The sequence below is a fragment of the Neolamprologus multifasciatus genome, chromosome 6 (genome assembly GCF_963576455.1).
Source record: "Neolamprologus multifasciatus chromosome 6, fNeoMul1.2, whole genome shotgun sequence".
Classification (NCBI taxonomy): Eukaryota; Metazoa; Chordata; class Actinopteri; order Cichliformes; family Cichlidae; genus Neolamprologus; species Neolamprologus multifasciatus.
Genome location: NC_140444.1, coordinates 30,662,553 through 30,714,340, shown reverse-complemented (window position 1 = coordinate 30,714,340; position 51,788 = coordinate 30,662,553). Strand labels below are relative to the sequence as shown.

The following is a 51,788-nucleotide window of genomic DNA, read 5'->3' as shown; positions in this document are numbered from 1 at the left end:
AGACGTCAAGCATGACTGTCAGGACAGTGTTGAGCGTGGAGGGAATTAGACTTGGCAGCAGTCCCTCTACAGCAGGGTGTCGAACTCCAGGCCTCGAGCGCCGGTGTCCTGAAGGTTTTGCATATCACCCTGGGTCAACACACCTGAATCAAATGATTAGTTCATTACCAGATCTTGGAGAACTTCAAGACATGTTGAGGAGGTAATTTAGCCATTTGAATCAGCTGTATTGGATCAAGTACACATCTAAAACCTGCAGGACAACGGCCCTTGAGGTCTGGAGTTTGAATCAAGATCTGGTCAAGATGTGGATGGAGGTCAACATGAAACCGCTGCTGAAATCCATCACCAAGCACCTCTTGTCCTGTCTCAGCACCAGGAACTTCAGCTGCTCCACCTACCAGACTGTGTATGTCTCTTACTGTCTGCCCAAAGTGGATGTACATTTTGTTTACCTGTTCCTGTCGTCGACAAGGGTTACTGGTAAAGTGTCTTATATAAACAGCTGTGACTTACTTTAAACTAGAATTGACTGTCAGTGTGAAACCTGTTATGTTGCACAATCCTCTGAGGTTAACATTGAATCACTTTTTGCTAGTTTTGGTCAAGACTGGAAGCAGTTTCATGTTGTAATTTAACCTAATTTGGTCCTAATTTCTGATGCTGCTGCTGCAGGTCCAACATCTGCATCTCAAAGTACATCCATCCATGAATCATGACATTTGGTTGTGAGGACACAGGTTAACCATGAGATGTGGGATTGTGCGTCTCTTAGGTGTGACTAAGAGATCTGTTGTTGACCTACATCACCTGAGTGATCCCTCGGCATACGGCCTCATGATTACTCCCCAGCCGTTTCTCATCTGACTTACAGTGGTGTCCCCTGCTATCACTTTGTTTTGTTTGCTGGTTCGCTTCCCAGTGTTCCCAAGCTCTCTGTATCCTTGAGTTTTTTGATTCATTTTTCATCTGCCAAGCTTCCCCTGTGGTCTCCAGTAAGGACTCAGAAACATTTGTATTTACCCCAATGTTTCCATATTCAGACCCATTATCAGTCTTGATGCTTGTTTTCTTTAAACATAACTTAACTGGTGTTTAGATGTTTTAGAAATTAAGATATTCCTCCTCAGAGAAGCAGAAGCGCTACTAAATAAACCATATTTCAAAATAATAATGATAATGGAATAGACAGCAAACAACAGGGGTCCACGAACTCAAGAGAAATATTTATAAATGTCACTGTTACGTCACAAAGAGTCACTTCAAGTTAAATGATTTCACTGTTTGCTCAGTGTGGTCACCACGAGCTGGAAGGAGAGCAAATAAAATTGTATTGCGAAGATTTTGGCTCATGTAACAGTACATGAGTATTTGCTGAATGAATTAACAAAAAGTTTAATTTACTATTACTATTATTATTATTATTAGTATTATTATTATTATTATTATTAATAATATATTTCAGTATTTGTCAATATAACAAACTATATATAGGAGATGAGAGAAGGGTTTATTATATCAGCCAATATAATATAATGTTGCATGGAGCCTGTAAATTTCTCTGAAGTGTTTTGTTGTTGTCTTTTTTAATCTTTTGCAAAGAAAAAAAAGTGTTGGCATACAACAGAGGTGTAAACATAAGGCTCTGGACTGCAACTTAAGAAAATACCAGCAAATAGAAAAATGTTGCAAAAACACACAAAACACAAAGAAAGGCAATAATGTGGCAGCTGTGAAGAACTGCCCTCAGGCACGCTTAAAAGAACTGAGCATTTATCTGTGTTGTGGGGAAGAAAAAGATGCAGGTAATGTGTGTTTTAACTGCATGGTTCATTTAAAACTGTATATACATGTTTGGTATTAAGCTTTACTGTTAGTTCACTGTCCTATGCTCCCTCACAATATTGTCTCATCCAAATCATGTCACAGTTATGTTTTGTGAGTTTTCTTTTTTTGTATGTGTGCTTTTGTGGTGTTTTATTTTCTCTTTCTGATGTATTTTATGTGCTTCTGCAACTTTTTAAGTTGCAGTGCATTTGACCTTTCAGAATCGCCCAGAAAACACTTCAATCTGACCCAGACGACAGCTTTGGAAAATGTAAAGGCGGGAATCAATTTTACACATTCACATATATTTTCATAATCTTTACAGCTTGTCCTGATAAAGGAATCCCTTACAGCCATTCATATTACACCAGAAGTAAAGTTATACAGTAGATTTAATTAAATGACAGAAATGTTCCTGTTTTTTCATTATCTAATATAGATAGATTTTTGTTTTCATTTTTATTTATTTATTTTTATTATTATTTTCTAACAATACATCCACAGTAAAATAAATAAATGTGCAAATAAAGTAGGACATTTTCTGGTGATTAACAAAAATTGACCTACCAGAACTTTTTCTCTGATTTTACGTGTTTATTTCATACAATTTGGGCCAAGTTAATATTAAAGTGACCCACCATGTAAAATGAGTCTGACATCAGTAGAATAAGACAACCAAACAACCTGGATGCACGGGATAAAAGAAATATTATCTCAAGTATAAAAGCTACCGGCTCTTATTTCGTTTGGCATCCAAATGAAACGATATTGAATTATACACAGAGTCAGCTGTAGAGGGCAGTGCTGCCACCAGGAAACCTAAAGGAAGAAGCGAGCGCTCCTCCGACAGGCGGCGGTAAGCAGGTTTACGTCTGAAGGATTCGTTTCCGGTTTAGTTTCGACGAAGAAGAACGTAACCTACGTAATAAACACGGTTGAGCATTTGCACATGTGTGGACAAACTTTGTCTTTTTGCTACTGTTGTTAGTGTGTTGCTGTTTTTGTGCTTACTGCGGTTTTAGCAACATTCGTGGCTAACTGTGCCTAACCGCGGCCGGGTCAGCGCGCGAGGGAAAGCGTGAAAAACCCCGGAGGATGCTGCTCGTGTTCTCGTGACCTGTAATCATGTCGCGGTGGTTTAAAACCTGTACGCGGTCTTTTCTGCACAGTTTGGAGGTCCGCCGGGGGTTTCGCTGCCTCACGCCGGACGGAAACAAACAGACGGAGCTCCAGCTGCGTGCAGCAGGCGACAGGTGCTGCTCAACGGTGCAGGGGGAGGTGAGGGTCAGGTTTGCCCCCAGTCCCACAGGTAAGGTCCTTCGGTATCCTGCACGACCTGGCTGTAAACATGTGTCGCACTCATGTGTCACGGTAAATTTAGTTGAAAGAATTATGGAGAAAATAAACTGTCAACAGCCCCCAAAATCGTTTTAGATGGATATTTTTATGCTTCGGTTTTGTTCGTCTAACTTGTGGTCTGATTGCACCCATGGCTGTTTTTTGATACTTTCTTTTTATTGTTTTCTTTAAACATTATACAGGGAGATAGAGTGTAACAACAAAACAGAACATAAAAATATAAAATAATAAAATAAATTATTATTATTATTATTATTATTATTATTATTACAATTTGATCGTTTCTCATTATTAATGTGATGGTCTTTATCCTGTCGAGTTTATGTAATCAGTCCATTTCTCCCCCTTTCGATGGTATTGATCTTCCTGAGTCCTTATTTTGTAAGTCAGTTGTTCCATAATTTGTATTTCGTCTATAATATTGATCCATTCATCCTGAGATGGTGGGTCTGTCTTGTACCATTTCCTTGTGATTGCCTTTTTACCGACTGCAAGCATAATTTTCAATATGTTTCTATCTTCTTTCAACACATTTCCCGTAATGACACCAAGATATAATAATGTACAAGACTTAGATACAGCATAACCCAGAATTTTACCTATAACTAAATGAACATCTTCCCAAAATTTTGCGATCTTGGGACAGAACCAGAACACATGAGAGTGTGAATGAAGTGTGTTTGTTCCTAATTTGGGGTGATATAAAAAATCTAATTACATTTGTCCAGCAATGCAATCTCCAAACACGTGATGATGATGTTGTTGCCTGCTGTGTTTTCCAAATTTGTGACCATTCCTCATCAGATATGTTCACTCCCAACTCTCTGTGCCACAGTTTTACATACATTGTTGTACACCCTCTTGCCTCCATTATATGCTCGTAAATTGTAGAGATTATTCTAATTTTTTTTTTGCATTGTAGGCTTCAGCTATGGTTTTGATTATTGAATTTTTATCCAGATTTACACTACGTTTTACTTCTTTATTAAAAAGTCCCTAATCTGCAAATATCTATCGTGATCTTGATTGCTTAGATCATATTTTGTTTAATCTCCTGGAAGTTCATAAAATTCCCATCTTTAATTAGTGTACAAATTGCTGTTAATCCATTATATTATCATAGAACCAATAGAACCCTTATCATAAGCTGTCCATCGAAGCAGTCTGAGCTCTTTTTCCAGTTTGTATTTTTGTACCAGATTAAACCATATTTTAAGTGTAAACTGAGTGACTTAATTCAGCTGTTTAATTACACTCATTGCTTCTTCTGTCTCCCATAAGGCTTTGAATTTCTCTTCCTTGTACTGATTTTTCTAAATTCTTCCATTTGGCTTCATAATCATTGTCACACCAACAAATATATATATATATATATATATATATATATATATATATATATATATATATATATATATATATATACCTGATTTGTGCAGCATGAAAGTATGCCTAAAGGTTTGGAAGTGCCAAACCCTCCTTATCCTTTCTTATCTGTAGTGTTTCGAATTTGATTCTCAGTCTGTGACCGTTCCATATAAACTTGGAAAGGATTTTGTTCCATAATCTGAATTGTTTTTCATGTATGTCAATGGGCAGTGACTGAAAGAGGTAGAGAAGTCTGCTGTTTTTAGTTTTAGTGTTGATCTAGAGTTGTGTATGTACAACATATACATACATATACATCTATATACATCATTTTAGAGTTAAATCTTAATCAACAATAGTCCTGGTTATAACTGCCATATATTCAGTAGCTTTTGCATTTTTAATATCAGGTTATTTAAAACATGCTGCAGCTATTCTTTTCAATAAAAACACAATTTTCTATTTACTAAATGCTACACATGGGATATATCAGTGATTACTGACATAAATAAAGGAGTATTCATTAGAATTTATTTATATGATATGCAGTCTGAGTATTTTTCCATTTGTATACAGTGCTTGGTACTGTGGAGGACAAAAATATGTATATATGAATGTAATTTTCCACTTAAACTGACTTCAGTATTTTTATTTATTTCCATGTGTTAAAAATGTAGGTTGACAGTGACTCTGGCAAAAATGACGTGTGCGTGTGTGTGAAGTGTTTGCACTGCAAACCTAGACAAGGCAATAATAGGCAATAATACATGTTACATGGTGTTTGCTGGCATTCGTGCAAAGAAGCATGAATATGGTGCAGCGTAGACTTTGCGTGTTTTTTGCTTCAGCTTATGTCAGATAGTTTTGTTCAGCACAAAGCGTGAGTGCAGCTGCAAGTTTTGTCTGATGTAAGTCACAAGATTGATAACAATTAGGGTTTTTCTTGTGAAAGAGAGTAGTTTCACATGTAACATTAATGATGCATTTTCTGGTTCATTTTTAGTGTTTGGTGCTGTGTGTGTGCTGGCTCTCTCTCACACACACAACCTCCAAAACTGCAATCGGATGCTGTAACGATTTAATGCTTTGTTCTGCAGGCTTCCTACACCTCGGCGGACTTCGAACTGCTCTCTACAATTACATATTTGCAAAGAAGTATGGAGGTGTATTCATCCTACGGCTGGAGGACACGGATCAGAGCAGACTGGTACCAGGAGCAGCAGAGTCCATAGAGGACATGTTAGAGTGGGCTGGTAAGAGACACTAGTCCAGAAGGATTGACTCTGTAATACGTAGCTCTTTGTACACAATCATGACCACTTCATCTTTTCCATCTAATGTGGCTCCCTAGTGAAGAATCTACTTTCATCAGTACATAGAAAATGAACCTAAGATAACAACATAAGAAATAAGTAAACATTTCCTTTTATTTATCAGTCTGTACATATATCGAACATTTATATAATACGAGATATCTCTAAGATGTCTCTTGAAAAACACAAAGTCTGACACAAATATGGGCCGTGGTTCTCCATTTCTTTGTTTTTCAAAGTGACGTCGGTTTGTTAAAAGTTGTCTTTAGATCTGCTTTTTGGGTTCGGCTCAGTGAAAAGCACACTGTGCTTTCTTGAGGGTTTTATTAATATGAGGTAATGGCTGATGATGAACACAGAAGGAGGGATCAGTTGATCTGATGCTTACACAGAAACTACTGGCTGAATTTTGAATATTGTTGAAAAACTCAAGCGCATTAAACAGTTCTTACAGAACTGCTAACTGCGTTCTGTTTAAAACTGTGTTGAAAATTGATCTTGGTTGATCACATTTTTTAGACACCCTAAAGTGTCTTTTCTCAGGGGTTGATCTGCTGAATAACACTGGGTAAATGGATCAATGCAATCACTGCATTAAATCCTAATAGAGTCGATCCCCGTCTATTCGCAGTTCATGGATTTAATTCCAAATTATTCGCTGATTTATTATGGAAATTACAAACACAAAGATCCCGGGAAAATTAAAATAGGCAGTTCTAAGCGTTTTTAGAGGGGGTCTCAAGGTTTTGAGGGCAGGTGTGGTCCCTAACCCCCACAAATACCGGGGATTGACTTTAAAAGCGTTTGGCTAAGTTGTTGCTACCATCTAAGCTGAATCTTTCACACAGGTATACCTCCAGATGAAAGTCCACGTCGAGGTGGCCCGACAGGTCCATACCTGCAGTCTCAGAGACTCGACCTCTACAATCAGACAGCCCGGCAGCTTGTTGACAGTGATCACGCTTACTACTGTTTCTGCAGCTCTCAGAGACTGGAGCTGCTCAAAAAAGAGGCATTAAGGTCGGGGCAGACCCCAAGGTAATTCAGAACCCAAATCAGTAAAAAACTTTATATTACCCACTTTTTTTTTTTTTTTTTTTAATGTATCATCTTCAAACTTCAGACAGTACACTTCACAGCAATATACTAGGCCATGGGGGACCTGAGTAACATGTTGGCTAAGGATTTAACCTTGACCTTCATCGTTAGTGCCAAGGTCAAAGTTGGCCCTGAAAAAATTCAAGAAATATATGATATGAAAGGGTCAGGAGAAAACTGACAGCAAACCTTTTATTTTTTCAGTAAGACGCCACGCTACGACGACACAACAACACCATAAAGTTTCACACAATCAAACACTGCATGAATATATCTTAAAATCTAGTTTGTTTGTTTTTTACAGCTTGTAGAAGCCAAAGATTTCAGACAATTCTGCTCCAATCATGTGGGTAAAAATAATAAAGAGATAATACATTTTCTTTTGTAAGGCTTCAAGGTCGTAGGTCAAAGATCGGACAGGTTTTAAAGCAGGCTGACGTCAGTATGTTGTATTAAAAATATCATAAAACATTAAGGTTTTAGTGAAGCCCTTGGCCTTCGGGGGGAGTTGCGCTCAGTGCTTTCGTTTGTCAAGGTTCTGACAATGTTTGCATCTCTCCAGGTATGACAACAGGTGTCGTCACCTGCGGGCCGACCAGGTCCAGGAGAAGCTGGCTCAGGGAGCCTCATATGTGATCAGGTTTCGTCTGGAAGAGGGCGTTGAGCCTTTTCAGGATCTGATCTTTGGATGGAATTGGCATGAGGTTGCACAGGTTGGGCTTTTCACTGGGCTTCATGCTAAACGTGTAACCATGTCTAATAAAGCTAACGTTTTTGTTGTTAATGTTTGACTATAAATATTCTTGCTTGATTGAAATAAATTTAAAATTTCTTGAGGTTCAGATTGTAACTGTGCTTTTAAAACAAGCGTAGTCCATATAATGAGCTGTTAACAGTGGTACCTGAATGCAAAAACCTGCCTTTAGTTTTCAGTCTATCTGCCAGATTTCTTCTGGCTCCTCCCGCTTTTAAACACATCCTCTGTCATTTTCTTTTAGGTGGAGGGGGATCCCGTGGTGATAAAAGCAGATGGTTTCCCCACCTATCACCTCGCCAACATTGTAGATGATCATTACATGAAGGTCAGCCATGTCCTGCGGGGTTCAGAGTGGCTGATCTCCACCTCCAAACATCTCCTCATGTACCGGGCTCTTGGATGGCAGCCGCCCACGTTCGGACATCTGCCGCTGCTGATGAACAAAGACGGCAGTAAACTGTCAAAGAGGCAGGGGGACATATTCATCGAAACATTCAAGAGAGACGGAGTCCTGCCAGAGGCTCTGTTGGATACAACAACCAACTGTGGATCTGGATTCAACAGTGAGTGATGGGAGACTCTGCAAAACTGTGACTATAAACAGTGATCATTATGTCAAAGTCCAACGTCTTGTGTTTCCATATAGCTAATCGAATGGGAAGAAGGATAGATGAACTGATTTCTGAGTTTAACCCTTCAAAGATCACGACTCACTCTGCTTTGTTAGACCTCGAGAAGCTGCCAGAGTTCAACAGGTGAGTCAGAACTTCACTTTAAGCTTATACGTCCTGGTTTTATTGCCTACGTTCTGTTTATTTAGGCCTTATTTCATTTTTTAAAGCAAAAGACGAAAGATGCATTATGTCTGTTCATTCTTTAGTCTGTTGAAGTGATCGCGTTCTATCATACAGACGTGAGTCACTCTTACTTTCACATGATACTGACTGAATGAGCCACAGAACTATGTACTCGGTACTCTGAGAGTGCATCAGTGCAGATTTTTCATACTTGCCAAGTTCTTGATCTTTGATAATTAAAGATGCGGCATCCTGGACTGGTTCTTATACAGTTGTTTTCATATTTTTACTGCAGTGAACATGAGCCTGTTCATGAAGACCGGCTTTGAGGCTTCAGTACTGTTAGTTTGGCCAGTGTGAGACCATGAGACACAGACTGAAAGGAGTCGTCTAAAACCCAGTGCTTTTTTTTTTTCTTTTCATTTTATTGCCAACAAATGTCCCAACAAAAAACTTTTGCCTTTAATGAGCAATTCAAGATACAGAACAGCCTAATTCAGACTTCCTCTGGTGATGCATAAATGTTTCCAACTGCAATTTTAACGCAGTGTAGATTTCTTTCTACTGGAATTCATTCCTGCTGATTGCTTTAGTTTAAGCTGTCTAGAGTTTGAAATGTCTGAATCGAGCGCATCACAGTGAAGCTCAATGGATCTTTGCTTAACTCAAGAACAAAACAAACAAAATGTCACCTTGTTGTTAATCCAAAGTGTCTGTTTTTATGTGGAACATGAGGAAGTCTTATTAAAAAGAAGAGATGAAAAGGAATGTATAAATACATATTCGTTTTAAGAGGTAAATGAAACTCTCTGTGATTATGACAGACTTCACCTGCAGCAGCGAATTGAAGATGAGCAGCAGTGTGATTTGCTGATACAAGATCTGCGGGAGCAAATCTATCAGGCCTACGCAGAACAGATCCAGGATAAGGATGTGCTGCACGAGGATTACATCAGGCGGGTTCTGCGTCTCCGTAAGGTAACCATGACTTTACTCTGGTTTAACTCTGTTTTCCTCTGCTAATTAAAAGGTTCTTGGCCTTTTTAGTGAATATTTAAATTGTATAGACCTTATAGTGACTGTAGTGCATTTGTGTGTATTCCTATCATTTGATTTCTGGTATGTTGAGGATATGAAACCAGCTGTTGTCAGTTGTTGATCTGTAGTTAAATACTGTCCTACACTGGTGTGGCTTCTAGTGTGATGTCCAAACAGTGTGCACTATTATGGAAACAATCCTCTTCTCTCTTTAACAGGGTCACATATCCTTCCTGAAGGAGCTTGTAAGTCCCACTTACTCTTACTTGTGGGTGCGTCCTTCCTTTTCCAGCCAGGAGGTGGCATCACTCACTGGAGAGGGCCAGCACATTGCTTCATTAGTGCTGAAGTGTGTACAGCCTGTTTCATTCATCTTTCATTTTACAGTTTCAGTCTCTCAATGTGACTTTAAACAATTGAATTTGTGCTTTTAGGCTGATAGAAGAGCAAAGCGATGAGCTTTCGGTGGATCGACTCGGTAAAGACTTGAAAGCTGTGGCTAAGCAGGTTAAAGCCACCAAGTACAGGGAGGTGATGAAGCTGTTACGTCTGGTTCTCAGCGGTCAGCAGGTACCCAGCCTCGTCCTGTAGAGTGTTTTCATGACAGATAGTGCGAACTCTGTTTTTCATCTTATACACTACCTGCATATGTGGTTGCAAAGCAAAAACAAATATATACACTGCTTAAAATATAAAGGAACACTTTTTAATCAGAGTACAAGATCAAGTCAGTTCTTCTTAAGTAGCAGTGGGGGTTGTTAATCAGTTTCAGCTGAACAACAGGTTCACTAGAGAGGCAACAATGAGACAAGCTTCAAAACGGGAATGGTTTTACAGGTGGAGGACACTGACATTTTTCCCTCCTCATCTTTTCTGGCTTCTTTTTGACTAGTTTTGCATTTGGCTAGGGTCAGTGTCACTTCTAATATCATATCTTCTAATATCTGAGCTATAAAATGATCTCCAGCAGGCCACTGGTGTGAATGTCTCGAACCAAACAATCACAAACTGACTTCTTGAGGGTGGCCGAGGGCCCAACATCTTTTAGTGAGCCCTGTTCTCACTGCTGAGCACTGTAAAGCATGTTTGGCATTTACCATAGAGTATTAGAACTGCTTTTAATAGATGAGAGCATTGGACAGACGTGAAAGGGTCTGGGGACGCCGTGGAGGAAATTATGCTGCCTGTAACTAGATCAGGGCGATATGACCAAAAATATTTTTCACAATATACATTTGAAAATTTGCGATAACAATATAACTGACGATATAATTGACACTAGACAAAATACTTTACAACTCCACAACTTTATTAGTGCAAAAAATCCCATCAATGTGTTTTCACTTAAACAAGCAGCTGTTTTTTATGTGCACTAAAGTTATATATAAATGTAACAGTGCAAATTCCTTGCTGACAGTTTAACCAAAAGGCATTTCCAGTGGAAATTGACCAACATATCCTCAGCATAACCATGTATAATATCCACAAAACTTAAAAAGAGGTTATAAACACACAATACGGTAATATTATGTTGAAGCACAGTACGTATCACTCCGCGAGGCTCCTGCCTACGATAGCCGTAATGCTCCGACAATCCATCAAGCGGTGCGGCTTCGTAGCTTAGCAAAGTCGTACTAAAACATTTGACAGATTTTCGAGTGCCGTGTACGACATAAAATCGTTTTGAGGTCAGTAAACACAACCAGAATTCATACATAAGGCCCATTGGATTATAAGGGGCACTGTCGATTTTCAGAAAAATCAAAGGATTGATTTTAAGTGTGTCGTATTTTCCAAACAACACTGTAATAACGACGGCCCGCTAGCATGCTCTATCAAAAATAGTGCTTTGTTGTGTATCTGACGGACGAAAGCTAAACCAGTTCCACACCACTGAAGTTGCAGCATTTTACAAACCAATTCTGGTTCATCAGTTTCATTTAACGATCCACTTTTGCTCTTCTCATTCTGCGTCGCCGCCATGTGCTTATGTAAACATAAGCACTGCGCATGCGCGTTTTACCCATATTCTATTGTGATATTTCATTTTCCTATCGTTGCCCAAAATTACACCGGTATTACCGTGAACGGTATGATATAGCCCAGCCCTACCTGTAACATCGTTCAGCCTGACTGGTTTGGTGGTGGGTCAGTGATGGTCTGGCGAGGCATATCCATAGAGGGACACACACACCTCTATAGGCTAAGCAACAGCACCCCTTCCGTTAAGTATCGGAATGAAATCCTTGGAGCCACTCAGACCCTACGCTGGCCTCATGTAGTGAATGTATGTAGGCAGTTTCTGGAGGATAAAGGAACGAATACCACTGGTCTCCACATTCACCTGAAGTAAATCCAACAGAGCACCTTTGGGACATTATGTTTGGCTCCAATCTAAGCTACCAGACTGTCCAGGAGCTCAAATGAACAAGGTCCAGATCTGGGAGGAGATCGCCATAAGGATATCAACTTCAATCTTTAGGAGCGTCCGCCGACATTGTCAGCCATGCATAGCAGCACGTGGGGGCCAAACAAACTACTGAGTGTCCTTCTGAGTTGCTACAATGCAATTTAAGCAGAATGGAGTAGCCTGCTGCATTATTTTTTACACTTTGATTTCTTGTGTGTAATTGAATTCAATGATCTGTAAGGTGATAATTTTCATTTCCAACAAACAATGTGCCATCTTTCATTCCTAAAATGTTACCCAGTCTATAGTCATTATGTGTTTTCAAAGTGTTCCTTTTAATTTTTTAAGCAGTGTATAAATAAAGTCCTATCACCTTCTAAATGAGCTGCAGACGTTTTATCAAATATCACTTGTCGCCATTTGAGTTGAACTCTGTCAGAACTGGAAACCACAAGTTTAAAAATGAGTCAGGTGTAGGGGTAATGTGCGCTGCAGCTTGTCTGAAAAAGAACACACGGAAATGTGCAAAATCTGTGAAGTAAAGCTAGTTCTGAATTACTATAGTGCTCGTCTTTTCTCAAACTTGTCTCCCAATGGGTTCTAAAAAGTCAATAAGTATTTGTAGTAGTTAAAATAGAAGTCCACAAGTGTGGTTTCATTGCTGCTAGTTTTCACTCAAAAGTTATTAGTGGCTAAAGTCATTCTTGAAGCAGAGGTGGTCATTAATTCAGTGGCGACAGTTCAACTCTGACCCCAACTACATTTAATTGATGTTTTGACCTTTTCTTGCAAAGTCATCCAGTTCCCATACTGATCACAAGACTTTGTTAATGGAAGTTCCTGCAATGATGTAATACTGTTTTGTTTTTTTTTCCAGCGTCAGATACAGACTGCAGTCTTTAATGAAGAGTTGTAGATACAAGATTTCTGTTATAGCAGTTAAAAAAATAACAAACATATTTTAAAAAAGCTTAATAATTTCATAATAAATATAACAATTATATGTTCTTTCCTCCAAGAGCTTTTATTCTGCACGTGTCTTATTGTAGCTGCCGGCCTGACTCTTCCTATCTGAAAGGTTTCATATAGATGCCCATATTTGGCAGAAGTAGAGACACACACACACACCTGCATGTTAATGAGGTTGTGAGGTCTGTGGTTAAATTAATCAAGCAAAGATCAGCGTTTGTTGTTTTGATCTTTACTTTAGAGGTCACGTTTGCTCGTCCTTAAGAACACCATGTGCTTTAGAGTAGTTACAGATAAGTAGCATAATACGAGGAACTTAAAATGATGTCCATCGGTCATTTTTAAAGATCACTTTCGTTTCTGTAGTCTCATTTCTAAAATTGTGTTTGTCAAACTGCAGATCAGCAGATTCAATCATGTCTAGCTGCTGAAATCAGAAAAATACTCATAGCACGTGCCATATGTTCATTTCCTTATGTGAAATGAACTCAACTGAACTCCACAATACCGTTTTTGAAAGGTGGCGGTAATGACAAACAGTCGTCTACTTAGTCGCCACGTTGGGCCTGCTTACTTGGTGAGGGCAGGCATGAAGAAAGAGGAAGCTGTTTCTTGATTGTGTTTCACACAGGATGCTGGCTGGGTTGATTGTGTCAACTTTTCTGACCCCTGATCCTCTCTTCCCCTCTGACCTGCAGCAAGGTCCCAGTGTTGCTGAGATGATGGTGTCTCTGGGCTCTGCAGAGATCAGCCATCGATTCCAGAAACTTCTGCTGCTTTCAAACGAAACAGATTAACGACCAAACTACCCGCCACTACATCACCTCACAGTCACCTCGCTAACTGATGGAAGCCTGAAGAAAACAGCTGCTGCTGGACTGGTTGGCCTGAATGTTGATCTCACACATGGTGATTCTGCCACCTTTAAAATAAACTGAATGCCAATTAATACTCGAAATATTAGAAAAAGGTGCTGAGAATTTTATGCACTCACACTGTGTTATGCAGTAATGTGAGACCTTACACCTGTTGCTGTGCTCACACATGGATGGGAAGTACCTTGATATTTCCATGCAAATATCAAGGTACTTTACTGAAGAAATTCTAATGAACTGGTCCACAGATGTACAGTCACAAGTGTTACAACTTCAAGGGCAGATGTAAAAGATGAAGATGAAAACTTCAATAAATAAATACCCCAAAGACCGATAGATAAATATATTTAAATTTAATACAGAGTTTCTGCTCAGTTGTTCTCCTGGCAGTTAACAGCTTTTTGATTGTGACATAATATATTCTTTTATTATATTCTTTTCTGTTTTATAAATGATGTAAGACTTGTGTAATTAAATCATTTAATTTAACTACTTTTCAAAATGTTTTTGTTTATGAAAGATGGCTTACAAAAATTCTAGGGTAAACATTTTGAAATCACATTCTGAAGTACTTCTACTTCCCTTTATTTTTATATTATTGAGTATTTATTTACTCCACTACACTAGTGTGATAACTGACATTTATAATGCTGTTATATAGAATAACAGGCAGTGAAATAATGCTTCTGCTTCTATAATCCTGTGACATCACAGGGTTGACTGATGTGTGAAGTACCTTCAGCCCTTTTAAAGTGAAATCTTGTAGCAGAGTGACCTTTTGTTATCATGAACCCTCTTTCACTTCTGAGCTTTATAAAAAAAAAATAAATAAAATATAGGTGAATATTACCTGACATGACAAAAAATTTAAAAATTACACTGTTATTATTAAACAAAGAGAAAATGCAGAAGCAGCATGTGAAAAACTGAGCACATGCCATCATTGGGTAGTTCTTGTAGAACCACCTTTAGCAGCAATAATTTGAAGTCATTGTTCATTTTATGACTATTAATTTTTCATTTGTTGTGAAGGATTTACTTTTGTTTTTTTGTTTTGTTTTTTTAATCACATTGCTTCAGTTCATTGAGGTTTTTGGGACATTTTTTATGTTATGCATTGTTCCCACCACAACATTTCAATACGGCTGAGGTTTGGACTCTGGGCCATTGCAACAGCTTGAGTCTTTTCTTTTTCAGATGTAGAGTTGTTGCTGTGTTTGTGATCATTGTCCTGTTGCTTGAGCCTGTTTGGGTCAAGCTTTAGCTGTTGTACAGCATATTTGGCTCTAGAATACTTTGGTATGCAGAGGAGTTTATGGTCGACTCAGTGACTGCAAAACAAGCCCAAATCATCACACCTCCACCACTGTGCTTGACAGTGTTTGGTTTTCTAAAAGCATAATGCTGTGCATTATAGCCGCACATCTCCACTCTGCTCTAATCTGTTCAAAGGACATTTTTCCAGAAGTCTTTCGTGGGTCAGATGCAAATTTGGATCTGAACAGTCTGTACTGTCATGAACTTTAACATTGGGACTCATTTAGCATGTTTATAGAGTCTGAAACAAAAGACTCTCTTAAACGCTCCTTTTGTGAATGATCTTTCTCAGTGTAGATACACCCCTGAATACTTTTACAGAGGTCCTCACATTTGCTAGTGATCAATTAGTCTTTGACTTTTTTGGTATAGGGAGGGTTAAATAGTGAGATACAATTATTTTAAGAACATGAACAGCAGACTCCATGAGGCTATCATGAGGGCCTTGAGTCCTTAAGTAGTACCTGTGCTTGCAGTTACTGTCAGCTGAGCTGAGAGAGTGATGATCTGTGGCCATCACCTCCAAAACGATTTCCTTTTTGGTGGTTAGGTTCTTGTTGCGTCTCCAGAGCTCTTGGTGACACTTACATTTGCATCAAAGCAGGTGAAATGCATCCACAATGGTTTATGGTTCCTAACTGGGCAGACTGTTGGAGACTTCCCTTAATTCTGAGAACTGCATCGCAGATAATGGACTCTTAGCTGAATTATCAAAGCACGGTATTTTTTAATTTTTTATTTTGAGTCAGATTATATTTAGAATAAATATTTTTACAAGAAGAGGTGAAGGACGTTTGAACGTAATACATTATGAATTAAGCATCATAACAAATGCGCTATGAAAGTACTAAAAGTACTCCAAACAATATAAACAATATAAACATATCGATTCCTAATGAATTCTTCTGTAAGTGGAAAGACGTTTGGGTGATCTAACGAAGTAAAAGCTTTCAGTGTGAAATGTGAAGAAGTGTGCATGAGCCTGAAGTGTGTTTTTGAGTTCCTTCTTTCCGCCGCTGCACTGACAAACGCGACAGAGTTGAAGATAAGCAGATATGTGTGTGAGCGCGTGCTGATGCAGGCAGTGAGGGGGTGTAACGTGGTTGGTGTGTCAGGGGCGTGAGTGTCACATGTCAGCGTACACAGACTGCAGTTTGACACCTCAGCTTCTCCGCCAGAGAGAAACAGTCGGCAGCTAAGCGGCTCTGGACCGGCAGGAGACGGACGGCGATGGCGAGCGGTGACAGCCAGGAAACTTTCGAGTCATGGCTCAGTAAGTGAACAAGGAACAGAAAAAGTTTGTGTTGTTGTTGGCGTTCAGCTGCGAGTCTGCAGCGCTAGCGTACTTCTCATTGGCGAGACGGTCCGCGCTAACGTCCCGTGAACAGTTGGCTCGTGACTTCAGTTTGACTCCATCACCGTACACACTTTTTATGCGCGAAACAACGCCCTGTTTTATTTATTTAACCCTCTGGCTTTGTTAAAAATCACTACCCTTTCAGCTTGTTCGTGGCCAAAAGTGGCCACCTACAGATTAGGTCTGTAATTTTTATTATTTTTATGTTTTTTTGCCATTTTTTTTGCATAAAGCTTTTAAGTAACTTCAGTTCTTTTCATAAATATAAAATTATTATTACTTTTTACATTTTTAACCCTTTAAACACCAGTTTGTTTGTCCACTGCACTAGCTGGAAGACAACCTCAAATCTCGCAATTTTATATAATTGCATTGCTACTGAAATTTCTTGTATTATTAATAGTAGAGTCTGGGGCATGTAATTGATCCACATCAACATTGATTATAATGCATTGTTATTTTTGTGCAGGGAGAGCAAAAACATAAAAACTTCCTCTCAGCTTGTTCGTGGCCAAAAATGGCCACCCCTTGTTTACGTTTACAAAATGCTATAAAATTCATATATATTAAGAAAAATTCCCACTTTTTTTGACATGATTTTTTAGATTAGTACCAGTGCTGTTCATGGAAATCAAAATTTCATTCAAATTCATAATTTTAACCCTTTAAATACCAGTTAGATCACATAATCCTAGGAACTCATAAATGGAAAAAATCACAAAACCCCAATTTTTTTCCAAATAAAACATGCCATCTGATTTACTTTCTAACCATGATGGAGGTTAGATGCATAGCAATAATTAACAGTATCAATGACTTTTATACATCTTTGTTTTTTTGTGCAGTGACAGAAAAACATAAAAACTTCCTCTCAGCTTGTTTGTGGCCAAAAATGGCCACCCCCTGTTTACATTTACAAAATGCTATAAAATTCATATATATTAAGAAAAATTTCCACTTTTTTTGACATGATTCTTTAGATTAGTACCAGTGCTGTTCATCAAGACCAAAATTTCATTCAAATTCATAATTTTAACCCTTTAAATACCAGTTAAATCAAATAATCCTAGGAACTCATAAATGGAAAAAAATCACAAAACCCCAATTTTTTTCCAAATAAAACATGCCATCTGATTTACTTTCTAACCATGATGGAGGTTAGATGCATAGCAATAATTAACAGTATCAATGACTTTTATACATCTTTATTTTTTTGTGCAGTGACAGAAAAACATAAAAACTTCCTCTCAGCTTGTTTGTGGCCAAAAATGGCCACCCCCTGTTTACATTTACAAAATGCTATAAAATTCATATATATTAAGAAAAATTTCCACTTTTTTTGACATGATTCTTTAGATTAGTACCAGTGCTGTTCATCAAGACCAAAATTTCATTCAAATTCATAATTTTAACCCTTTAAATACCAGTTAAATCAAATAATCCTAGGAACTCATAAATGGAAAAAAATCACAAAACCCCAATTTTTTTCCAAATAAAACATGCCATCTGATTTACTTTCTAACCATGGTGGAGGTTAGATGTATAACAATAATTAAAAGTATCAATGAGTTTTATGCATCTTTGTTTTTTTGTGCAGTGACAGAAAAACATAAAAACTTCCAAAAATGGCCACCCCCTGTTTACATTTACAAAATGCTATAAAATTCATATATATTAAGAAAAATTTCCACTTTTTTTGACATGATTTTTTTAGATTAGTATCAGCGCTGTTCATCAAGACCAAAATTTCATTCAAATCCAGACTTTTAACCCTTTAAATCACAGTTAAATTACATAATTTTAATGATTTACAAAGGGATAAAAGCATAAAATCCCCATTTTTTTTCTAAATAATACATGCAAACTGATTTATTTTCTAACCATGATGGAGGTTAGATGCATAGCAATAATTAAAAGTATCAATGAGTTTTATGTATCTTTGGTTTTTTGTGCAGTGACAGAAAAACAAAAAAAAATCCCTCTAATTTTGTTCGTGGCCAAAAATGGCCACCCATGTTTACGTTTTCAAAATACTATAAAATTCATATATATTAAAACATTTTTCTACTTTCATTGACTTGATGTTTTAGATTAGTATCAGCGCTGTTCATCAAGACCAAAATTTAATTCAAATCCAGACTTTTAACCCTTTAAATACCAGTTAAATTACATAATTTTAATGATTTACAAAGGGATAAAGGGATAAAGGGATAAAAGCATAAAATCCCCATTTTTTTTCTAAATAATACATGCAAACTGATTTATTTTCTAACCATGATGGAGGTTAGATGCATAGCAATAATTAAAAGTATCAATGAGTTTTATGTATCTTTGGTTTTTTGTGCTGTGACAGAAAAACAAAAAAACCCTCTCATTTTGTTCGTGGCCAAAAATGGCCACCCATGTTTACGTTTTCAAAATACTATAAAATTCATATATATTAAAACATTTTTCTACTTTCATTGACTTGATGTTTTAGATTAGTATCAGCGCTGTTCATCAAGACCAAAATTTAATTCAAATCCAGACTTTTAACCCTTTAAATACCAGTTAAATTACATAATTTTAATGATTTACAAAGGGATAAAGGGATAAAGGGATAAAAGCATAAAATCCCCATTTTTTTTCTAAATAATACATGCAAACTGATTTATTTTCTAACCATGATGGAGGTTAGATGCATAGCAATAATTAAAAGTATCAATGAGTTTTATGTATCTTTGGTTTTTTGTGCTGTGACAGAAAAACAAAAAAACCCTCTCATTTTGTTCGTGGCCAAAAATGGCCACCCATGTTTACGTTTTCAAAATACTATAAAATTCATATATATTAAAACATTTTTCTACTTTCATTGACTTGATTTTTTAAATTAGCACCAGTCCTAGTCATGAAAACCAAAATATAATTCAAATTTAGATATTATACGCTTTGAACTGGGTGTGATTCCCAATCAGCCAGAGTTCACACCCAGTTTCACACCTTGGCTCAGGCGATTAGAGGATCATCAGGGGGTCCCTTTGTCCCTCTGGGGGGGGGGGGGGGGACACTCCCACCTTCTTGCCATATTGCCAGAATAAATGGTCTGGAAGCTGTTAGGTTTACTTACAGCAGTAGCAACGTCTGCACCTGCATAAACTCCAGGACACGTTTACAAACAGTGTTTGTTGTTGTTTGCGCTGCAGCTGCAGGTTTGAACTCTGCAAAATGTCCTGTGATTGGGGTTTTTTTTGTTTTTGTTTTTGTTTCTAGAGTTAATATTTTGGGTATGGTCTCTTTTTATGAAAAATACAAGAGTAAAAGTGCTTTTCACATGTGCTTCAAAGCTAAGTTTGACTGGGAACCTCAAAGCTCAATATCCTGCATCCACAGGAATTCACTGCAGCCTATGTAATGTTTGATGCGTCATTATTTATTCCAGTCTATCTTGCAAATACATGTTTGTGCTGCAATGTCATGCACAAACACAAACTATCAGATCCTTAAGACCAAACCTATGTCAAAATTGTTTCATTATATTGGTCCATTGGAGTGTGGTAACCCATCAAACGCCCCTAGTGGAAACCAAGAATATTACATGAAATTGCTTGCTTGGCACAAAATGGGCCAAGGATGTCATATGGTGAAAAACATTAAAAACTACAATTTTCATGTGTTGAGTTTAGAATGAAAGCAATTTTACCTAAATATAGTAATATAGTACTGCCAGTAACAAGGAATCAAAAAAGGTGGTTATAATGGGTTTCAATTGGCCACAAGTGGCCACATTCAGTAAAATAGGAACAATGTGGTGTATAGTGAATATTATTGACATTATTAAGGAGCTGATGTTGAAAATTAAAAAAATTTAATAAAATACACACCTTTGGAAAGTTTCATTCCATTTGCATTAACAGAACAAAAATGGTTGAAAACCGAAAAGTGAAGTGGCCACCAGTGGCCAGGTTAGAAACCAGAGGGTTAACTTAAACTACGTTTTGCTATTCTCTAGAAACTCTCAGCTGGAACAGGAAGTTGTTCGCTCGCGCGTGTGCGTGAAAGAGAGCGAGAGAGAGAAGGGGTGTTCGCGTGTCACCTGCAGAAGTGCGCGCGCTGTCACAGGTTTTTTATTTAATAAAAGCAGGCGTGTGACCAAATAGGTAGCTGGTATTGACTTTAGACCTGTGATGAGAGCAGGTTTTTATAGGTTTTACTGCAATAATTCAGCCCATAATGCATCTCGTACTGTATTCATAGCATTACTTAAAATAAATAAAACAAGAAGACACCCAGACAGGAGAGAGGTAGTGCTGAAGCAGTCAGTTCATAGCATGGTCGTATTGTACTGTATAGTTTTTATTTTTATGATGGCTTTTATCTTTATTTCTTTTTGACTTTTTGTTTAGTTTAGTTTTTAATGGGTTCAATGTTAGTTTTAGTCTTAGTATCATTGTGTGGAGGGCATATATCAGAGTCACTACAGGTGTTTCAATAAAAACACAGAACATTTTGAAACCAGTCGACTTTCAGGCTTGTAGACATCCAGAATGTCAATTAAAATGTGCATTAAAGCCTCGTCGCCTTATTGGATAAGCTCCTCTGTATATTTCTTGTATTCACTGTACTGTGCAAAAGCCTTGAGCTAACCCTCATTTCTTTATATTTTGCTTCCAAGTAGCCCTTCTTGCTTGTAAGTTTTTAAAAGTGGTCCTAAGTGATTGGCTTTAGCTGAATCTATGAATGGAATTTGTAAGAATGGTGCCTTTTGTGCATGAATGATTCATAGGTTAGTGTTAAGTGGCTTCCCACATACGCAAAGGTCAGGTATAGGAACTGGACTGAAAATTAGTAAAGAAGTAGCCAATGTCCAAACTTTGAAAGACCTTCAGAAAGCCTGGAGAACTATTGCTCAACACCACTTTAAAAATAATACGAAGTCTAGTTCCATGACAGCAAAATATAAAGAAGTGATTTTTTTGAATGTGGTTTCAGGCTTTTCTGTAAATTAAAAAAAAAAAAACCCTCCCCCACCCCTGGTTATGTATTTCATCAAAAAAAAATATTGGATCTAGAAAATTATTAAATACAGTACTTAAAGGAAAATAAAACTCCGTTTCATCTTATATGGTGGGGATAGTGCACAAATATGTGTGCTAGCTAGCCTCCACATATTAGAAGCACACTTGGTGCAACATAGTCTTTGTTTCCCCTTTTTGTGCAGATCTTTAATTTTCACTTCCACAGTAAATCATTTTTTCTTCTTCTTCTGTGTTTCACTCTTTCTGTGGTCTGATTTTTTTTTTTTTTCAGATCAGGCCACGGACCCAAATAATCAGGAGGACAGATGGGACTGTATTCAGGGTTTCTACGAGCTTGTCAACCAGGAGACTAACGGGTGAGCAGAGTGTTGCTTTCTCCAGTCTTACCTATAATTTAAGCACCTGTAAAACTTGTATACTTTCCCTCTTTACTGTAGTTAGTATGAACTAAAGTTTTGTAAGCAAAGCCACTTGCTTCTAAAAATGACTTCAACACAACTCAGACATTTGGGAAATAGTTGCTTCACATCCATGTTGCCATCACAGTTTGTCAGTTACACCATCGCGCAAGATCAAAAGGGAAGTCTGTGACACCTTTTCCCCTTCACTCTTCCCGATTTGATGCAGCATAAAGTGTAAAGGTACTTTCATGTAAAGGCAGAGTCTTGTTTTATTTTAAGCATTTCAGTGGATTTCTGCTGAGGCGGGCAGAGCGCTGTGTGGAAGCTGTGCAAACACTACGTCTTCAGCTGTTTGCACGACATGTTTGCTCGAAGTTCGCTCAGATGATTTGAGATTTTTCTGCCTTTCAGGCCGCAGGTAGCCGTTCGTCTTCTCGCACATAAAATCCAGTCCCCACAGGAGAAAGTGGCTCTGCAGGCTCTCACAGTGAGTAACCAGACTAATGTCACGGCATGTATTTATCTCTCTTGTTTTGTGGTGCTTTTATCTGTAGAGGTTTGAATTTGAATCTGATTTTTTAACACGGACAAGTACTATAATTCTGTATTGATTTATTTCTCCTTCTCAACGGTCATACTCGGCATTTGTCACAGTATTTTCGTCGACAGAGGCCATTCACAGAAAAACGAATGTGTTTGTTGTAACTCTGTGTGCGGGGGTGGGGTGAATAATATCCGTGACTAATATTTATCACGTGGACAAAGCGACATGAGGCATTTAATCCAAGTTTGAAGCTGCTGTGAGGGCACGCAAAGCTTGTAGCCAGTGTTTCGCTATGAGATGCGACTTGGAGAAGCTTCTTGAGGACCATGTGCCTCAGGACATGTGACATTTTAAATGTGGTTAACCACAAATATCAAAGATGAAAATCTCTTCTCTCTTTGCTGTGCTGCGTACGAAAAAATGTTCTTCAGTTTCGAGTGGTTAGGATTGAGTTTTTTTTCTTGTTGTTTGTTTGGTGTTTTCCAGATTCTCGAGGCATGTATGAACAACTGCGGCAAGCGGTTCCACAGCGAGGCTGCCAAGTTTCGCTTTCTCAATGAACTCATCAAAGTCTTAACACCAAAGGTACTGCTTATCAGACACAACCACCACTGACATAGTAGTTTTTAAGCTGTGAGAACAGTCTGAAAACCTCTACATTTGGTAGTCAGACTTCCACGAAGTAAATTATTTAAGAGTTCAAATGAACTGCAGTGAACTTTTGTGAACGTGGAAAAAAAAATAGCCTCCATATATCACAAGGCTCAGTCGAAAGTTCAATAAAAAAAGCATCAGATGTTGAATTATAGAGTTTCATATTATAAGAATGAAAAATGTACTTCAATTAATATGTTTAGACAGTTACTGCAGGGATAGAGTCACAAAAGTCTCCGTGTTCCCAACTGTGCAGCACGTTAGTAAATCTGCTCCAATCTAATCTAAGAATCTGACAGCGTATAGATTTAAAATTAGTCCAACATCCAAAGGTCCACGTTCTAGACTGTGGGACCAGGATATTCTGGAAATTTCTAATGAGCAGCTTTTTCTGCAGTAACACTGACATGTGATTCAATCTTTCCGAGCAGTATTTTGGCTCGTGGACTCCACAGAAAGTCAAAGACAGAGTGACGGAGGTCCTCTACGGCTGGACGCTCTGGCTTAAAGATGAACCTAAGATTCAGGAAGCTTACAGCATGCTCAAGAAACAAGGTGAGGAACAATGCAGATACAAAACACAAAGTCTGTGCTTAGAAGCTCTACCTGAGAATCACTTCATTTAACACTGAGCACGTGATGCGTAACAGTTTAATCATTTCTTAGTTGTTCTGTTGTGTTCAACTCTCGATGAACATGGGACGTTTTTTGATTTTTATTTTGAGTGGGTTTCTTTTTCTGATTCTAGGTATTGTGGAAAAAGATCCCAAACTGCCAGACACGGTTATAATGGCTCCTCCACCACAGAGAACCACAGAGTCTGTTTTTGACCAGGAGGAGAAAGCTAAGGTGAGCATGTGTGTTTGTGTGTACTGAGGTGTGCGACTGGTTTCATCCTGCTTACATTTTTTTTATGTGCTTACAGTTGTTGGCCAGATTATTGAAAAGTGGTCGTCCTGAAGACCTGGAAACTGCCAACAGGCTCATTAAAAGCACCATCAAAGAGGTGAGGAGTGCTGCGGTGATCAAAGATGATGATCGTGCTTTTATATCAATTTAATATTGACCTTTTTTTTTCCTGTGTATGTGCTACATTAAGGAGCAAGAGAAGGCTGAGAAAGTGTCAAAGCGTGAGTCTACTCTGCAGGACGTGGAGAGCAGCACTAAGCAGCTCAGAGAGCTGCTGGAACAGCACGCTATCACTGGAACTTCATTACAGCCCAGCGACGACATGAAGGTATGTTACTACATGAAATACACTCTCCGCTTGGGAAGTCCTGTGACTGTTGTGTCTTTATTTGCTTTGCAACTGCAGAACTGTTTTCTTTCTTTTTTTTTTGTGCAGCGTTGGGTGTGTTTGAGCACAACATTTGATTGCAAGGACTAGAATTCACTTTTGGTATTAAATGAAATGCACTGTGGTGGTTTGAATCGTATCTGTCCAATAGATTCCAGTTTGTTCATATAAACATTGAGTCTTCCTCACATGCCAAAGTCATTCACAGAGTTCCACAGGGCTCTGTGCTGGGACTGAGGCGTTTTACGTTACACATGTTTCCATAAACAATATTATTAGAAAACACTACCCAGTGTTAAAATGGAAACAATCAGTTTGATCTTTCACACTGAGCGTTTTTTCTTTAGCATAAGTAACACCAGACTTTATCCTACGTTTATTTGTAATGATTCCAGAACACTCTTCTACATAAAATAAATTATTTTGATGCGTTAGATATTGTTATTTTACCTTTGCTCTATGTTATAAAATAATCTAAATAATTTTTAAAATGAAAAAGAAAAACTTATAAATTTAGTCTTGAATATTTATTTTAAATCAAAAATCTAACTTATAATTGGGAATTTCTGAAAATATATTAAAAATTAGTTAATCAGGTTTTGTTAATTGGTGATTTTAAACTTCCGTAGGTATGAACGTGAGTGCGAAAGATTGACTGCCTCTCTGTGTTAGCCCTGCAACACACTGCCTTACCCTAAGGCGGGGGTGTCAAACATGAGGCCTGAGTGCCAGAATTGGCCCAGCAAACACTGGAATCCAGACTCAATGGACGGGTTAGGAAATGTGAAATGGAACACATTTTAACCGTATTGTCAAGAGTGTTAATGCTTTATGTTTTCTGATGAATGCATGCAGAGGATACACTGCGTACCCTTTGCACACATGGATACACTGTTTCTGCAATTTTACACATTTAACCTTTTTTAATGAGCTCGATGGAGCCTGGGATACATCGATGTGTCTTTGAGCTTCATTTATCATTACAGATCGTTCTATCCCTGTTTTGGTCATTAGTGTTTTGAGTAACCTGAAGCACTGGAAACTGAACTCGTGCTTTAATGACCCTCAGCAGTTATATTTGTTAGTAGCTGCTGCGTAACTGCATGTTGATTTGTAGTCCTTGTGGATGTTTGCTGATTGAAGTCTTGTGATCTTTATTTAGTAAAATCTGTGTCTGTGATGAAGTCGCTTTTTTCCACCCTTAGTTTATCTCCTTGGATACAACTGATCGTTTTTAAAAACTTCACTCAAGCTGTGATGTTGCGCTGGTAGAGCCAATTTTCCCACTATCACAATGCTGGGAAACGATGTTCTGCTGGTGGAAACTTGAGGCACAGTGTCTGACAGTTGATTTACTTAAACGAGAAATACACCTCAAGAAAATAGGACCTTTTGTACAAAGGTCAAAACCAAGCTTTCTTTTTTAAATGATCCATTTAAAAAAAAAAAAAAAAAAAACATTAAAATTTATTTTTAAACCTTTGCAGACGCTGTATGAGCGCTGCGACCGGCTGAGGCCCAGCCTCTTTCGACTGGCCAGCGACACAATGGAAGATGATGCTGCTCTGGCGCAGATCCTGGCAGCTAACGATGACTTGACTCTTGTAGTGAACGCTTACAAAGTCCGGGTGGTGGGAGCAGAGTGTAACGGAGAAAGAGCACGAAGTAAAAGTGAAGAAGTGACAAGTAATACGGGTAGGCTTCATTTTGTTCACCTTTTAGTCCTCGTGGAAAAATCTTGTTTGCTAACCTCTTTTCTCTCGTTGGTCCAGCTCCTACGAGTCACAGAGAGGTTAAGAGCTACCACCTCATCGATCTGTCAGCGCTGGACTCTCCGCAGACTCACAGGAAAGCCGATTCCCTGCCTGTATTCGAATCTTCGTCACCCGTCTTCACCTCTTATCTGGAAAAAGCTTTCAGCTCAGAAGACGACCAGGACTTAAACGAATTAGGTGGGCCTGCTTTTGTTCTTATTTCGGCGTTATTGTCTGTAACACTGACAGATGCGCTTCATAATGTAATGACGTCCTGTTGTGTGATTAGATCTGGTCTCAAAGCAAAGGACTCAGGAGAATTCCAAGTCCTATTCTGAGGAACTGATGCAGGTGAGGCTTGAATGGAAGATTTAAACATGAATTTTATTTGGAATATGCAATTTAACATGTTCTTTTACTTTTAGTTAAATGGAGACATTTTTAATGCTGAGCAGAACGGAGGAGGGGGGCTTTTACTGAGAGCCCGTGGATGTGGGGGCAGCAGTGCTACAACTAACGGGACAAACATTTGGTAAGAAAGCAAAGAAATTTCTAGCTTTCGCATGCACTTGGTCAGAGTTGTAAACAACCTTTTGTTTTAAAAAATCTGCCTTTTCTCCCATTAGGTCTCACCCTCAAAGTCAGCAGTTCAAATGGTCGGACAAACCATCAAATGAAGGCTCAGGTTCTCCAGTGAAACTAGAGGACTCATGCCCCCCACACCTCCTGAACAACATCTTTGTTCCAATGGAAAGCATCAAATCCAGTAAGTCGTCTGAAGCGAATCGTCCAGTGTTTGCCGCGAGTTTTGCAGCTGTGAGGAAGTCGTTCCTCAGTATCAGCAGATACTTTGTTTAATTGTTATTTTCGCGTGTATGTTAGGTCAGCTGGAGCCGATCACGTTATACAACCGGGCCGGTTTCCACGTATCTCTTCATTTCGCTAGAGACCCTCCGCCAGGTCATCCAGGTGTCGCCGTGATCGTCATGTCTGCAGTGAACACATCTGCGCTCGATGTGAGAGACTTCCTGTTTCAAGCTGCTGTTCCAAAGGTAACAAACTCAGACTGCAGGGTGATGTTTTTAAAATGTGGACGGATGCACTTTTGAATCAGGAAAACGTTTGAAAATATCTTTAGGACGTGTCGACTTCAAACCTCTTTAATTTTGAAACAAAAAAGATACAACAAAGAAAGCAAGGTGGTTCAAATTATGTACTTTTTTCACAGTTTTGCTTAAAAAATGAAATATAATGTTCAAATTAGTGCTAGAATTTCTGAATTTTAAATAGTGACTGGTCAATAAGTCTAGGAAAGTTGTATAAATGCCAGTACACATTTTTCTCACTTGCAGATGTTTTTTCTTAAGAAGCAGGCAGACACGGGTGTTACTGATGGAATGAATTATGTTACGCACTTAGCCTTCACCTCACACACAGGTGGGATAGGTAACACCTTTGTGTGTGTCTATTTGATGCCACGAAGGCTTTGTCTGTGTAAAAGGGAATATTAAACTGTAGCTTCATTGTGGGGCTAAAAATATTACAGCTTTGTATATGTTTAGATGGAGAGGAAGCTAAGTCATTGGCCTGTGACAGCTGTTACACCAAGCTCTGTGCAGTTAATTGTAATGGCTCAGACTATCAAATCACAACAAAATGTATCTGGCGCCCCCTGCTGGAGTCGGGTTGACAGTTCAAATTTGTGGGGCAGTCCCTGTCAGTGTTTTTCTGTTTGAAACCACTTCATGTGTCTGCCTGCTTCCTATCTGAGTTGGCCACACAGCTCTTTCTTACTTTAATCACTGTCACACAGATGATGTTAGTGAAACTTCAGCCTGCCTCAGGGACACGCCTACCTCCATACAACCCTGTCCTGCCTCCACCTGCTGTCTCCCAGGTCCTCCTGTTAGCTAATCCTCAGAGGGTGAGTTATATGCATGTAACTGCCTGTCTACCTTGATTAGTTGTCAGCGTCTCTACATGTCAGTTTGTTTGTTTATGCTTGGTTTTGTTGTATATTTCCACAGAGCAGGGTTGTTTTGCTCTTACTATAAATTGTCGGATTCTCAGTAAGATGCTTTAAACATTTCCTGTACATGGCAGGAATGGTTAAGAGAGTAAAGCTGTAGATAAACACCATACTCTGTTTTATATCACAACACAACACAAAAGATAATGCTGATAATATTTAAAATATTTGTTCTTTATTTCTTTCTTTGGAGAAATTCAGACAATTTCTTAAGATGTTCCTTATTTTTCCCTCAGCGTAAAATCCGCCTGCGCTACAAGCTCATACTGATGCACGGAGACCAACATCTGAGCGAAACGGGAGAGATCGACAACTTTCCTGACTGGATGTCTTTGACCGGCCACTGAAAACTTCACAAACTCGGATTTGTACTCTGTGCTGGGTGTGAAATTAACAATTGAAAGAAGAGAGAGCGATAGTGAAGCCAGGGAGGAAGAAAAACTCAACCAGAAGACGGAGAGGCTTTCAGGTTTGGACACTTCATGAAGTAACAGCAAGCAAGTTTGTATTTGTGAAAATCCTATTACTTTGTGTGTGGGTTTTTTTTTTTTTTTTTTTTTTAACAATTTGCTGTGATTAAAAAAAAGTAGCAACTGTGATTCAGGCAAAGAAAAATGTCTTACATTATTTAAAAAAAAGAGTTGAAAGTCTTACATTGCACATGAAATCCGTTACTTCCAGTTCCTTTATACCTGGTTGGTATTCCAAAGAAACACCAAGCACCGACACTGGAGTCACACTATGGTAAACGGTGGCTGGACACAGCAGTGCAACTAAAAGTATTGTGACCTTGAGATCTTGTTGCCTTTTGAAGATATAGTGTAACTACTCGTCAGTGAATTGTTGTGATCTGTATTCCAAGCTTGATGCATCAAAACACGATAAAACGGCAATAAGAGGCGTCAGTCTGCAACTCGATGGGGTACATACAATCTGTTTGTGATCATTTGTGATAATGCAGAGATTCGCTATGAGAAATCACAAATATGTTGCGGTCAGAAATTCACAGAAAGTGCTGAAAGTCAGAGTCTCACAAATAGGAAACTGAAAGTTCCTCCACAAATACTGACGTATGGCTGCGATTTAACTACAGAATGACATTAACTCTGCTACCTTGCTTTTATTTAGGTACATAACAAGAATACAACCAGTTGGCAACCAGCTGACTTGAGCCCCTTATTGCAAAGAGATATGACGTGGACGTGTTGTGCTCGCTTTGGAGTGACTGCTTTGGACACAGTTTGTCTCCCACGTGGTGACCTGTGCACCCGTGTTTATGCTCTGGGTTAGCACTTAGTTGCTGCAACCACTTTCAATCAGTCACTGAATTCTAAAATACTCAGTGCAGTCAGTGAGATGTACGCACACACAAATAATGAGCAGCAAAGGCAGGAGCTGTTGCTCTGTTTATTGTAAAACCCAAACAGTCCAAGGCTTTAGTAGTTATTGTTGCTTTAGCTGTGCCATTAAGAAACTCAAGTACAAAATAAAAAATAATGTGGCAAAAATAAAATAATCTATTATTCATTCAGAGGATTTTACAGTTCTTTTACACTTTTGTGTGCATCAGAATATTGTATTTCAAATCTAAGCATGTGATGTAAGGGTGTTCAGGTGGGTTCAGCACATCCCCGACTGGACTCGATTCATGTGTCAGATGCTCTGCTGTCATCTTATTTCGCTGCCTCGTGCCGTTGTTAAGCCACTGAGGTGCAATCCAGCGTAAGCTGACGTGTTGCTGGTTTCAAGTCTGCATTTGAAAAACTCTTCTGCTTTTCTTACATCAGAACTCTCGAAGCATCTTGAGATGTTTTTAATATGTATTTATCTTCCAACTAAGATTTCCTTTCCTTAAACTTAAAGTGTGTGAGTATAATTATATAATTGTGTTACTGCATTTTGGATCTGCTTGTTTGTGTATCAATGAAAAGATGAAAAAACACAAAGAAATGTAGCAAAGCTGATAAAAATTGTTTAGATCTGTAAACACTTTCCCCACTCTGTGGCAGAAAGCAGGACAAAATAACTGATGAATGTGTTAAATACACTTTAAAATGAATCAGTTACTACTCTTTGCTGTAGCTTTTTGTAGGGTTTGACTCTTAGTAGCATGCTTCATTTTGTTTCTCTGTGTGAAGTTGTTTCCAGTTTGCTTGTGTTTCATTTCATTTTATTTAGTTTTCTTTAATTACAGACTGTGTGTTGTTTCCTCAGCTTTAACCACTTTATGAACCCCAAAGAAGACATTCAGGCTCAGTTTTACCTGCTTCCTCCTGTGTGACTGTGAAACAGGAAATGCATGTCTGTCATGTGGCAGTATTGAGTTCTTCAATAAATATGGATTCTGTTACAGTTGTGTTCTGGGTTCAGGGATTTCACATCTGCGGCTCTTTTACACATGCAGGGGCTCAATGTGTCGTCAAAAGACAAAAATATAAACACAAAATGAACAATGGATATTTTGCAGTGTTTTTTAAAAGTTTGTCTCGACATCCTCCAGCTGTGAAAGTATGTAGCCTTTACACTGAATTAAAAAAAGAAAAAACGTTTTCACATGTGCTTCATCTCCTTCGTCTAACACGTGTTACTTCATTCTCTTGTATTTGCCGACCTCTACAGCGACGATTAGCTCAGCTGAATACACATAAATGTTTAGTCTTGACCCTCCGTTGCTATGGATTCCACATGCAGCTGGGTTTAAGTCAAATAGAACTAAAAACCTACCTTTTTATATAACTTTTAAAGCTCTTCGACTGCTACATTTATCTTATTTTATAAGTTACGTTCTTCTACAAACAGAAATAAATCAAAGCTCTGCAGACCACTTTATAATGAAAAGGCAAATTTAAATAACCAGGTAATGATAAATAACGCACTGCAGAGTAGTTATGTGATAAAATAACTACTGGATAGGCTAACTTATAATTAATAGAGCCTGTCATCTTCATTGTGAGGCTTCAAAGTTTGGCAGTTGTGTTTCATAGTAAAGGTTGCTGAGCCCAGGTCTGGTCCATCTTCATGCTACTCTGTGCTGCAGAGAGTGCTGAGATCTGTGCAAGTATCAGAGTGGGAGATCCACTGCTGGATAAACTGTGAACACTGTTTCCAAACATCTTTCATCTGTAAAAATGGCTTCATAGTGTAGTCATTTAGCCTGACAAGCAAAAGGTGTCCAGTCTGATCCCAGGAGGAGACACAATTCCCTGTGGAATTGCATTAGGAAGAGCGTTAAAAAACATTTGGCAAGACACACGCCAATACCAATACATGTCTGTCAGGCAATAATATTGGTAATTGATATATATATATATATATATATATTTAAAAAAAACAAGAATTTTATCCTTTTTCCTTAAATGGCTTCTTGTTTCAGCTCTTGTGCAATTAGAAACTCCAGCCCATCAGCTGCATTGATCGTATTTATTATATGACATCAGCAGATTAAAATACATGTTTACTATGTACAGATATGTAACAGGGGTGTTAGATAAAGTGCCAAATACATTTTCTTTTTTTTACAAAACCAAACAATCAAAACAAATCAAACAAAATAAAACAATGGGATTTGTGGAAGACCATCACACCTGGTGGCCGGGTCCCACAGTTTCATTGCTTCGTGACGAGTAGCCCCCTCATTCGGAGGCTGAATTGCTCAGTGCTGGTTGTGGGACGGTTTGGCACGATTCAGGTGAACCTGTCATGATAGGATGAATACTGGGTGTTCTTTAATTATTATTATTATTATTACTATTATTTTTAAAACATTAACCAACATCGACATGTACAACAGATCAGGCTTCTGAGCTATAACGGTCCACATATTACTCAGAGACAGTGTCAGAAATCCAGCATTGTTGCATTAAGGTTAGTATGTGACGAGGTTAAACTGTTCCTGGACCACATCCCTGGAGGTGTACTCGGCATTCCTGTTCACAAGTGGAACGTTTTTTCTAGTAAATATGAGATGACAGACTACACTTTCCAGACTTTTTTTTTTTTTTTGCATTATTTTTTTTCTGTTTTCTGACAAACGGAGGAAGTTGACATTCTTTTAGCTTTTGATGCTCACTGTGTGTGTGAGATGTTATCTTCCTCATCAACGGGACTGAGACAGTGACCGAGAGACAACGGACGGTAGTCTATAAGAACAGAACAGGCACGCACTTGTTTGCATGTGCGTATTTCAGGCTTTGTTAGATTTCCAGGAGCTACAAAAAGGTCGACAGAACAAATCCCTTCCCTTTTATTATTATTATTGTTATTATTATCACCATTGTCATCCCCCCAGTTCATCCTCCATGGCAGTGATGGATTTACAGACACCAGGTGAAGAAGCCTCCAGTCTGTCTGTCACTACCGGCTCCTCAAGTTGCGTTTGGGAAGATCCAGAGAGGTTTTGTTTTCGGTGTACGGTTGGTCTTTCAGTGTTTCTCTGAGTGTTTTAAGGACAACAAACTGCTCCTCAGCTACGATGCTCACAGGACAAAGTGGTCAGAGCGCGTTATTTGGAAGGAAGGGCGTCATCAGCTCTTTATCATCCTCCACACCCACTCGCTGCCGTCGTGGCCTCTCTCTGGCCCTCTTCATCTCTCCTCAGTCTTTCCTCACTGACCCTGTGAATTCACCTTTTTACACCTGACTAGCTCTCCTCTTCCTCTTGTACTTCTTCCTCAACCTCCTCTGGTGCCTCCTCCTCCTGCTGCTCTGCTGCTGCCTCTTCCTCATCTACATTTTCCTTTATTTCCTCCTCATCCTCAGCTTTATCCTCCACTTCTTCCTCCTCTTTCCCCTCTTCCTCTTCAACATCCCCCTCCTCCTGTTCCAAAGCCTCCTCTTTTTCAACTTCTGCCTCCTCTTTCGCTTCCTGCTCGTCTGTTTCCTCATTTTCAATGTCCTCTTCTCTCTCATCTTCTACTTCTTCTCCATCTATTTCCTCTTCTACATATGCAGTTTCTCCACCTTCCTCGCAGTCTCCCTTCTCCTCTCCCCCTTCCTCGCCTTCTTCTTCTTCTTCTTCAGCTTCCTCCTCCCCTTTTGTTTCCTCCTCTTGTGCTACATCATTGGCTTCTTCTTCTTCTTTCTCTGTCTGTGCTTCTTCTTCTTCTTCTAATTGCCCTTCTTCCTGCACCTCCTCTGCCTCTTTCTCTTCCTCCTCCTCCTCCTCTTCCTCCTGGACTCCATTCTGTTCACTGTTGTGATTTTCCTGCTCATCTTTGTCATCTTCTGCATGATTCTGCTCCTCTCCGTTTGCCTCCACCTGGCCGTCCCGCGTTAAGTCCTCGTCGTTGTTATCACAGATGGCTTTCCGGCCACTCCTCCCGCTGCTGTTCCTCATGTGTATGTGGTTGTGGTTGTTTTGCTCCAGGTCCTCAATAGTGATCTCAAACTGGAAGCGGTCGTGCTGGAGGTGTCTGTCTGGAGGAGGCGAGGGAGACTGGGGCATGGTGTTCAGGTACCACTCCCTGTTCTCTTCCAGCGTGTCCAGCAGCTCCTGAGCATCTGGATGAACCAGGTCGGCCCACGTCTCCCACAGCGGGTGGACAATGTAGTCGATGAAGCCCACCTGGGAAAGAAAAAGAAGATGAAAATACTTCAAATACCAGACGAAGCCACTTTAATGTGTGGTGCTAAAGGAACATGTCAACACTTTGGAGAATATGTTGATTCACTTATGGTTGACTTAGCTGAGCATAAAAACTGAGTTGACCCGATTCTGTCCTAACATCACAAACTCCATGTACCATAACCATTAATGACTAAATCACACATTATCTATTCAATGCCTCAGCTTGCACAAACTTACAACCGCAGTCATCTCAAGGTATATTGTAAGACATGCTTATAAGCACGTCTCCTGTATGTTTGACTCGTACAAAAACCTAAATGATACTTGTGCTTTTAGTTCAACTCTGTAAACTGTCAATTGCTGTTAAATTGTAACTGCACCTGCTTTATTAGGCCACAAGGTGGTGCCAACTTCCTTGCTGCTGTGTTGCACTTAAGTTGATAGTTATACAAAGAAAAAGTCAGACTGCACTGACACCGGTGTGAGTCTCCACTGCCATATCTGACAAATATCTGAGACAAGTCAGAGCAAACCCAGGACAACACTTGAATGCCAAAAACTGCAGTCCCCTTAACGGCCACTTGAGGCTGATTGAAATCCATTTAATTCCCATGGTAACATCACCAACTTCACAGCACAAGGTTTATAGCCAAGAAAATGGTTTTGGTCTGTACATCTATTTGTAAAACCTGCACCGGTAAACTTTTATTAAGCAGAAATCTCCATGGCTGAAAAAGAGTGCTGGTCCAAAGACTCCACATTACTCAACTATGGTGCCTTTAATTCAGCTCATTTTAATGAAGGAGTGATGAGCTCATGCGGTGCCGAGGCATCTGTCGTCTGTCTGCTTACAAGTCACAAGAATCGCTCCTCCGTGAGATCATTGGTAAGATTTTAGTGAAAGTTGCACTCAATCATCAGCAGATGGGTCTTCACCCAAACTGTGCTCAAGGTCACATTAGTCATTTTAAGAAGTTCACATCAGATTCTCAGCTTTGAGAAAGAAAGAACTTCATGAAACACCAAATGATGAGACAGCTTAAAATATGGTTTTAGGGTCGGGGTTTTCTGATCTACTTTATAGTAAATAATAAAGTGAGTGAAATGACACGCTGATGCATTATTGCATATTTCCATGTTTTCATGGTCATGATTGATACTGATGATTGTCCATGTAATACGTAATTCTTTCAAATAACTCCTGGCAAAGAAAGCAAATAACATATGTCCCTTAAGTAGTATTTTCCCTTTGCTAGAGCTAAATCCAACTGGCTGTACATTAACAAGCACAAAACCATTTTACAAAGTGCAGAATCTGTGACCACAAACTTGACGCAGAATGATGTTACTGTTTCTCATCATGAAAATCAGAAGAGGCATATCTCTGTAGCTGCTTCCAGCTGGATATTGACACAGGAATACATTTCTCACACACGTATCCAAAACAGATTTACTGACTGAGAGTTTAGCATAAGTTATTCCAGTATTAACTGTGCTGACAAATTTTGCGGGACAAATAAAAGTGCTGCACAATCAACAGTTTGTCATTCTGTCACAACGCAATAGAAAACGCAATTATCAGTTTTAATTCTAGTTGCGTCGTGGCCCGAGGTTTGTTGGTCTCTCCACGTCACTCAGCAGCCAGCAGTTTGACTGCTTTAAAATTTCATGTCTCCAGAGGATGAACCTTACTGACTTTTGTGTCTCTGAGTTTTTTCTTTCCTTCCTGTTGCTCTGAGAGAAAGCAGACACACCGACTAAAATGTGGTTTTTAAAAAAATAATCTGTTCCCCCAAAGTATACGAACTGGAACGATCTTAGCTGGGCTTCTGTCCTAATTGCCACCATCCAAACAAACATGTTTAAATAGCCCAATCCCCAACTGTGTGTAAATCACAGCCTCACACACACACACACACACACACACACACACACACACACACACTTTCTCTTGATCTAGTCTTGTGCACATGGCTAAGATGCCAATGTTTAAAGATTTGTAAGTTCCAAGTTTGTACATTTGATGGACATTTGTCACATATTTTGATTTTTTTTTTTACTGGTTTGAAACTGAGACTTCAAAACCCAGTATACTGACACCTGAAGCTTTATTGTCACATAACCGCTAACCAATCTGCCATTTTGGTCGTGTGATCTTGTGGGAAGGAAAAAAGGGAGTTTTTCCTTCCCACTGTCGCCAAAGTGCTTGCTCATAGGGGGCCATATGATTGTTGTTTTTTTCTCTGTATCTATTATTGTAGGGTCCAACTTATAATTTAAAGCGGCTTGAGGCAGCTGTTGTTGTGATTTGGCGCTGTATAAATAAAATTTAATTGAAATGAATCTAATTGAATCTTGTAGGATCAAGTGAATCAGGCCCAAATCAATGGTAACCATCTGGCAACTGCTGGTTGCTAGGGGAAAATGTGTTGTGTGCAATTCTTTGGTTGCTACCAGATTGCTCTCTTCCATAGCACACTTCCTCCCCTCACCCGCAATTGGTCATATCAGAGGCTGCCGCTTCCTGAGCCTGGTTCTGTTGGAGGTTTCTTCCCGTTAAAAGGGAGTTTTTCCTTCCCAGTGTTACCAAGTACTTGCTCATAGAGGGGTTGTCTAATTGTTTGGTGTTTCTTTCTAACACTGAAGGCTCTTTATCTTACAATATAAAGCTCCTTGATGCAACAGTTGTTCTGAATTGGCTCTATATAAATAAAACGGAATTGCATTTGTGCATATATTTACCACTGCTTGTCGTTTTGTGTTCATTTTATCATTATCAGATCGGCTACTTTCCCCACACACTACCAACTCCCACATTTGCGGTGTTTGTGAATGACCTGCCACAGACAGAAAAAATGCTCATTAACACTTTCTCAGAGTCTCAGCATAAACTGAAGATTCAACAGAGTCTATTTCAGGGTTGTTATTTCACACTGCTCTGTGTTTCTGTTGTTTTATCCACCCTTGCTATCATAGACACTTTAAAGTTGCTTGTTTGTGGCTCATTATCCTGTCCGTGTGCACATTTAACATCTTCACTATATTAATGACGCTGTGAGTCAGAGAGAGCATTACCTGACTTTTCTCCACAGATGCAGTGTGTTTGTCACACATGGCGCTGATCTCCATCCCTCTCTCGCGTTCTTTGTCGCCCTGCCGAAAGAACTCCTCCATGATCCTCTCTGTCCACTGTCTGTATAAAGGTAAGTGCTTGGTGGGGTTGCTGAGGTCTGCACAGTGCACCATGTTCCTCAGTACCTACGATCATACAAGAATATTTAATGTTATGTATGTCATTCTCTCTCTGTGGGGTCAAACGTTACTGATCAAGTTACCTGTATTCGTTCTGTATAGTGGTCCAGAAGTAGCACGCCAGAACTTGTCACCTTCTTGGTCTCCACCATTGTCTTTAAATCAGCCAGCAGTGTCATGTGTTTGGACATGTCTGTGGCCAACACCTGCAGAAAACGACAGAAAGAAGTGCAAACTACTCTCTGTCCAAAGCTTTTATTTTGCATCCTTGAACCTGTAATATGCTCTACGCTCTGTTAGGAATCAAACCCCCTTCTACTCCTGTGTGATTATAAATTACTCTGAAAATATATAATGCAATGAAGTCAGTCCACTTTTTCTCTAAAGGGGACCTATTATGCTTTTCCTTTATTTATCACAATGTTGTGTGCTCAAATCTTTAAATAATGACCTCATTATTTAAAGATTTGAGCTTATAGTTGTGGTCAGATGTTTGCACACATTCATCATGGACATGAATGTTCTCTTTAAACTGTCTCTAATATACACAGACTGTATATATATATATATATATATATATATATATATATATATATAGATATATATATAGATATATAGATATATAGATATATGATTGACTATAGCTGATAGGCAATGCAAACATTAAAAATAATTTGTTTAACAGGCCTTATTCAGTATTCAGAACAATGGGTCCAAGTCCAAGAAATGCAGTACAAAGCACAGAGTACAAAGTTGCAAACGTTTTTGGAGGCATTCTAAACTGCAAATTCCACAATCATCAGTTCAAACACTAATAAGATTTTTAGGAACCAATCAGCCCTGGCATGAACTGGAAACCGCTGGAACACCTGGATCACTGTCCACAGTGACCTGAGTTCTACCATCAACATTTCACCATGGGCCAAGAGGAAGAAGACCAGGAAAGAAGCCCCCACTCCTTGGTGCAGGAAGAATTGACACCTTCAGACTCAACTGAAGTGTGGCGCAGTCTACATGGACAAGCCATTCTCCATGTAGACAGCTTTACATTTTATGATCAGATGAGACAAAGATTGAAGTATTTGGCCACAGTGACAAGAGGTATGTTTCAAGGAGTAAAGGTGAGGTTTTGTACCAACTGTCAAGCATGGTGGTGGTAGCATCATGTTCTGGAACTGTTGTGCTGCCAGTGCTGCTGGTGCATTACACAAAGTGGATGCAATAAAGAAAGGAAACACCTCCACAAAGATAATCATCCCAAACACACATCAACACTGGTTTCAAAATGGAACAAGCAGGCTTCCCAAAGTTCCAACCTCAAGGCTACGGAAAATTTCTGGACCACGCCGAGTCAGTGCCAGGAAACCAACTCATTTAAATGAACTCTACCAATTCCACCAAGAATAGTAGTCAAATATTTAGCCACAATTATGCCTGAAGCTCGTTGATGGCTAACAAAAAGGTCTGGTTGAAGTGGAACACATTTACCCAAATATTAGTGGGTAACCATTCCACCCTGGAGAAAGAACATTCAGAAATTACAATGACATTTATCCCCATGAGAGCGGATATGATTCTGACACACAACTGTATGTACAAGTAGTCCCTGTAAATCAAAAGCTGTATTTAAAGCACTTCATCTGTATCTTTAAGGCATCATATATAAGGGATAACCCAAATCTCTTGCTGTGAGCACAGCAACCCCACCGAGTGCAAACCTTGTGTTTGCAAAGTGCAGCCAGTCAGAATAAAGGTAGCTTAAATGAGGAGAACCAAAACAGATACATTCAGTTTCCTGTTCAAGGTGTTTAAATATACACTTAAGAGAATCTTAAGAGAATACAAATCTTTAAAACTAAATAAAATATAACTAAAACTAAAAATGATAAATTAGATTCATACATCATTTGCATGATAATAGAAAAAAATGAAATTCTGTTAGGTTACTGTTACATTATTTTAAAACGAGTTCCCTACCATATCGATGACAAGCTTGCGAAGGCTCTGGCGCTGCCGCTTGGTAAGGTTCTGGAAAATGTCACAGTTTTCTTGGTGCAAAAGCTTGAAGCCCACGGCGAGATGGTGGTTCTCCAATACTGACTCGTCGTTATACATTAGGGCCAGCTCTGAGTCTGAGCGCAGAGGAGGGGGTGTGAACACAGCGTGTGCAAATATCAAAGCATGTGTTTGAGTGTGTGAGCGTGTGTGAACTCACTGGTGTTGATGAGGAACTGATTGGACACTCCGGGATGGTCTACATCGTGGATGGCTGCAGCAAATAGAGCGGCGAGGATTTCCAGGTCAGTGAAGACAGCCTGAAATGACAAGAAGGGCAGGAGACAAAAGTCAATACCTCTGACAGTTTCAAAACTAGTTTCTGTGCTAATAAAATGCAAGAAGGTGCGTCTGATAGCAAAGAACATACGGCAGTTGAAGAATATGGATAAACGTTTTTACTCTCTTTGCAGATGTGACCATACTAATGTGAGACAGTATGGGACATGCTGCTACTAAGACACAAAATTATATCTAACTTAAACAACAAACACACACAAACTCTGTTCTAAGAGTTTGTGTCTTCTTATTGCCTTTTGCAGCAGTTTTCTTGGAGTCATATTTCCCCTTTTTGCCTTTAAAAACTGTATAAAATGTTTTAACACCTTTTCTTGGGATTCATTCTGTAGACTTCACGTCACATTATATTCTCCCCTCTCTGTAAAACTAGAAAAAATTGGGTCTTCCAGTGGTTTCACCCAGTTGTAATCCTGTTTCCAGTCATTTTTATAACTGTATTTCCATATTCTGCCAAAAACTGTGCCGCTTGTAACTTTGTAGTTCCTTAACTTTGTGTATCGTGTAAGCAGCAAAAGCTCGTGGCGGGTTAACCTGCACTTGACCCACAAGAACAGCCTTTCCTGCTTTCTTTGCAAGCCAGACAGAAAGGCGGCTGTCCTGCTGTCCTGAAAACTAGAGCTACTCAAAATATGGAACACTGTCTCAGTGTGTGGGAGACAAATGCATTCCCAGATAAAGTCAGATGCTGTTCTTTTATTTCCAGTAGAAAAAACAGCAACCACAGTGACACTGAACCCAGCTCCCATTGTTTGTGTGTTTTAATCTGTGATCAATATCAGCCCAAGTATTACTTATACTTCATACTCAAGTCATAATACTGTGAAAATCATTTAAACGTAAGTTTTTTTTGTTGTTACATCACTGCATAAGCCACGGTGTAATAAGGGTCACATGGTCAGTCTGCTTTGGATGCAATGTCACCACATAAACGGGCTCCAGCTTTTTATGCAACACATTAACAAACATGTGACAAAAGTAAAAACACTCTCTCCAGCTTTTTATCTTTTTTAAATTGTTATTCATTTTCCGCGATGTTTCTCAGATGCAGCTTCTCCATAGAACCATGTGTGTTAGATCAGGTACGCACTTCTTTTCTGTTGATAGTCTAACACCTGGATCCACAGTTGAATCCCCTCACCCACAACAAGTTGTGACAGATGTCTGTGTTTCCCTGAGGCTGGGTCTGCAGGAGGTTTCTTCCTGTTAAAAGGGAGTTTTTCCTTCCCACTGTCACCAAGTACTTGCTCAAAACAGGATCCTCTGATTGTTGGCGTTTTATTGTAGAGTCTTTACCTCACAGTATAAAGCACCTTGAGGCAACTCTTGTTGTGAATTGGCGGTATATAAATACAACTGAATTTATTTAAATTAAACAGTTGTTACTCTACTAACCTGTAAAGACTGGTACTTGTATAGCACCTTTCTACTCAGCCCTCAAAGTGCGCCATACAGCACTTTCATCTATGCCCAAGGGATTTTCTAACATAGACATACACACTCAGAGTTGGATGGATGCATTGGGGGCAACTCACTGTTGAGTATCTTGCCCAAGGATCCTTCAGTATGTGGACTGGAGGAATCAGAGCAGCCACAGGTGCATTTTAGAAATGGTGAACAGGTCAGTTTGAGGCCTTGGGCTAAATGTCTGAGGAAACTTGAAGCTCAAACATATTTTTTTGTCTAGACACGTGAATAATATGCATTTTAATATATAATGTATTACAGCATGACACACTTATTTAAATAGGTCTATTTGTTTGAGGAAAAAGGGTTAAATCATGTTCAGCTATGAAAGTACCCAGATGTTTCAGTTAGAAGATGTTTGTCTTTCTTTGCTTTGATTTTTTATTCTCTCCACCTTTTCTTCACGCCTCTCTCCTTATGTGTGAACGGACATCAAAGGTGTGTGTGTGTTTGTGTGCGTGTTGACCTACATCAAGAGCAGGTGTGGAGAGAAGAACATGTGTGGACTGGGTGACATCTGCAGCATGGAGGCTGTTGTGGTACGCTACGTTTCCATGGTAATGGTCCTCCAGGGTCATCACGTAAGTGACAAAGGTGTCGACTGGGATACGAAATGTCTTCAACAGCTCTCGCTCCTGAGGAGGAGCGAGACAGAAGAAGAGGGAGTACACCGTGTACGTGAGCACAGACACGAACAGTCCACATTTATACGATTATTTTCTTTACCTGGAAGATGGCGTACATGATGCAGCTGAGAGGTCTGTTGTTGGAAAACTCTGCTACTCTGAATATGTTAAAACTCCACTTGTCCAGATCCTCCAGCTCCTGTTTCAACACACAAAGTAAAGCGAGCCATAGCTTGAAAATCACACTGTTTCAAAAATGCTTCATCAAAACTTTTAGACAGTTGTATTAAAGTCCTCCTTACAGTACAGTGCGCTGTATACTCTACTTTCAAGGGGCCAAACTTTCTTGTAACTTTTAAAAGTGGTGTAGAGCAACAATTCTCCAGTTTTCTGAAGGTCTTTCAAAGATTTTCTTTGGACATTCCCTCATTTTCAGTCCAATTCTTGCACTTGACCATTTTTAGAAGATGTTTAGTAAGTCATTTAAAACTGACCTACGAATCACTCAAAGATAAAAAAGAACCAAACTCGAGGTATGAACAAGTGTTGTGTTTGCAGACAACAAAGAACCCGTTCCAAATTGTATCTTTAGTCACTTTGCTACTAACAGCATATTGCCAAAACACATAACTTGTTCTTAAATGAATTTTAAAAATTCCAAAGACACACAACTGTCATTAATATGTACAGAGGAGGTCAGCAGAGAGGAACAACAGAGAGCCTTCAGCCAGTGGTGTTGGGGCTCGCAAAAATGATGGAATATTGAACCCGGAAATGTTCATTCTGACTGGCAGTGGCTTCATTTTTCAGCATGAAAATGATCTTAAGCCCACTGCTAATGCAGTAAAAGCATACATGGATAGAAGAACACACAGTAGAACCCTATCAGTCATGGATCGGCCTCCCCAGGACTCAGGCCTACACGTTACTGAAGCAGTGTGGGATCATTTTGACCGAGAACAGAACAAAAGGCAGCGAAAATCCAAAGAACTCTTCCTGAAGACTATTTAAAGAAAAGAGTTTCCCAGCAAAACAGATAAATAAATGGCCTGTATTTGTATAGCGCTTTACACATACCAGTCATCCATTCACACACTAGTGATGGCAAGCTACATTGTAGCCACAGCCACCCTGGGGCGCACTGACAGAGGCAAGGCTGCCAGACACTGGCGCCACCGGGCCCTCTGACCACCACCAGTAGGCAATGGGTGAAGTGTCTTGCCCAAGGACACAACGACCGAGACTGTCCAAGCCGGGGCTCAAACCGGCAACCTTTCGATTACAAGGCGAACTCCCAACTCTTGAGCCACGATCACCCCGGCTAGATAAATACATGGAGGGTAGTTTAAGACTTTAGCACCAGACTTTAGCCCAAAGGTCAAACACATGACTCTAAATCAAGTCTAAGGTCACTCTGTATTAACCTACATAATGTTTCCTGACAAGACTTCATTGAGCAAACAGCTGAAAGTTCAAATCATCCTCCATCCCAAACATGAGCAGACTTCCAGTGCTTCCATCCCTGAGCTCTGGCACCATTTCAACACTAATCACACAGCAGACACTGCTTTGATGTCTCTCAGCATAACCTTGACAGTTGAGCCTTAGTGGTAGGTGGTCCACAGATGTATAGAGAATATCTGTCACTTGGTCCAGTTCTTAATTACAATGGCAGAGGAACAAAGCTTTATGTTTGTATCTAGCATACTTTAATGTGATTTATGTGCTGCATGACCAAGCAGTCAGAGACAGTCTCCACCCCCCTGTGGACCTTCCAAAAAATGTGGTGCTAAAGACTGGATGGAATTAAACAAGCAGGCGTCAGGCACTAGAAAGCAGACAAAAGGATTAATAAAAGACTCCAGCTGGTATGTGAACAGACATAAACCTAATAAATATACGAGCACTTTTTTCTTACAACAAGTCAGTACTTGCAGTTATTTTCTGAAAAGCCAGGCCAAACTTTCTCGATTGCATAAAGTATACAGTAACGTGGGATATAATCATGTTTGCTTATGTTTCTATCAGATACAGGGTACGTGCATACATCTGTTTCTTGCTGCTAGAAGGGAAAAACAATGCCAAAGTCATGAAAAATAATATCATTTTTCAGAGATCCGAGCTCAAGTCTGAGCAAAGTTTGATGGCGAGTGCGAATAACGCAGATAGAAAACAGCACCTTGGCAAGCTCATCCTCGTGGTCCGTGTTGACGCCGAAGCGAGGCATGGAAGCGCTGGAGAGGCTGGAGCTGTGAGACAGTTTCCTCACTCCGCTGATGTGACTCATGGGTTTATCTTTCAGAGTGGGAGACGGGATTTCCACCTCATTCTGCTTGTCTGAAGACACACACACACACACAGTGGATTTATAGTTTTTAATTTGGATAAGGTCATAAATGCGATGTGGACAGAAATCACATTCTGGTCCCGCTCACCCATGAAGGTGCTGGAGATGTACTCAGACACCTGGTTCCCGGAGCGACTCATCTCTGACAGGTGAGAGAGCTCTCTGTTCAGCATCCTCTTAAACTGTGGCAGAATGAGAACAAAACACAAAGATGGTGTGAGTCAACCTGAGGCTTCCCTCAGGAAACTCAGCGTTATTATTCAAAACAGAAGGCCTGTTTGGATTCTGGGCTTTGAGTGAGTCCAGAGGTTTAAGGAAACAGTAAAACGACTGAAAAACTACTGGGATTCATGTTGGAGATAGATTTTTACATTTTCTGATTAGTGTCCTATAATTATTACTTACAGCACAGATCAGCACAGAGGCACCAATTCATGTATTAACTGATAGCAAAAATCAAAATGTAATGATTTGAGCTAAATATTGAAAACATACATAAAGGTTCATCTGCATGGTTATGAGCTGATCTACGGCTGGTGACACGTTAGTAGGTTTGTACGGTGTTAGTTACAAACCTTGTTGGAGGCCATCTCGCTGACAGAGCGGTGTGTCTGGATGGTCTCCAGCTGGTCTAAGCACCAGTCCAGCTCCTCCAGTGTGTCCAGGGCGAGCTGCTGGTACTGCTGGTCTGATAGTGTCGCCCTAGGACTGACGCACACTCCACCCAAAGGAGACCTCCTAAAAAAAAAAAACAGAGTAGTAAAATAATTAGGCTTTAATAACCCAGTACAATCCACATGTTCCTGATAATCTATTAATGTTAAAATTAATGTATTACTTTTGTGTTTAAACGTGTTTTCTGTTTGAATCTCCCATTCAATGTGTTGCCTAATGTTAGTCTTGGTGGTAAATATATGAGATAAATTAAACTCAGCTGAATCAAATTCATTAAATAGTTAATATTTGATATTTTAGAGCTTCGACCAACATGGATGAATGTAAGATGAGGAAAATAATAAGGTGCCGTAGTAGTGTAATAATAGTAGTATTTGTTTTGAGTATTCTGGGCTAAGAACAAAACAATAAAATCAATACAACTGAAATGATGTGATGTACAGAAAGGTACAAGTATCTGTAATCACAAATGTGTGCATGGGTGTTAAACTGCATGCTTTTTAAGCATGGATACTACCTAAACTGTAAATAAAAACTGTTTTTTTTAACTTGCTAAAATTTGAATATGGTGCAAGCAACATGTTTTAAAAAAAACTGTAGTAGTGTGTTACATTACATGTTTTTAACAATGCTCTGTAAGGACACAGACTTCCAGTACTTGTTGCTCACTGTAGTTCAGTTGTTTGATGCTGACAGAAACAGTGGTTGGAGACTACAGCAAGACCAAAATCATCAAAACACAATAAACCTGAAGCTTTCTCGCCTCGCTGTTTTAAAGAAAGGAGCAGGTCTGCGACCACGAGCAGTCAGTTACCATCTTCAAAACAACGCTTGTGCATCAAAGTGACAATAAAACAACAATAAGATGGAGTCAGTCTGCAACTGAATAGAGTCAAGTTGGGGTCTGTTTGTAGTGCATCTATTAAATGTGAAATTTGTTTAATTAATTAAATCTTTTGCTGTCTACGCACAGAACCTCGTACCTACAATCACTGATGTAGCTGCTTCAGGGCAGCGATTTAACTGCAAAATGACAGGCACTCTGCAAACTTGCATTTTTACAGGTTTTTACTGATTTTTCCAAGGTGCAAGGAGCTTGCTGTCCTACTTTGTTTGTTTGTTTGTTCGTTAATTTATTCCGATCATGTAAACAATATACATAAGTTCATTTGGCAAAGATAGAAGATAAAAAAATGCCATACAAAATAAAGCTAAACATGTGTGACTGAGCTGTAACTGTCTGAGGAGTTTTTCATACTTTTGCTTTCAAAATGTATGTTATAAGGCACTGCTGGTCAAATCAGGCACCTCGGCTACTTTCCTATAGCAATGTTGAGCTACTGTATGGTTGGAATACATGCAGAATGTGGTTTGATAAAATAAGTAAAACCTTCTTGCACCGAACTACTTTTGCATTCTGTCTTTATTTACATTTTCCCTAACATCCCTTTTTTTATTGGTAACAGGTCTTATAAACTCCTGTAACGTACAAATGGTCCTTTAACTTATGAAACATAAACTCTGTGGACAACAGGTGGTGATACTGACTTGACGGTCGGTGTGGAGACGTTGGCAAGGATGGTGAAGTTGCTCCGTACCGATCGCAGACTAGCCAATACCTACAATGATCGCACAGCATCACAGGAAAACAGCATAAATACAGAACAAGCTTACACAGATGTATACATATTACTGAGAGGTGAACGCTTAATAACGTGATCAATCATTTTTGCTGTTTCAATAAAAACTTTGCCTCCAAATCCTATAATTATATTGAGTGTCTGGGCACACTGGAAACAGTATGAACCAGTTTTTATGACCACTCATGAAGATAAATGAATCTATAAAGTCAAACTCACTTGGGCAAAAGGTGTGACAATAAAATCTTCTGCAGTATGCCTAAGACAGGAAGAGTTGGAAAATAGAGAGAAAGCTGAGTGCAACATTTCATACAGCCATGGATAAAGTCATCGCTAATCTCATCTCTCTCTAACTCTCACCCTTCGCTGGCGAGGGAGGAGTTCCGTGAGACCGTCTTGGGGGACATGTCGTAGTCCGAGTCGGAGCGGTACAGGAAGGACTCTCTTCTCTGGCCCTGGGGGAAGGTCGTGTGGAGAGTGAGGCTCGGACTCTGGGAGCCCAAAGGGGTGTGACCTGGGGACACGCCATTTTCTGCTTCGTAACTGGAACATGATAGCAGTGATTAGAGAACGACAGGAAAGCTTTCTGCCAAATGAAATCGGTGATTTGACGAGGGCTTAAAATGTGTGTGAACCTGTCAGAGTCTGCTTGTGTGATGGAGATGCGAGGCGGGATACGAAGGGGAAGAGTTGTGGGACGTGACGCGTTGCCCAGGACTTCTGGTGACCGGGTGCGATCTCGAGGTCGCAGCCAGCAAGGTACCTGGTGAGGTAAAACGTAGGTTCAGTCCGGCACAGTGGGTGTGACTCAATCAATTACATCAGTCAACGATCTGTGATTCTAGGCACAATTATGGGCAAAGCTACTGTTTGGGAGATATAGCTTGCCTAACCAAGGTTTTAACAATAGGTGGGTGGAGCTTATGTGCTTATTAAAGCTAGTACACCTAGCTGATGAGATGACCAGTCAGTGTCACTGACATCATACAGAGGCAAGAGTAGATTTAGAGCAGCGGGAAGGCTGTGCTTTTTATTCTGCACATACCTCACAATCAGGTGCACACCAGGGTGTGATTAAAATTTTAGGATTAGGGTGAAATGAATGAATGAGTTTTTGCTGTAAATAGTTTTGGTGATTTTCAGTGTGAGAGGTCAAAATTTGCCCATTTACACATTTTCAAAATCTATTTGTCAGGTAAAAATATTTCAGCATGAAATGCTATCAAAAAAATGTTGTTTTGAGTTTTTCCTATTGTTTCCTTGGAAGCAGGAGAAAGTTGTAAATACACTAACATTTTAACTTCTCGTTAAGTGATAAACCTATAAACAATTTCCTATAGAAAACACGGAGCAGACAAAGTGTAGCATATGTATTTGTTTTGCATGATATTTATTGCTGAACTGAACCCTTTGACCATGTTTGTGCACTTGGTGCCTTTAGGAACATTTTAATGCAATTATGTATAAAATTATACAAACTGCTGTGTGGTTAATAATCTGCACAGCAGCCCATTTAATCACAGTCCAGCAATCTTTTATTTTATTTGTATGTTACTTAGCACTAATTAGCAGGTGTCTCTCATCAGTATTGTGAATTGGTCTAGGAACTTTTTGGGGCAGTTTTCATTGATCAGCGGGACATGAGAACTGCTTGTACAGGAACACCGGTCACATCTGATTGAAAGATACGTAAACGGTTTGGTGTATTTGCTCCAAACTAGAGTTTTAAAAAGCTTTTCCTCCCTGGAAATTATAGTTTGACCACCATCTTTGCTGTTATAGAATTCTCACACAGATTCAGCTAAGCTTGCAATCATTACCTCTGTCCTCTGATACAATTTGGCTTCATAAAACCAGGATCGCTATAGCCTTCTAAGGTTCAAGACAGGTGTCCACAATCTGTGGATGAACTCACGGTAGCTGCTTTCATCTATTAGCTACAGTCTATATGTCTGAAAAGGGTCATTTTCTGCATTATTCAACTTCAGATAAGTTTGAAGTATTGCTTGAAGTAACAGAAGAAGAAGGGACAGATCTTGGTGGCTCACCAAGGTGGTCCTTATAATTCAGTGACCTGTTGTGCTAAACTGTTTGTTGCTATCAACAGTGACTTCAGGTGTTACCAAATCAACGGGACTGGAACCATTCAGATTGCCACTTTAACATGCTCATTCCATCTTCCCATACCTGGAGACTTGGCGAGAGTCTTCTGCTCCTCCCTCTGCGTAACTCAGCCCCCAGCGTGGACCCGGACGTATACGATCGGCTGTAGCGAGATGACTCCGCCTTCTCCCCAGCACCTGTTATATCTGTGTCATTTCCCTGAGAGACAGAAGGGAGGCAGGTAAGGGAAATGGGGATATGGAACAAGAAGGTGCATCTTCAGAGGATTAAAAGAGAACATATTGTGTCTTTCACAAAAACACTGTGTTGCGTGTGTAATGATTAAAAAAACCCAACACATTCAGTAGCAAAAATGGAAGAACGCAGTTGCTGTTTTGGCTCATGTCCCAGGCTGTGTTGTTTTGCCATATTCAAACAATGACGAGCAAAGAAACTTGTACAGAAACACAGACTATAAATTATTGATGTAAGTGTGTGTGACTGTGCATGTGTGTCTGGGATAGGGCCTCTACAGACTGAGCTCTTAGAGGCTGATCTGCACTGCAGTACCGTAGCAACAAAACACTGGGGGAATGGTAGCAGTTGCTAGGCAACAGTGCCGTGTTGCTTCCATGCTGTGTTTGATGTCATCCAGACCCAGATGTGGGGAGATGCTCGCATCCACGCACGCACGCACGGACACACACACACACACACACACACACACACACACACACACACACACACACACACACACACGGACGCATAACAAAATGTATAATCAATAAAAGAGCTCCCGATTAATGCATGCTGTTATGTCCTTTAGCCAGGACTTCACCTTTAAACGGAAATCACTCATTTACATAGAGCACTCACTTAGCTGCGGCTCATTTACATAGAGGACTGGGACTGAGTGGCTCTTGCTGGGTGAGTGTAGGCTGGAGGATGCAAACTGTCCACTCGGACTTCTGAGTGTGTGCGGGAACAAAGAGAGCTTGGATGTGTGAAAGTCATGGGGCGTTTATGTGATGGTAGGCATTCAAGTTACACACACACACACACACACATCTATCTACAGAGATCTACGGTCTCTGTGACTGTGACAAGGTTAGCAGATTTTCCCTGATTGTTCAGATCTTCCTCCTCACCTCTTCTCCAGTCACCGACAGCACGCTGCGGCTCTTCTTCATTCTGATTGGCTCGTTCTGGGCCCCAGGGCGGAGCGTTCCGGAACCCAGGCAGCAGAGCAGGTGGAGAGCCAGGACCGGAGAGGTCAGAGGTCACTGCAAGGTCAAACCGGGGTCAGACCGGGTCACAACCGGCCCCCATTGGAGCGGATTCGGCCAGCCAACCGCCTCACTCGCGCTCCCTCTGCACCTCAGTCTTCAGGTGGTTGAAGTAAAGCTTGGCGGAGAACAGTAAAGGAGCATTTACGCAGCCCTCAAAGGCTGCAGGTTCAGACTGAGGCCGCTGACCTTTGTTTGGATCTGTCTCTTTTCCAAAGTCAAAGGCAGAAGAAAGAAAAAAAGTCACTCCATGTTGTCTTGCTTTGGCCAGATGAGCCAATGAACATCTCAGTCAGGGTTCATGATGCCGTTGCCAAAGGAAACCCCGTTCTCTAAAACGTCTATCCAGCTCGGAGAGTTGTCTGCATGACGTTCCCCAGTTGTTAACCTGATTCCACATGAAGGCAATTTCCCAACAATTAAGAATCCAAAATCCAAAGAGATTACAGAGAAATTTGGTCCTCTCCTTTCTCAGGTCAATCATCCACAATATGACTGGTCATTGTCTGGATCCAAATCCTGCTTAGGAAGACGTGTCAAGCATGACCTCATCTGAGAAGTCCAAACATCCTGGTTTGATCTGCCAGAGTCAATCCTGGAAAAAATGTGAGAAAACAGAAATTAAGAGTTAGTATGTACAGACTTTAAAAAACAAGAACAAAACAGAAATACTCTTTCATGTCTTATTTCAGTGAATTCATTTGATGTATCATAAAATTGGAAAAACTTGTACTCATGTATACAGTACTACAGAAGATGTGAGTGGTTTTCCATGATACAAATTTCATATATGAAAAAAAAAGCCTCCAAACAAAACTCTCAAGGCATGGCTGGTTGACTGGTAAATAACTCGTGTTTTGATTGGCCTCGCTGGAGCTGTACCTACAGTGTGGCTAATTCTGAGCAGATACTGCAACACCAAAAAGCTCTCTGATGTTATATAATTACTCTGAGCAGTCCAAGCTGACCTAATTCTATTGGATGGGACAGATTCAGCATATCAGAGTGTTTCTGATGGAGCTGGTACACACATAGAGAGCTGCTGGAGAAGACTTTCATCAAGGGTCACCATGAACACACCCTCTCAGCGATGGGTCTTCCACACAGCAGCGTCCACACAGATTCACACGGGTAAAAAAAAAAGAAAAACGAAAGAAAAACAAACCCAAAACAAAAGAGGAGAAATCATCAAATGCATAGTGACACAGTGACATATATATGCACAGACAATCAAGGCATTTGAGCCCTTACACACACACGCAATAGCTGCAAACCACCTCCACTACAGATAAAGCAGCTTATAAAACCAAGCAGCTATGCATCAATATGCAGCTCAACCACCAGCCTGCTGTTCTCTCACAAAACACCCAAATACATATATAAAGCGAGCGCGCACATGCCGAAAACATGCACATATGAGGAATGCCCCTGCTGTCATGACTGTTTGTGTGTATGTGTCACACACACATACACACACACATGTCCACATACACTGGCACACACAGACTGGAGGATGTAGGGGAAAAAAAACACACTCACCTTGATCGCCTGAAGATCAACAGCAAGATGGGCTGTGCCTCCTCTTGCTTTCACTTGTCGCCTTCTCCTTCTCTCCCTTGCTCCCTCTGTTTTTCTGTAGACATAGCGGTGTATCGCCACGGCTAGAGGGGGAAAGAAAAAAACACACACACACACTTGCTGTTTTCATGAATATCCGTGGCTTTACCAGCTCCCCTCCCTCCCTTTCTCTCCTCTCCCTCTCCCCTGCCTCAGTGGTCTCCCCCAGCCACCCCCCCTCCCACCACCGCCTCCACGGAGAAGCCCATCTTCCCTCCTCTCCCTCCTCCTGCACAGACGCACAGTATGTCCATTAATCCCATACAACACTCTCCGCTCCTCTCCTCTCTCCATCGGTACTCCTGTCTATTTCTATTTTTTCCATCTTATTAGCAGCCACACACTGTTCCTCTGTTTCAATAGTCAGTTTCATCGCTCTCCATCACACACACCCACGACACAGGGCACATTTTTATTGGAACAAACCACTCATATAAAAAAAAAACAACCCACAGATCACAATAAGCATTCATCTCTCCTTTTTTCCTCCCACGCCTGTTTGCTATTTTTACAGCCATTCAAGGGCATGCAGCACAGTTCTCAATACACTGTTTCTGTATTTTTTGTATTTATTTAATTTTCAACCAAGGTTTATTTATAAAGCACCAGCCAACAAACAACTGCTTTATATTGTAAGGTACAATATTATATCATAAGATTGTTATAGTATGCATAAGCAAT

The 51,788-nt window shown here is 39.8% G+C and overlaps 3 protein-coding genes across 4 annotated transcripts; 2 read left to right on the top strand and 1 right to left on the bottom strand.

The window, feature by feature from the left end:
- Positions 1-2,705: 2,705 nt before the first annotated feature.
- Positions 2,706-14,354, top strand: ears2 (glutamyl-tRNA synthetase 2, mitochondrial). Its single transcript, XM_085162277.1, has 10 exons — positions 2,706-3,136; positions 5,649-5,804; positions 6,713-6,902; positions 7,525-7,675; positions 7,961-8,282; positions 8,366-8,474; positions 9,341-9,494; positions 9,773-9,903; positions 9,989-10,124; positions 13,632-14,354. Exons 1-10 carry the CDS (start codon positions 2,953-2,955, stop codon positions 13,728-13,730), a joined length of 1,632 nt encoding a protein of 543 aa, XP_085018403.1. The 5' UTR covers positions 2,706-2,952; the 3' UTR covers positions 13,731-14,354.
- A 1,551-nt stretch (positions 14,355-15,905) lies between these two features.
- LOC146517312 (ADP-ribosylation factor-binding protein GGA1-like) lies at positions 15,906-29,045 on the top strand. The gene is made up of 16 exons (XM_085162275.1): positions 15,906-16,398; positions 21,769-21,853; positions 22,310-22,385; positions 22,929-23,027; positions 23,528-23,651; positions 23,845-23,945; positions 24,022-24,102; positions 24,196-24,333; positions 25,881-26,088; positions 26,166-26,345; positions 26,437-26,498; positions 26,573-26,679; positions 26,774-26,913; positions 27,030-27,199; positions 27,961-28,071; positions 28,413-29,045. Exons 1-16 carry the CDS (start codon positions 16,356-16,358, stop codon positions 28,521-28,523), a joined length of 1,836 nt encoding a protein of 611 aa, XP_085018401.1. The 5' UTR covers positions 15,906-16,355; the 3' UTR covers positions 28,524-29,045.
- LOC146517311 (3',5'-cyclic-AMP phosphodiesterase 4C-like) lies at positions 28,809-51,310 on the bottom strand. Of its 2 annotated transcripts, XM_085162258.1 has the most exons (18): positions 51,030-51,310; positions 50,522-50,586; positions 49,353-50,085; positions 48,289-48,423; positions 46,737-46,864; positions 46,462-46,644; positions 46,321-46,360; positions 46,010-46,080; positions 44,362-44,524; positions 43,875-43,968; positions 43,619-43,776; positions 41,540-41,638; positions 41,284-41,448; positions 39,210-39,309; positions 38,972-39,126; positions 37,078-37,200; positions 36,818-37,000; positions 28,809-33,739 (listed from the first exon to the last, which is right to left on the bottom strand). In XM_085162258.1, exons 3-18 carry the CDS (start codon positions 49,392-49,394, stop codon positions 32,816-32,818), a joined length of 2,763 nt encoding a protein of 920 aa, XP_085018384.1. In that variant the 5' UTR covers positions 49,395-50,085; positions 50,522-50,586; positions 51,030-51,310; the 3' UTR covers positions 28,809-32,815. The 2 variants fall into 2 exon arrangements, with proteins under 2 accessions (XP_085018384.1, XP_085018383.1); XM_085162257.1 differs by lacking the exon at positions 50,522-50,586.
- Positions 51,311-51,788: the final 478 nt, after the last annotated feature.

Excerpts from the sequence above, each read along its gene's own strand:
- ears2 (XM_085162277.1), top strand. The coding sequence starts at position 2,953 with ATGTCGCGGTGGTTTAAAACCTGTACGCGGTCTTTTCTGCACAGTTTG. Across the intron at positions 3,137-5,648 it reads GTTTGCCCCCAGTCCCACAG|GCTTCCTACACCTCGGCGGA; the intron begins GTAAGGTCCTTC and ends TTTGTTCTGCAG. Across the intron at positions 10,125-13,631 it reads TGGTTCTCAGCGGTCAGCAG|CAAGGTCCCAGTGTTGCTGA; the intron begins GTACCCAGCCTC and ends TCTGACCTGCAG.
- LOC146517311 (XM_085162258.1), bottom strand. The coding sequence starts at position 49,394 with ATGAAGAAGAGCCGCAGCGTGCTGTCGGTGACTGGAGAAGAG. Across the intron at positions 43,969-44,361 it reads GCGAGATGGCCTCCAACAAG|TTTAAGAGGATGCTGAACAG; the intron begins GTTTGTAACTAA and ends ATTCTGCCACAG. Across the intron at positions 37,001-37,077 it reads ACTATACAGAACGAATACAG|GTACTGAGGAACATGGTGCA; the intron begins GTAACTTGATCA and ends GTATGATCGTAG.
- LOC146517312 (XM_085162275.1), top strand. The coding sequence starts at position 16,356 with ATGGCGAGCGGTGACAGCCAGGAAACTTTCGAGTCATGGCTCA. Across the intron at positions 22,386-22,928 it reads TGGCTCTGCAGGCTCTCACA|ATTCTCGAGGCATGTATGAA; the intron begins GTGAGTAACCAG and ends GGTGTTTTCCAG. Across the intron at positions 26,089-26,165 it reads AGAAGTGACAAGTAATACGG|CTCCTACGAGTCACAGAGAG; the intron begins GTAGGCTTCATT and ends TCGTTGGTCCAG.